General features: G+C 36.2%; 10 protein-coding genes and 1 pseudogene across 14 annotated transcripts; 6 read left to right on the forward strand and 5 right to left on the reverse strand.

The window, feature by feature from the left end:
• The first annotated feature begins 837 nt into the window (after positions 1-837).
• On the forward strand, positions 838-8287 carry LOC147276559 (serine carboxypeptidase-like 18). Of its 2 annotated transcripts, XM_086252971.1 has the most exons (14): positions 838-1021; positions 1434-1579; positions 4475-4551; positions 4720-4842; positions 5045-5147; positions 5249-5286; positions 5743-5844; positions 6135-6221; positions 6319-6465; positions 6685-6756; positions 6870-6994; positions 7562-7675; positions 7784-7838; positions 7945-8287. In XM_086252971.1, exons 1-14 carry the CDS (start codon positions 849-851, stop codon positions 8026-8028), a joined length of 1446 nt encoding a protein of 481 aa, XP_086109097.1. In that variant the 5' UTR covers positions 838-848; the 3' UTR covers positions 8029-8287. The 2 variants fall into 2 exon arrangements, with proteins under 2 accessions (XP_086109097.1, XP_086109096.1); XM_086252970.1 differs by lacking the exons at positions 5743-5844; positions 7945-8287 and having other exon boundaries at positions 7784-7905.
• Positions 8288-9116: 829 nt separating this feature from the next.
• Positions 9117-14728, forward strand: LOC147276560 (serine carboxypeptidase-like 17). Its single transcript, XM_086252972.1, has 14 exons — positions 9117-9229; positions 9339-9484; positions 10084-10160; positions 10591-10713; positions 10823-10925; positions 11044-11081; positions 11209-11310; positions 11614-11700; positions 11811-11966; positions 12057-12128; positions 13637-13755; positions 14105-14218; positions 14338-14395; positions 14645-14728. Exons 1-14 carry the CDS (start codon positions 9117-9119, stop codon positions 14726-14728), a joined length of 1392 nt encoding a protein of 463 aa, XP_086109098.1.
• Positions 14729-19672: 4944 nt separating this feature from the next.
• On the forward strand, positions 19673-21952 carry LOC147276561 (magnesium transporter MRS2-3-like). The gene is made up of 6 exons (XM_086253210.1): positions 19673-20221; positions 20344-20601; positions 20702-20830; positions 20931-21118; positions 21272-21398; positions 21510-21952. Exons 1-6 carry the CDS (start codon positions 19712-19714, stop codon positions 21798-21800), a joined length of 1503 nt encoding a protein of 500 aa, XP_086109336.1. The 5' UTR covers positions 19673-19711; the 3' UTR covers positions 21801-21952.
• Positions 21953-22577: 625 nt separating this feature from the next.
• Positions 22578-26729, forward strand: LOC147276562 (magnesium transporter MRS2-3-like). 2 transcript variants are annotated; one of them, XM_086253998.1, is made up of 7 exons: positions 22578-23142; positions 23237-23431; positions 23538-23666; positions 23867-23982; positions 24068-24284; positions 25731-26044; positions 26185-26729. In XM_086253998.1, exons 1-6 carry the CDS (start codon positions 22705-22707, stop codon positions 26016-26018), a joined length of 1383 nt encoding a protein of 460 aa, XP_086110124.1. In that variant the 5' UTR covers positions 22578-22704; the 3' UTR covers positions 26019-26044; positions 26185-26729. The 2 variants fall into 2 exon arrangements, with proteins under 2 accessions (XP_086110124.1, XP_086110123.1); XM_086253997.1 differs by having other exon boundaries at positions 22582-23142; positions 26182-26729.
• Positions 26730-26973: 244 nt separating this feature from the next.
• On the forward strand, positions 26974-28003 carry LOC147276563 (photosystem I reaction center subunit N). The gene is made up of 3 exons (XM_086254370.1): positions 26974-27273; positions 27425-27471; positions 27681-28003. The coding sequence occupies exons 1-3, from the start codon at positions 27060-27062 to the stop codon at positions 27810-27812; spliced, it is 393 nt and encodes a 130-aa protein (XP_086110496.1). The 5' UTR covers positions 26974-27059; the 3' UTR covers positions 27813-28003.
• Positions 27997-29511, reverse strand: LOC147276564 (uncharacterized). The gene is made up of 3 exons (XM_086254369.1): positions 29223-29511; positions 28411-28884; positions 27997-28309 (listed from the first exon to the last, which is right to left on the reverse strand). Exons 1-3 carry the CDS (start codon positions 29483-29485, stop codon positions 27997-27999), a joined length of 1050 nt encoding a protein of 349 aa, XP_086110495.1. The 5' UTR covers positions 29486-29511.
• Positions 29512-32516: 3005 nt separating this feature from the next.
• Positions 32517-34050, reverse strand: LOC147276565 (protein SOB FIVE-LIKE 5-like). 2 transcript variants are annotated; one of them, XM_086255020.1, is made up of 4 exons: positions 33427-34050; positions 33239-33298; positions 33048-33124; positions 32517-32951 (listed from the first exon to the last, which is right to left on the reverse strand). In XM_086255020.1, the coding sequence occupies exons 1-4, from the start codon at positions 33838-33840 to the stop codon at positions 32924-32926; spliced, it is 579 nt and encodes a 192-aa protein (XP_086111146.1). In that variant the 5' UTR covers positions 33841-34050; the 3' UTR covers positions 32517-32923. The 2 variants fall into 2 exon arrangements, with proteins under 2 accessions (XP_086111146.1, XP_086111147.1); XM_086255021.1 differs by lacking the exon at positions 33239-33298.
• Positions 34051-44968: 10918 nt separating this feature from the next.
• LOC147276566 (uncharacterized) lies at positions 44969-45577 on the reverse strand. The gene has a single exon (XM_086255529.1). It carries the CDS (start codon positions 45575-45577, stop codon positions 44969-44971), a length of 609 nt encoding a protein of 202 aa, XP_086111655.1.
• A 1005-nt stretch (positions 45578-46582) lies between these two features.
• LOC147276567 (protein LATERAL BRANCHING OXIDOREDUCTASE 1-like) lies at positions 46583-48392 on the forward strand. Its single transcript, XM_086254958.1, has 2 exons — positions 46583-47221; positions 47607-48392. Exons 1-2 carry the CDS (start codon positions 46653-46655, stop codon positions 48187-48189), a joined length of 1152 nt encoding a protein of 383 aa, XP_086111084.1. The 5' UTR covers positions 46583-46652; the 3' UTR covers positions 48190-48392.
• Positions 48393-53551: 5159 nt separating this feature from the next.
• LOC147276568 (cyclin-D2-1-like) lies at positions 53552-55127 on the reverse strand (annotated as a pseudogene). The gene is made up of 4 exons (XR_015123988.1): positions 54597-55127; positions 54216-54513; positions 53997-54130; positions 53552-53815 (listed from the first exon to the last, which is right to left on the reverse strand). The product of XR_015123988.1 is annotated as a cyclin-D2-1-like (transcript).
• Positions 55128-59584: 4457 nt separating this feature from the next.
• LOC147276569 (Xanthine/uracil permease family protein) lies at positions 59585-65452 on the reverse strand. The gene is made up of 14 exons (XM_086252772.1): positions 65342-65452; positions 64526-64623; positions 64254-64430; positions 63919-64019; positions 63743-63818; positions 62629-62688; positions 62161-62339; positions 61375-61471; positions 60902-60988; positions 60733-60791; positions 60478-60569; positions 60236-60313; positions 59908-60068; positions 59585-59803 (listed from the first exon to the last, which is right to left on the reverse strand). The coding sequence occupies exons 1-14, from the start codon at positions 65433-65435 to the stop codon at positions 59585-59587; spliced, it is 1578 nt and encodes a 525-aa protein (XP_086108898.1). The 5' UTR covers positions 65436-65452.
• Between the last annotated feature and the right edge of the window lie 3066 nt (positions 65453-68518).

Raw genomic sequence — 68518 nt, forward strand, 5'->3', positions numbered from 1 at the left:
CATTCTTAGTGTCACTAAAGTTTAGATTTATAGAATAATTGGTGTTTAGAAGTGGTAAAGTTGTAGGAATCAAGAACGGAGCGAAAGGGATAGAGCTTGTGTGGGATGTGGCGGGGGGAGAAGCTTGGATGAGTACAAAAAAAAAATTTAGTTTTAAGCCACTACGTGTGACTTAAAAATAAATACCTTTTTTTTCTGGTTTTATGAGTGATATACTGATATCTACAATTTTTTATGGTCTTTTGCTAAATTGCCTTTTTCTTTTCTATTGATTTTGTATTTTCTTTTAGGTATTTTCATTGGTTTTTTAATTTAGGTTTTTTCACTAATTTTGATACCTCAACTCACTTTTTGAATTTCAAAAAGATCTATGAGAATTGAGAACCCAAAATTTGCTACTAAAAAAATTCAAATATACCAACAAATAAGATATTTAGTCACAGGGGTATTTTAGGAACAGAAAACCTCATAAAAAGTCAACTCATAAATACTGATCAAAGAACTAAAATTAGTTTTTTATCTTCACCAGGGTTTATTGAGATTCTAATCTTTTGCAAGGATTTAATCTAAAATCCCCCTTTTTTTTTTTTATTTCATTGGTTGCCCAAGGATTTTATTATGTACGTACTTGAGTTTAGACTTTAGAGTGACGAGGGTATTGTGAATTATGGCATGAGTTTAATTTCTTCATATTTATTAATATGAATGGAAATTAAATTTCTTCACATATATTAACATGCATGCCACATGTGGGCCAGTGCTGCCTCCGTCCCTTCACTTCCATGCCATATATATACACATATGTGATGAATAATTAAGCAGTGAAAGCAAGCAGCTGCTATCTATATATGGCAATGGCACCACCACCAGGTCGTCATCAGCATCTCAAAAACATCACCATATGCATGTTGCTGCAAGCACTTCTGGTCGTCCATTTTAACATTAATGTTGCATCAACCACGTCCATTATCAACACCCTACCTGGCTTCTCCGGTGACCTCCCCTTCAAACTTGAAACCGGGTTGGTATATTTTTTCTTAATGTTTTCTTGCTACTTATATTAAATTCTCTCTTTCAAACTTAGAAACCGAATATTTTCAGTGACGTACTATCAATCTGGGCAATACATATGTTTATCTTAAATGTAAGATTTCATGCACTTAATCAATTACCTGATTGACGGCCAACTGATAATATAACATGACATCTAGTAAGAGAAATTTTTTCCATATATATTATAGGACTTTTAATTTAATATTTCTACAACATCAGCTCATATCAATACTGATATATATTTCCACTCACATTATGTTATAGCTCAAAATGTTTCGGCTCGTGACGGGCCAATTAACCCTCTGCATATATATACACTTAAAAAGTATTATGAATGAGATGACCTAAACTTAGGATTTTAATTAATGATATATATAAAGGTATGTGGGTGTGGGAGACATAGATGATGTGCAGCTTTTCTATTACTTCATCGAGTCGGAGAGGAGTCCCAAGGATGACCCTCTTGTGCTTTGGCTCACCGGAGGGCCCGGCTGTTCTGCTTTTTCTGGCCTTGTTTATGAAATTGGTATGTATATCCATTACCTGTCAACTTTCAATCTTAATTGTCCTCGGCTTGCTGAATTTTAATGGATACATATTATATGGAAGGTAGGTAGGTAGGTACATAGGTAGGTACATTAACATCAAGAATGGTTGGTTTGAAACCATATCATGCATATAACAAACCATATCTTTTTTCTTTTTTTTTGACAAACATTATCTTTTATTTTGCATAAATTCAATTTAGACACATAACTATATATGCTATTTCAACGGGGTCTACAAACTTTTAAATATTTCAAATATACACCTGATTTATTATGTAAATTGAAAAATGAAATTTTGTCCATCAATTTATTGAGAGATCAGTTAAATGTCAACTTCGCTTTTGCTAAAAGGGATTAATTGGCGACGTGGCACCAACTCAGCATACATTTCCTGCCAAATGAGCAACACATGTCCACTTGACACGGACCCACACACCCATCACCTCTTTCCTGCTCGTCAAACACTATCCTGACCATTTAGTCTCCAAAAAACATCACGTTTTCCCCCAAATTCGAATATAAATTTCTCACTTGTGTTCAACGAGCGAGAAAGAAATGATAAGTTTATGGACCCGTGTCAGGGGTTAGATGGACCTGTGTCGCTCATTTGGCGGGAAATGAGCAACACGGGTCCACCTAATCCCTGACACGGACTCACAAACTCTCTTTCTCTCTATTATTATTAAATTGTGGGCCCGTGTCGCTCATTTGGCGGGAAATGTTTGCTGAGATAGCTCCACGTCGCCAAGTAATCCTGATCAGCAAAAACCAAACTGTCATTTAACTGATTTCTCAACGAATCAATGGACAGAAATTCATTTTTCAATTTAGATAATAGATCGGGTGTACATTTAAAATATTTTAAAGTTCATGGACCCCATTAAAATAGCTTATATAATTATGTGTCTAAATTGAATTTATGCCTTTTTTTTTTTTTTTATCATAACATCAGGTAATTAATTTTTGGATAACCAGACATGCAAGCACAAACAATTTCAATTCTTATCATTTAAAGAGCGCGCTCACAGGAGGCGGCGGCCCCCACTCAACTTGTTTTGCTTAAAGGAAAATGGCATGCATGTCAATTTATGTGAAGAAGATTTTTCATTCATGTCTTTATTATTATAGAGTTAGAAGAAGAGTTTGATGTTACAGAATTTATTAAAAATGAGAAAATGAGATTGCCTAATAAAAAATTAAAAAACAAATCCTCTCAAATGTTACTCGTCCAAACTTCTCCTGGGCCAACGAATGAAATAAATAAAAAAACTTCCCCTCCCAAAGACTCAAATGTTGTACTCGTCCAAGCTTCTCCCCGGCCTCATCCCACACAAGCTCTTTCCTTTCGCAACATTCTTCATTCCTATACAATTTTACCACTTCTAAACACTAATTATTCTAAATCTAAACTTTAGTGACAGTAACAATGTGATACATCATTGTTAAATAATTGATATCATCTTGTTAGCCAATTGATATAGACTATAAGCCCATAAAAGCAAAATTCTATTAAATTCATTGTTATTAGGGTGGCCATGCACTACAATGCGCTCCTAGCTCGGTCCATTTTAATGAAACACGCGCGACACGAAACTCACCGAGCGTTTAGTAAAAAGTTCGAGAGCTAGATACTGTTCACTGAGTGCTCGGCAATTGTCACTGCACAACAATGACTATTTGAAACTGCATAAAAATAATATATATATATATACATTGTATGTCTTTTTCTTACATAAATATGTCAAAAACTAATGAAACCAACATAAAACACAAAATTCAAACGTATGGAGTCACATCCACCTGCATTATAATGTAAAAATAATTGTTACTAATTGCCACTTTCAAATAGTGGCAATCTGCCCATTTTTTTTAAAAAAATACATGTCAAGCACTCGGCACAAAAAAAAAAAAAAAAAAGAGCCTGTTATAACGTAGGTTTATTTGTCAAAAAGTTGACATATTTGTCATTGCAACCTTTTAGGTGAGTATATTTATCATTAAGGGTTGTAAAATGGATTTTAAAATACTTTAATGTTTTTATTCTATTGTGAAAGTTGTGCACTTGTGCTCCACTATATATAGAGAATATATTTCTAGCTCCATCCTTGGTACTGGAGCCCATTTCGTATTGTAATTTAATGATCTAAGATATATTAAGAAATATGTTGTAAAGTTAACTGGTTAGCTAGTTAATATGAAACTAACTACCTTTTTGGGCCCACCACATAATATAACCATTCATTTTTTAAGCCCCACTTCAAAGATCATCTCTGTAAAAAAATCTCTTAAATCGGAAGTCTTTTAGCCATTTGGTTATAATAACAACAATTTATGTTTTTATCGAAATATAGTGTTTGTCTATTTATTTGATCACAGTTAGATGACCAAATGGTTTCTGATTTGACTGATTTTTTGTAATGATAATCTTTAAAATGTGACTTAAAAAATGGACGGTTCGAATTCTGAAATTACTCATGTGGTAGGCTCAAAAGAGTGGTTTGCTTTGTATTAACTTGTTATCCAGTTAATTTTAAAGCACTCATACTAAGATATATATTATAATAATAATAATAATAATAATAATAATAATAATAATTCATGCCAAGAATTGACTAAATTAAAAACAATTGAAACATATAATTGTGATTAAATAAATTAGACGAACACAATGTAATTCTTGTAAATACTGAAATGATCGAGATAGTAATTAAATTGTTAAATAATTTCCGATAAGTTTGATTTGGATGAGGGATGATTCTTAACGACTTTCCCTTTAATATTTAATGGAAATAATTTTTCATGACGTTTATGGCCTTGAATAATATAGTTTATATATGTACATCTATGTCATGAATTTTGTGCGTGGTACGTAGGTCCATTAATGTTCAACTATGCAAATTCTAGTGGGAACGAACCAACCTTTTTGTTGAATCCATACGCATGGACAAAGGTAATCTATATAAGATGTAAGCCCATTGCTTAATTTGCTGTACTTAATGCATATTACAAGTTGATATGAAATATTGATCCATGCATGATGCATGCATTTTAATGGCAAAACTTGTAATTGTCAATAATTCAATTTGCCCAAATGCTTGCATTATTGAAACATTTTCAGATTGCCAATATAATATTTTTGGACCAACCTGTTGGTACTGGATTCTCATATGCAAAAACTTGGGAAGGATACCAGATAGGTGATACATCATCAACAGCGCAAACCTATGAATTTTTAAGGAAGGTGAGTCCAATTTGTCAAATAAGGTCCAAAATTTTTTGTGTTGGGTGTATTCATCAAATTCTTGGGCCCATTTGGAAGCCTCCAATTAGAATAACTGGAATCCAATCTGAGATTTTAAATATTTGAGGATTAATTCATTTTAAATTATAAAATCTCGTTAATTAATTCTTTATTTATTGGGATATATATGATGGTGCTGCAGTGGCTTATAGATCATCCTCAGTTTCTGAAAAATCCACTATACATTGCTGGTGATTCTTATTCAGGCATAACTGTTCCAATCATTGTTCAGAAAGTATCCAACGGTAAATTTTGTCTATGGTGAAGACCATATTTGCTTACAGTAGACCACCACCTTTATTTATTCATGAAGAAATCTTCTTCTAAATCTAAACCACTGTTGTAGGTAATGAAGTCGGGCATCAACCACCAATGAATCTCAAAGTAAGAATTCATTGTTTTTGCCTTGTTTGGGGCTCTTTGTTTGTTTCTCTTTTCTTGTTTGGGCTTTGGGCTCTTGCACTTGTTTTCTACTTGTTGGGCTTCCTTTTCGTGTTCCTCTTCGGTTCTTAACCCATTTATTTATTCATTCACCAAAGAAAAATATAATTTATGAGCATTTGTAATTTCAATTTTGTTGAATTGTGCAGTTGTTGAAGGAAATGGTTCCTAGAATTTGTCCTCCTACACCTAAGTTTAATCCCCCTTCTCTTGAATAAAAAAAATTATTTTAAATTATGATTACTTAAATCTTTAATTTGAAAAAATATTAATTATTTTGTTCGCCGTTTTTTTAAAATATGACAACTTTCATAATTGTTTTTGGTGTAAGTATTAAAAAGAGCTCATTTTTTATATTTTTGCATAGAGCCATGGACTAAATGATCTTTTCATTGATAGGGTTATGTGCTAGGCAACCCATTTACAGAACCAATATATGACCAGAATTCCTATGTTAAATTTGCTCACCGAATGGCGCTTTTATCTGATGCCCTTTATGAGGTAATAAATAATCTTTAGTTATAGTTTATTTTCTTAAAAGAAATTTAGAGGAGGAGACAACGACCAACTAGTTTATGATATAGTAATATTTCTCTTCACAATGTTAAAAATGTAAAAAATACGAATCTCCTCTTCTCAAATAAAAAAAAATTTAAAAACAACAATGAGAATGAGGTGGAAAATATGGATGGGGTAGTACTATAGAATGCAGCAAATAATGTAGTTGATTAATTTTTTTATTTTTAGTTCATAATATAATTAAAATAAGATATAATCTCTTGGTATTACAGTCAACAAAAACAAATTGCAAGGGAGAGTATGCTCATCCAGATCCAAGCAATACAGCCTGTGTGGAAGACCTTCAAGTTGTCACTGAGGTGGAAATTAATTACTACATGCTAATTGGTTAATTTTCACCTTTTATCAAAATTATATTGGCATCAAGGTTGATTTGCAACTCAATTAAATCTGCAGTGCATCCAAAAGATATATACTTGCCAAATATTGGAGCCAAAGTGTAGCACTATGACTCCAAAACCAAAAGGATCCAAGTGGAACCAAAATTTTCTTGGAGAGAGCTTCTTAGATGTGTCTAATCACTCTGCAAGACCATGGTGTCGTGTAAGTTTTTGGAAGTAATTTTCTCTTATTAGACAGTTAATGTGCTATATTGTCAAATTGTGAATTAAAATTATCAATTAAATAGAATCATGTTTGAATATGAATATGCATGTATAATTTTAGTTTACAGTTTAACAACATAACATGTTTGACATTTAATAACAAACCAATCATTCATCTATATATTTGAACATGCAACCTTCGGTTACTTGTTTGCAGAATTATAACTATCTCTTCTCCTACATTTGGGCCAATGATAAAACTGTCCAAAATGCTCTTCACGTTCGAGAGGTGTGTTAATTTTTAGAATCATGACAATACCTACAATTAATATAAGAATTCATTGATGTAATTAATTTGAGCACTTAATATTAAGTAGGTATTTTTACAATGAGAACCTGCAGGGAACAGTGAAGGAGTGGCAAAGATGCAATGAGAGCTTATATAGCAGTTATGCACGTGATGTTAGTACTAGTATTGACTATCATCGAAACCTCACCAACAAAAACTATCGAGGACTTGTTTACAGGTACAACATTATTTCCTATATATTGTTGTCTATTCTTAAACAACCACAAACAACATGCCAAAACTTCTAGCTACGAGCTATAATCCTATAAGGCTATAACAAGGTGTAAATAAATGAATAATTCCTCTATCTTAAAATCCAAAGTTAGTGGGTCTTAGAACCCAATTGTAGAGCATTTACTTACCCCACACAAACTGGCAAGACTTTGACTCTTACCCTCCTCTTATTTGAATTTAAAAAACGAGTCTTAAAATTTCGTGTGGCTTAATATAAGTTATGGATGTGGATAATGTCATTCTCGCAACGAAAATGTAACTTAACAATCTATAATGATTTGAATGACCTACTATATATTAATAGCACTGAGGTCTTTTGTGATAAAAATACCATACCTTATGGGTCCATTGGACATGGCCAAACCCTATGTCGAATTTGAGTGGTTTAGTTGAAGGTAATATTGATGTTGTATTAGATTTAGTAGTAGGCTCACGGCTAGTCTGTTGCCTAACAAAGGGTTGAAATTTAGTTTGTATTTTTTGCTTTCAACATTTTTTATTTTCTCTGCAGTGGTGATCATGACATGGTTGTTTCACATGTGGGCACTGAAGAATGGATAAGATCTCTAAATTTGAGTGTTGATTATAGTTGGAGACCATGGTTTGTCAATGGCCAAGTTGCAGGGTTGGTTGCTACTAACAATTTCAGTACACTTCATAATCGTTGTTTCAATTCATAGTCCCACTGCAATTTTTCCAATTAAATTAAATTAAATTTCTTTTTCCCTAATAGGTATACCAAGGCGTATACAAAGAAAGCATACAGTTTGACATATGTGACTGTAAAGGCAAGTACAGGAAATCCTGCTTAATTCTTCTCAATTATATATGTACATAATTAAGAAGGAATTATCGATGGAAATTAAACATATATTCCTTAATTGCCCTGTACAGGGAGGTGGCCACACAGCTCCAGAATACAAGCCTAGGGAATGCTTTGCCATGATTGATAGGTGGTTTGCTTATTACTATGTTTAGTTAGCTACCTCATTAATTAATGTAACTCCAAGTATGTATTATTGAAAAATTGTCCATTTGAGTGATCTGATCTTGTCAAAACAGTCATGAAGATTCATCCATGAGAGGTGAACTTGAGCATGATCTAACATTAGCTATCAAGGTGTTGTATGATCTTATTTGAGTTGATTAATTCATTTCTTATGGCATGTTGTGAAAGGAAAATTAATGCAATAACAATTTTCTGATTTTTGTAAACTAGAGAAAATAAGAAATAGAGAGAACATATATATTGTTTTCTGAATGCATAACAAACTATCATGTTTGTTGTTCTACGGATATCGTAGATGATTATGTCGTTCCAAATTTCGAATACAATGTTGACACTTATAAATCAGGCATGAAGCACATGGCATATATAATTAAGTTAATTAAATTGTTGATTAAAAAACTTGAGCTCATTACCAAATTTCAGAGCAAAGTCTTTAATATATTAATTTCCTGATGCAGTCTATTGGCAGCCTTAGAATGTTAGTTGTGCTCCTTTAACTTATCAATGCCTTAAATATACCTTTCATGGGGCAACTTGTAAGTCAACAAATCCAATACTTCTGTTGCACGTTTTGTATCATCATCATCATTAACTCCTCAAGATAAGAAAGACAATCTACTAATCTCTCTGTGTAAGAATCACAAGTACCATTAATGCATATATATGCAGATATGCAGAATGTTAGCTGCAATTTTATTACTGGTAAGGAGATGACTAAACATTTGAAAGCAGCTAGGTAGCAACTTGAAGCACCAAACTGACTTTCTCCAAATGGACCAACAGTTAAACCACACTAACAAAACATAAAGGGCACCATACTAACTTGTAATCAATCTCTTACCAATACAATTTTCTCAGATTTCCCCAATATGTATGTATGGCAAGCATAGCTAGCTGCACTGCAGTTGATCTCTAGCTATTTCTTGCCATTATCTTTGTTACCCATTTCTTGTGTTTGCCAACTGAGGCCATACATAGTTCAATTGTGGATAGAGTTTAAGCCATGGCTCAGTCATTGTCATTAGAATTAGCAGCCAACAGTGGCAAGTACATCACGATGTGGCTGCATTTGCTTCTTGTATTGGTTCTCTCTGGTGCTGCAATGTCACAGAACATCACTGACACTCTGCCTGGTTACTCTGGTAAACTGCCATTCAATTTGGAAACTGGGTAAGTTATATAAATATACACCTTTCTATAAACTTTAATTTGGGTTTTTCTTTTATTTTTTATGTGAATTAAGGTACTGATAATGGTGAGGACTGTTTTGCGTGGCCAGATATGTGGGGGTGGGGGATTTGGAAGAATTGCAGATATTCTACTACTTCATAGAATCACAGAGGAACCCTGTAAAGGACCCTCTTCTGCTTTGGCTCACTGGAGGGCCTGGTTGCTCTGGTTTCTCTGGCCTTGCCTACGAAATCGGTATACATATACTTTTTGTCATTTTGTTCTCCACAGAGTTATAACAAAATTTGGGAGTGTTACTTTTTAGTTTCACATGGGATGAGAGGGTCTTACCTTTAAAAAATGTGAATAGTAATATGATCAATAAATAAGATATATGTAAGTAGTTGGATTAGTCCAAATAGAAGAGCGGGTAGTACAATAAGTTAGAATTATAATATGTTAGAGGTAAAATCTCTTGTCAATTACCATTTGATCTAGTGGCATCCGGTTTACATTTTGTGAGTAGAGATTTTGAGTTCAAATCTTATAGTCATTTCCACTTCTTCTAACATTGGTGAATTATGGGCTTGGGGCAATTCTATATGAATTGGGTGTAGTGAGTAATTAAGTTGAGTTTACCATGACTATGAGTGAAGAGATGACGGTTAGTTTTGGATGTTTTTAATTTGAGTTGGGTGAAGTGAGTAGATATCACACTTATAAAATTTGGGTGAGTGCTGTGTTGTGAGTAATGGGGTGCAGAGATCAAATTCATGGGGTGCATAGAAAATGTCCCTATTACGACCACTTAGTATTGGGTCCATTAAGGCCTAACCAGTAGTACTATTGTGCAGGCCCATTAACTTTTGACTATGCGGCCTTCAACGGTAGCTTGCCCAGTTTCGTGGAGAACCCAGACTCCTGGACCCAGGTGCTAACTCAATTTTTAGGCTGTGTTTGCCAATATTAAATATTAATTTTCTCTTTTGATACATATGTCATTACTGCTTATATACCAATATTGTTAGGAGTACTACTTATTCAATTTTTTTTTTTTTTTGTGTAGTTTGTGTAATTTTCCTTTGCAAACAAAAATGAACTAAAGATGTGAATATAAATATTAGCATATTCCAAACCAAACATATCTTTATTATAAAATTGTAAACAAAGCCACACTTTTTATGTACATTATTTAAGTCTAATATATATTAGTATATTAGTAGTCTTTTAAAATTTGGAATCCTCGACATTTAGGGAGTTGAGGCAGTTGCCTCTTTTGCCTAGTCTTCAGGCTGCCTCTAATTACATATATGAATTTAATTATAATAAAAATTTTACTTATGTTGCTATTAATCTTTCAGATTGCCAACATAATCTTTATAGATGCACCTGTTGGGACTGGTTTCTCCTACTCACTCAGTCAGGATGGTTATTACTCCACTGACACTAAATCAGCAGAAGCCATATACCAATTTCTCAGGAAGGTGAGAAAACTAAAAAAAGTTTTTTAAATTCTTTCTTTTTAGCTAATCAAGAACTCTGAGTGACATAAATTGTGTGAAAGTTGCTTACTTTTTGGAGTATGTGACACAGTGGTTGGTCAATCATCCCAAATTCACCAAAACTCCACTCTACATTGCTGGAGATTCTTATTCAGGAATCATTTCTCCCCAAGTCACTCTTAAAATATCAAATGGTTGGTATAAGTGTATAACTTACACAAACTAGTATTAATTAATATTAACATTTAACCCAAGGCTATAAAACACTTTTTGTTAACCTTTAAATTTCCTATTGTTTATCTTGCGTTGCAGGTAATATTGCTGGAGTCAAGCCATACATGAATCTCATGGTACATATTTCACTATCACATCCCCTTTTTTCGGCCAATTCAATTGACAACATGCATCATATGTTATATATGGATTCAACAAGTTAATTTTTGGATTAATTTGATTTGTTTCTATTTTTTGAATTAGGGATATGTACTCGGAAATCCGGTGACCGATCTACATAATGATGAGAATTCAAGATTTGAATTTTACCACCGCCTCACGCTTATATCCAGTGAACTCTATGAGGTAATTTTGAACGTACCCCATGTTGTATATTTGGCTCTAAAAAAATCTTAAACAAATGTTTCAATAGTTCTAATAACCATAATATATATATAATTATTACATTTACTAATCATATTGTTAATCACATCTGTCATAGAGATAGGAATCACAAATAAATGAGTTTAACATCTATAAAGATATAAATGTGATTTAAAATTAGGCGATCAAGTCTAATATTTATAAAAAATGTAATCATATAACATATAACATTACTCGTCTACAAATATCATCTCAATTTTTTTTTATATATATGGTCGTTTTCAGTCTGTGAAAACAAGTTGCAACGATGAATATGTTTACCCAAATACAAGCAATGCAGAATGCATGGACGACATTGGACTTATTGCAGAGGTGATTGTATACATTATTACTTCTATTTTAGTTTAAAAAAATCATTTTCTTTTCGGGTCAATTATTGCAGGTAAATTGAATATATATGACTCTTTTTTTCGTTATTGTAGTGCACAATGAGAGTAGATGATTCACACGTTCTCGAACCAAAATGCAGCTGGGCATCCCCAGAAGCAAAAGGCATAAAACGCAGAGCACAATTTTTTGACGACATTCCTGATGAAATCATTCAATCACCAACTGGACGACAAGAAAACTGGTGTCGTGTAAGTTCGGAATTTTCAATATGTGAACGTCTGCTCATGAAATTTACAATCCCCAATATATTGATATATGTAATGTTTCTTCTTTTGCAGAAAAATAATTATGTGCTCTCGTATATTTGGGCAAACGATCAAATGGTCCAAAAAGCTCTTGGCATTCGGAATGTACGTAATTTTATGCTTCAATTTAGATTTTCAATACCTTATGCAAATCCTCAATTTTAGTAATGGCTAGTATCTAATACTTTTGGTTCATATAATAATACTAAGGGAAAAAATTTTATGCCCTAATAAGGCCCAAGATCTATGTGCCCTAATCTGATGTGCAAAATTAGTTTGCACACATCATATATATTTGTCATATCATATTAACTTCATTATTTTTAAAAGACAATTTTACCCAAAACAAATCTAATGGCCCAAATTCATTTTTCTCCTATTAATCTATTATCACTCAACCCCAATTTCTTTGGGTACTCTCTTAAAATTTAGATGTTGCTACTTTGGATATATTCTCTCTGGAACTTACTCAGCTTATAATATAATAGTGAATGTTGAATTCTCTCTCTTTTGGTTATCATTCACCATATTGACATTAAAAACATTATCTCTTTTGTGCTCTTTTCATCTGCACACAAAACTTTTTATCTTTAAACTAAAACTTATATAAATCATTCATGGAGGTCCAACCCAAAAAAACAACTATACATGGATGGGATTAAACAAAGTTTGAGCTAAAGTTAAACTTTAAACAAATTATATTTTAAGCTTAATTTTGAACACCAAAGAAGAATCAATTGGGACCTGTATTAACAAATTCGTTTGGCCATGAAACTCTGCTTTAGTTTCTTGTGGTTGTCATTAGTGCCTATTAAATCAAACAATTCATATGAGAGAGAGAGAGAGAGAGAGAAAATCTTCATTTAGAGCAGATTGTGGAGATGAATAACGTGTCATTAGATGGCTAGAAACTAGTCTCAATAACCTGTGGACCCAAGTACTCAATTCCATCCATTTCTGAGTTCTCAGGCATCTCAATCACCCGGCCATAAGTCATAACAATCGCCTTTCTCTGAGTGGTTTGAGCTTTTTGTGCTTTGTTTAGAGTTACCATTTTGGGGCTGGAAAAGATTTCTTTTAAAATAGTATATTTGATTGAAGTAGATGTTAGGGTTCATTGATTTTTGGGATGCAATTTTTTTTTGGGATAAATTTCTTTTTTTCTTCTGTAAATTAAGTTTTGCAAGATTTTTAAGAAAGGTTAAATTAGTCTTGTAAAAATTTATGTGGCAATGACATGTCATTTGGGCACAATTAGGACTTCAATTATTAGGGCACTCTAGCACGTGTACATGCACTCCCTTAATACTAATTGTATGCCAACAATTTAATTATATATGGTACAAAACAAATACAATCATTATATAGTTGTTAGAGAAATTTTTGCTATAATTGCAGATACAATTACTTTTTAACCTTTAAATATTGACATATTCATCAATTCCCACAATAAAAGTATATACTTTAATTTGATCATTAGATATATTTGTATGCTATACAGTGACTAGTTGTTAGAGTAGATTTACCAAGTAAATTTGACTACGAACAAGACTATTATTGTGGAAGTAACTGGGCTATTTTTGATTTAAATTGTTTAAAATGTTAAATACCAGGGTACAAAACCAGATTGGAAGAGGTGCAATAAAACCTTAGCTTATGAAGGCGACATCTTGAGCGTGGTTCCTTACCATCGAGAACTCATTGCAAGAGGCTACCGATCCTTGATATACAGGTCATCAGTTTATTATACACTAGGCTTGATGCATACAAAAAAATTTTAGGTGCAGGAGAAATTATTATGTGTGACCGATACACTATCAAGTGTTATAATAAATTCAACGTGTCATAATATAAGTGGATGTTATTAATACTATATCCTACTAATATAAATATATAATCTAATAATACTCTTACACGTTAGATTGGTTACATCACATATCGGTGTACACCCAATAATTTTTCTAAACAGTTACGTAAATGCAAATCAATGACGTTCAAACGTTGTTTTATGTGCGTGCATGCGCACGTTTGTTCCAAAACCGCATGATAGATACCAACCAAATAAGCTTAATTTAATGCAGTGGCGACCATGATGCTTTGATTCCATATGTGGGTACACTGCGATGGATAGGTACACTCAACTTGAGTACAGTTGATGGTTGGAGACCTTGGTATGTCGATGGACAAGTTGCAGGGTTAGTATATATCAAACCTTTACACCCCAGTACTCCTAATTGATTTGAAAACATTGCTGCAGATCGAGCCTCATTGAATTGATCATGACTTTAATTTGCTGTTTTAATTTTCATTTCAGATTCACTGAAAAGTATGCAAATTCGGCATCAGAAGGATTGACCTTTGCGACAGTGAAGGCAAGAATATTGCTCTACTAAACCACTTGTTTATTTTTCTTTAATCTCTATTATAATATTCTTAATTTAGTATTGTTAGGTCGACCGTCTACGTACCACATTTTTTATATGATATTGTTATCACTAATAAATTACTAGTATAGAGTATCACCATCTAATAGAGAGGTTGTATCGATGTGGTAAAAAAATATAATATCAGTAGTTATCAATGTGGTTAAAATTTGTTTGTGTGTTGCCTTGTTTGTGCAGGGAGGGGGCCACACAGCTCCAGAGTACAAGCCCAAGCAATGTCTTGAAATGATGGATAGGTGGCTCTCTTACTATGCTATATAATCAAAACTTGATTGGCATATATGCACTTGCTAGGCCCTGCTAAGTCACTCCAAGTTTTTTGATATGTTAAGAGAGAGCTGCATATATGGTTCAAGATATAAATCTCCCAATGTTTTGTTGATGTAATATTTCAAAGAATATTCGTGTTCAAGATATATATACTATATTTGGTTATTAGCATATAGCACCAACTTTGCTTTCCTAAGCATGCCATAGACAAACTTGCAAATTAATGATATTATAGGGTAGTTCATATTTGCAATCCAAACATTCATTGACTTACATATTTTCATTTACTAAAACACCACCCATCATTTCAAAAGAAAAAATTTTAGCAAAAGAACTCATACCATACTCTTAGTCGCAGTTGAGGATGTGACATTCACTTTATTCCAATTAAGGATCTCAAACTTTCTTTTTGGCTCCATTAAGGGTTTTCGGTCAAAAAATATCAATTTTGAGAGGCAAAAATGTCTCTTTACTTAAAAAATTATAAAATTAAAAAAAGGGTTAAATACAAAAATGATCTACGAACTTTACAGTGAATCTCAATTTGGTCCACTAACTATAAAAAGTGTCAATTTGGTCCACGAACTTTTCAAGTTGTACCAAAGCAGTACAAATGTTAACTTTCATTGAAAAATTTAACGAAAACTGGTCATGTGCACATTAAGTGACCACATTTTCAAAAGCATTTTAGTCCGTTCATCACATTTTCATGTGACCAATTCCATTAATTTTTTGATGAAAATTAACATTTGTACTGGTTTGATACAACTTAGAAAGTTCATGGACCAAATTGACACTTTTTATAGTTAGTGGACCAAATTGAGATTCACTGTAAAGTTCGTGGACTATTTTTGTATTTAACACTTAAAAAAAAATTCACAAACACCCAGCCTCGACCACCCCTTCCCTGCGAACCCCCAGCCCCGACCACCCCCGTGTGTGAAGCTACAGTTACTGGACCTGAGTGGAAACGAGCTCACATGGAATATTCTGACGAGTTTGGAGAAGATTCCAGCCCTGGAAATCGCACTGAATCTGAGCTTGAACCAACTCTTCGGCGAGATACCAAACGAGTTCATCGATTTGGACAAGCTCAGGATTTTGGATCTGAGCTTGAACCAACTCTCCCACTCTCTCTCTTTTCTCTTTCTCTGCAACTTCTACCCAAATTCCTATTCTTTTTTTTTTTCCCAAACCATACACACAATTAATTACTTACCCCATTTTTTTCACTTTCTTCTTTACATCTGCGGTCTACTGCCTCCTTTTGTGTTGTTGTTGCTTTGTGCTTCTTAATCTGATTCTCTCTCTCTCTCTCTCTCTCTCTCTCTCTCTCTCTCTCTCTCTCTCTCTCTCTCTCTCTCTCTCTCTCTCTATCCCAAGTTTTTATTTGTTGGGCTGTTTTTGTTTTTGGGTTTTGACCATCGAATTAATTTAAATTTTTGTGATTTGTGGGTTTAAGTTTTCATCATATGAGTTTGGATTCTGATTCTGCAAAGTGGGTATGCTGCTTTCGTGATTTTGTTTTTGTGGGTTGGTACTTCGTGATAGTGGTGGTGGTGATATTGGTACAATTGTAATGGGGAATGTGAATGTGAGAGAAGATGGTGGTGGAAGCTAATCAGGGGCTGAGGGGTGAGAGAGAGAAAGATTGAGAGGTGGAGGGAGATGAGGTGGGCTCTTGGCAAAGGGGAGAGGTAGGTCGGGGGGAGGGGTGGGCGTAGGGATGGCAACGGGGCGGGTTTGCCAATACCATACCCGCCCCGCCGGGTAATCGGGTCCCCATCGGGGGTATTCGGGGCCCCTATTATTTTCAAAAAAATAATTTTTTTATTAATAACATATCAAATTAATATAAATATATAATATAATAGATGAAATACACTAAAATTCATCATATTATATTATAATAACACTAAATCATAAAGAGAACACTATTAAATTTTAAAGATATGCAACAAAAATTAAGAAAATAAATTAAAATATAATTATGTAATATCATATTTTTATTAAACGGGTATACGGGGCGGGGCGGGGATGGGGATGGTATTACCATACCCGCTTAATCGGGGCGGGTCCCCACGGGGATTTTCGGGGGCGGGGAATTTTGCCATCCCTAGGTGGGCGGGCAGAGAGAAAGAGAGGAGATAGTTTTGTTTTGCTTATTTTTTTTATGATTATTTTTATTTTTAAATATTTTTTTATGATTATTTTTATTTTTATAATTATTTTTTAAGTAAAAAGACGATTTTACCCCTCAAAATTAGTATTTTTGACCGAAAACCCTTAATTGAGCTAAACAAAAAGTTTGAGATCCTTAATTTGAATAATGTGAATGTCGCATTCTCAACTGCGACAAGGGGTATAGTAAGAATCTTTTTGCTAAAGTTTTCCCTTTTCAAAACATCTGTATAAAATATAAATATAAATCATTACCATTAATTTTCAATCGTAATGACTATCATCCAAGGATTTAAATTTCAAAAATTTTGGCGAAATTTTCGATTTTTTGAGGTATCAAAATTTTAACACTAAACCAACAAAATTTCGTCTGAATTTCGATGATTTTGCCGAAATTCTCGAAATTTCAGCGAAGTTTTCAGTTGGGTGGGATTTCTGGGTTTTGAGGAGGCTGCGATTTGGGAGGAGCTGAAGATGTGGAGGAAGAGAGGAAGGGCTGGATTTCGATGATTTTGCCAAAATTCTCGAAATTTCAGCGAAGTTTTCAGTTGGGTAGGATTTCTGGGTTTTGGGGAGGCTGTGATTTGGGAGGAGCTGAAGATGTGGAGGAAGAGAGGAAGGGCTGGGTTTTGGTGGGTTCGGGCGAGAGTAGGGAGAAAGAGATGAGGGGTCGGCGCAGGTGAGGGGATGGAGAGAGAGAGAGAGAGAGAAAGAAAGAGGGTGGGCTGGTGGGCTGGTGGTCGGTGCAGAGTCGCAGACATGGAGTTATTGAAGGAAGAAATGAGAGAAAGGAAGAAGAAAAAAAAAAGAAAGAAAAAGAAGAAGGAAAAAAAAAAGAAAGAGAAAGGGAGGAGAGAGAAGAGAGAATGAGATCAGGTGGTGGGTAGTGGACTAGTGGGTAGGCTGCATCAGATTTTTCTCACTTATCTGTTCATCTGTTGTAAAAGTTGGACTTTCCCTTTAATTGTCAATACGGTCGATAGTGTGCGTGAATAATAATGTGGAGAGAGAAATTAACATAAAAAATTTGATTTTGGGTTTTTAAAATTTATGTTTATAAATTTATAAAAATGTCCATCAATTTAAATGCTCATATCACTCAAACCGTAGTTCCGATTGATGTACAGTTTGCGTTCACATGTTTGTGTGTTCGAGACTTTTCCAACAAGCCACAAATTGAAGTCAAAAGCCCAATAGTTCAAAAAGTCAAAAAACGGGTTAAACTAATTTAAAACAAAAATTATAAAATTAATCTAAAATATTTTATTTTTCAAATAAATTTTTAAAATATTTCAAAATAAAACTTGGAAAAATACTGGGTCTTACAATCTACCCCCCTTCAAAGGGGTCTCACAATCTACCCCCTTCAAAGAGGTCTCACAATCTATCCCCCTTCAAAGAATTTCGTCCTTGAAATTTTCAATGAAAGTAATAATGGAACAACTTCAAATAAGCATAAACAACAACAATCCAAAGCTCTGAAAAGTTCTTTTCATTTATGAAAAACTGGAAAATAAATTACACAAGCTCTAAGGTGTTTGTTCAATCAAATTTATGTAATTATTAATTAGTGAATTATTTTTTTAACAGTATTTGCCTCCAGCGCGCATTATATTCATCTTATATCACATGAAACCTACTATATAATTTTGTTTCTTCAATGTTTTTTTATCAATGTTGTAGATAATATGTTAAATAAACATATAGTAAAGTTTCATTCAAAATTTCCACATTTTGATAGCAATTTCTGTCTAATTTCTGTCGAAATTTAAAAATCTTCGAAATTTCCATCGAAACCCGAAATTTTATTCCTTGCTACCATCTTGGTTTGGGTAACATTCCATGAATATGTGAAGCGGTTAAAATAAGGTTTATACTATTACTAACTAGCTAGTTATTGGTATAATGTTATTTTTCTTTATCTGAAGAGATTTCAAATTCAATTTCTCTCTCTCTCTAGATAAAAAAAAGGGTTTTTTTTTTCATATTTAATATCTAAACGTTGACCATTGTTTTAATGTATTACCTAAACTTTTATTTGTCCCAATTGAGTACCTAAATTTTTATTTTGTGTCTAATAGATACCAAAATAAATTTCTGTTAAAATTGTCAACAAAAGTTAGGGCAATATAGTCACTAAAAAAAATTATTTTTTAATTATTTTCTTTATATGTTTAAAATAATAAATAAAAAACACAACAAACAAAAAAAAAACAAAAAATTATAATTAAAATATAATTTTTTTGAAGTGACCATATTGTCCCTAACTTCTGTTAACAATTTTAACAGAAATTTATTTTGGTACCTATTAGACACAAAATAATAGTTTAGATACTTAATTGGAACAAATAAAATTTTAAATATCATATTAAGACAATGGTCAAAGTTTAGGTATTAAATATGAAAAAAACCTTAAAAAAAAAAAACACTTAAAATGAATATACAAATTGATAATTCACCGCCAAATAATTTGTTCACCAAATTTCAATAACCCTAACATTTCAAAAAAAAAAAGGACCTTGCCTGAATGAAATTTTTTTGTTGTTGTTGCCGGTTGAAAGTAATTTACAACACAAATCCACAACTACAACCATATCCAAATTCAATGACAAGATGAGGAGGCCTCTGCCATAAAATTGACTTTTTTAAAAACATACTGCAACTGAATTTCCTCGAACTCTAGATCAAAGTTTAAACTTTAAACAATCATTTGAAAAAACAAAAAATCTAGCAAAAACAATTATATAATAAAATAAGAACGATAATAAATTAATAGACAAATATTTTGTCCCAATGCCATGTTCTAAACTTCTACATGAAGCAGTGACCTTCTTTCGTACCAACTCCTGTACTCCAGAAAGAGCCGACCCCAGCCAAACCAAAGCCATGAGACCTCATCATCCACCGGAAGAGTTCGACCCGGACCGAACCCGACCCGCATCCGCCGTCTTAAAGAGCCAGCAGGCGGGCCTCGTGGGCTCGCGGAAGAAGGGCACTGGCGTCCGGGCCTGGCTGTTCATGGACTCGGGCGGCAACGCCCAGGTCGTCGAGGCCGGCAAGCACGCCATCATGCGCCGGACGGGTCTTCCTGCCCGCGACCTCCGGATCCTCGACCCAGTTCTCCTGTACCCGTCCACGGTTCTGGGCCGAGAGCGAGCCATCGTAATAAACCTGGAGCACATCAAAGCCATCATCACTGCCTATGAAGTCCTCTTGGTCAACTCCACAGACCCTTCCGTCACGCCCTTCGTCGACGAGCTTCAGCGGAGGCTCGTCCGCCAACACCAAGCCATCACAACTCTGGTTGACACTTGGATACTCTCTTTCTTTCTCTTCTTTGGTTGATGATATCAGAGTTCAGTTCAGTAGTTTCTAATTGAGGCTTTTTCGTTTTGTGCACGCATGGTGTTTGAATAAATGCGTAGGAGGGCAATGGAGACGGCGATTCGAAGTGGGCGAAGTTGGACGATTTGGGCGAGTCGCAATCGAGAGGCGGGAGTCGATGGGATTCTCCAGATGGGTTTTCGCAGTTCGATCGGGATCAGGGTCGACACGAAGAAGGCGAGGCGTCAGCGGCGAAAGAAGCTGAGAGAAACCAGTTGTATGGGTCAAAGGTTCTTCCTTTTGAGTTTGTTGCATTGGAGACTTGCCTTGAGGCTGCTTGCAGTTGCTTAGAGAGCGAAGTACTGAATATTGTTTATTAATTTCACTTTGATTTGTGACCCTTTTTTGTTTTGATTGCAGTTTTTGTGTTTAACTTGTTTGTGATTTGGGAAAGTGCAGGCAAAGAGATTGGAGGAAGAAGCTTATCCAGCTTTGGATAAGCTGAGTTCAAAGATTAGTACTTTGAATTTGGAGCGTGTCCGCCAAATCAAGAGCCGCTTGGTTGCTATAACAGGGCGTGTTCAGAAGGTTCTTATACATTGATGCATGTGAATGTGTTTCATTTTGGGAATTTGTATGTGATCTGGGTGGTGCATATTTATACAATGTCTTTTTTCCTTATCTGCAGGTGAGGGATGAACTAGAACACTTGCTAGACGATGATGAAGATATGGCTGAGATGTATCTGACTGAAAAGTCTGTTGAGCAAGAGCTAGACAGTTCTTCTGCAGCTTCTTCATCCATGAACGAGCCGACCTTGAGAGATGGAATGGATGATGATGCTGAAATTGTTCAAGCAGACATGGACGAAGACGGGCACGTATAACTAGTTTTAATCTCTCTCTCTCTCTCTCTCTCTCTCTCTCTCTCTCTCTCTCTCTCTCTCTCTCTCTCTCTCTCTCTCTCTATGATTTTGATCATAGGTATGTAAATTGTAATCTCACACCTCTGGTCTCCAACTTTTTGCAGGGATGGCCAGGGCACTCATACTGGTACTACTACTACAACAAACAAGCACCTTGATGTACAGGAGCTCGAAATGCTTTTGGAAGCATACTTTGTGCAAGTTGATGGCATACTAAACAAGCTATCCACGGTATATATGAATTAAAAGAGGGTCTTTTTTCTATGTCAATTTGCAATCAGTGTTTGACCTTCCTTCTTTTTTTTTTTTTTTTTTTTTCTGTTGTTTGTGACTTGGAATTAGCTGAGGGAGTATGTGGACGACACAGAGGACTACATAAACATAATGCTGGATGACAAGCAGAACCAGCTGCTGCAGATGGGGGTGATGCTGTCCACGGCAACCCTTGTGATCAGCGCGTGCATTGTCGTGGCTGGCATCTTCGGCATGAACATAAATATTGAGCTGTTCAAGGAAGATCTTAAAACAGGAATGCCGAAGTTTCTCTGGACAGTTGGGGGTGGTACCACTGGGAGCATTGTCATGTTTGCCATTGCTATTGCCTGGTGCAAGCATATGCGATTGCTGGACTAGTGAAAACTGAAACAGGCTGCTCCTAAAATGAAAAATATGGTATGTTGTAATTGGAGCACCTGAACCTCCATTTGTCATTGTCATTGTCAAATGTGAATTCAATTTTTCCACACAATAATGATATGGATATGCAATTATCGGCATTATTCACAGTTTTTAGGTCCAAGCAGTAATTTGAGGAGAGTGCTATTTTTATTCCCCAAACACCTCATGCAGTCATGCTTAATACTGTCATTTTTGTCTTTTATTTAAAAATAATATTATGCTTATGGTAATTATTAGGGACGCTGTTCACGCTATCACAAAATTTATCTCTTCAATATGAAGTGTTTTTTTTTTTTTTTGGTTGACTGGGGGGTCTTAGACCCCAATGAAGTGTTTTAACTAGAAGTCAGGATATCTATCTTTCTACGTGACTCTACATGGTGCTACTGTCTGTCGCACACATATTTTTATAAATAATTACATACTTTTATAAATAAAGATAAAAATAAAAAGGAGGTAAGAATTAAGGACATACAAGTACAACAAGTATGATTGAAAACCCAATATGATTTCAAATTTGCTCATCAATTTAAACATGGTGCATTGCAAATTTACAATCATCTTCATCTCATTCATGTGTCAACTATAAAGTACGTATAGGACTCACTTTATCAACTAATAAGTAAATGACGAATATCACTCTAAAATTTCTAAACAAATTTAACAAGTAAATTTGATTATAATTTGAAAAAAAAAAAAAAAACAGTTAATTCCCGACACGTAACAATGTCTAACCAACTCAACTCCCTCAGTCCCTCTCTTTGTTGGTTAAATTTGGCGCATAATTCTCCAGAAGAAAAAAAAATGTAAAAAGCAGTCTATTCTTCCAAATTGTTAAAGAGAAGGAGAGAGCCAAGCCATGAGGGTTCATCATCCCGGTCACAACTCGTCAAAGTCGGGTGAGGAGGATCCGGACCCGCGTCGGCCGTTATTGGCGGGTTCGGGTATGTCGGTGGGCACCGGGTTGCGGAAGAAGGGGATGGGGGTGCGGCAGTGGCTGCTGGTGGACTCCAGCGGACAACGCCAGGTGGTGGAGGCGGGTAAACATGCTATCATGAAGCGGACCGGGTTACCCGCCCGGGACCTTCGGATCCTGGACCCGCTTCTGTCGTACCCGTCGACGGTGCTGGGTCGGGAGAGAGCGATTGTGATCAACTTGGAGCACATCAAGGCCATCATCACGGCCCAGGAGGTTCTGTTGTTGAATTCGAGGGACCCGTCTGTGAGTCCTTTCATTGAGGAGCTTCAGCGCAGGCTCTTGCGCCATAGCCAAGCCTCCAAAGCCATCGACGCCCAGGTGGGTTCTTTTTGTTTCTTTATTTTTCAATCAAAGTTTCATTCTTTGTAGTTGTGGTTGTGATTGTGAAATGGGGTGTTGCTCATTTGGGTAGGAGGGCAATGGTGAAGAATCGAAATGGTGTGACTTAGAAGAGGCAGAGGCACATCTGAGAGGTGTTGGTGGCACTGAGGAAGGTGGTGAGGCAACAGGTTTCGAGGAGAATCTCGAAAAACTGAAGGTCCTTCCTTTTGAGTTTGTGGCATTGGAGGCATGCCTCGAGGCTGCTTGCAGTTGCTTAGAGAATGAGGTAAATATTATACTACTCCTCATTGCTTCATTCCATAATCCGTTCCACCTTTCTTTTGTGACTTGTTTTTCTATTTATTCTCTTGTTTCTGTAAATTTGACAACAGGCAAGGACATTGGAGCTAGAAGCTCATCCAGCTTTAGATAAACTCACTTCGAAGATTAGTACTCTCAATTTGGAACGCGTCCGCCAAATCAAGAGCCGCTTGGTTGCAATTACCGGCCGTGTTCAGAAGGTTGGCATAACATTTATAATAATAATAATAATGGAACCCTTTTCTTTTTATGGTAAAGATTAAGTGACGGCTTTGGCCGTGGATGGCTTGTGTTTGTAAAGCTACATTTGGGATGAGATAATAAAAAAATTGAGGTTCCGCCTCTACACCCTTTGCGCACTTGTTATTAATGCTCCACTTGTTATTATGTTGACCTCTAGGTGAGGGATGAACTAGAACACTTGCTAGATGATGATGAAGATATGGCTGAGATGTATCTGACTGAAAAGCAGCATCTTGAAAATTCTTCCGTTTCGTCGCCAGACATGGATGACAGGTAAGGCAACTCATAATCTCACTCTCATTTCAATTTATAGGCATTTCATTTTTGACTCCTAAGTTTTCCTGCTCTTTTGCTTCAGGTATCTTACTGAAATCTCATTGGATGCTCCTGGGCGTTCCTCTAGTCTTGAAAGTGATCTTCAGAACACTGATGTCCCCCAGCATCTAGGCACAGATAGCCATGATACCCATAGCACTCATAGTGCTATGAGCAAGCAGCTTGATGTAGAGGAGCTTGAAATGCTTTTGGAGGCATATTTTGTGCAAATTGATGGTACACTAAACAAGCTATCCACGGTATGTAAGTATGTTTAAACCTCAGTATTTTCAGTGCGGATATCTTTAAGTGAACATAATTCAATAAAAGTAGAGCGGCGGATTGCTACCCACATCCTGCTCTCCGCACCTGGATACCTGTGTAGAATTGAAAGACAACCGTTAAAAAAACAAAAATAGAGGTTGAGATTGCTGGCCTCTGGTAATGCCTACCTAACCTCTGCACTAGAGGCCGGTTCGCTGGCCTCCATCTTTTGAAGACCAGCCAACGCTGGCCTTTGGGGCAGTGACCATGGCAGCAGATGGCTGCCTCCGTTCAAATCGAAAGAAATTAAAAATATATATCTTAGGTATTTTAGTTATATTGGGTTTTAAGGAGTGGATGGGTTAAGTACAGCTTTTTTTTTTTTTTTCGAATTTTGTGTGGAGTGCAAAAAGAGGGTGGGTGCAGTGAGTAAATAGGGGAGTGCCACTCTAAAAGTATACATGTACTCCTTTTTATTTAAGTTTAACATAACTTAATAAAAGTTTTCTAGTTCTGAAGCATACTTGGCTTACTCTTCTTGTCTTTTGAGTCTTAAGATGCAGGAAATTATTATGTCAATCCTCTTAGTTGATGTTCACCTGATGTGATTTATCAAATGCTTCCGAATAGCATAATATAAATAATCTTCTCTTCTGACTATTATCAAGGTGGAGAAAATGTGAACGGTTTTTCTAGCTTGTTTGACCATGATTTTTCTAAGTGAGGGATAGATCTTACTAATTGGATGGAAACGGTGGGCTCTTTGGTCCCTTGGTGAGTAGAATCTCCACCATTACAGCTCCACAATGACAGAAAAACCCAGGGCAATTTTTTCTCATTAGGGAGCACTTTTGTTCCCCCAATCCAACTCATATTAAAGACAAATGAGGGTAACACATTTAATGGTTAGATTTAACAGGATTGTAAAATCAATAATTCAATGAACTAAATCCAACCCTTAAATGTGTTGTCCCTCACTTGTCCCTCATGTTAAGTCTCTCATATGAGCCAGATTGTTTGTTCCCCATTGCTCCAGCAGGAAGTGGGATGCGACAAAAGCTTATATATGAGGAAAATATTTTTAAGATCTGCTGCTTTGTTTAAAATAGATAACTAAACCTTATTATATTTTGTAGTCATCATACTTGGGATTTGGGGAAAAAACTCATGTTGTTAGTGTGTCGAATCTTCATTGACAACATTCGTTAATACCCCAAAATTTCCTTTTGTCAACATCCTATCCTTCCTTTGTGTCATAACACTTTTTGAAGTTTATTGTATCCTGTTAAAGCTTTGCTCACAAATGCATTAAAAATTTTTACATTCATCTTCATTCAAGACTTTTGTTCCTCCAGCATCAGTAAATCTCTCGGTGCTAATTGTTTATCTTCACATTTCTAGTGTTTTTATTTATTTCTTCTTTATTGGTTGTTCCTTGGCAGCTGAGGGAGTACGTCGATGACACAGAGGATTACATCAACATAATGTTGGATGACAAACAAAACCATCTCCTGCAAATGGGGGTAATGTTGACAACAGCCACCCTGGTAGTGAGTAGCTTTGTTGTTGTGGCTGGTATCTTCGGCATGAATATCAATATTGAGCTGTTTGATACAAACAAAGCGGGGATGCGAGAGTTCCTCTTTACTTGTGGTGGCAGTACTGCTGCAGCCATATTCTTATATGTGATTGCTATTGGATGGTGTAAGCATAAGCGCTTGCTGGAGTAGTCAAGGGCCAGGCCGTTGGCTTTGTGGTAGACATCCTTTTTATAGATAAATCACAACTCTTACTTCTTTGTTTACCATACATAATGCAAATATGCATGCAATAAATATCAAAATTTGTACTGTTACTTAAGTTTTTGAGAGAATAACGTTTCATGTTGTGTAGGAGATCTTAATGATGATCCTTCCTCCCCTATGTTCTGTGAGAACTCCCTGATCCTTGGAATTGGTAGCTGCGCATGAGGATTGAGGACCAAGTATGAGGAGCCTTAGGCAAACTGAATTGGCTGAACTCAACTTGCCACTCAGCTGGTCAAATTGGAGTGGTTGATATATTTCATTTGGAGTTTTAGTTGGGTGCTGCATGCCTTCCCCATTTGAGGAAATCAGATGTCAGAAGCCGTGAATATCTGAATACGCCTATATATGTGTTTGTATTGCATCATGCGCTGTGTGTAAATATGTATGTACCTGAATTTGAGATTTGGCAAAATGTGGTTAGGGGTTCTTTCCTAATTTCTCGGTGTTGGATAATTGGACATGTAATGGCAAAAAGACCATGTTTGTACCGATTACATTGCTTATCATTTCTCTTATAAAGGTGGGACTCACTTCAGTGATATGTGGTTAGCAATTTGATTAATATATATGTATATGTAGTATTTCCCCTATTATATTTATGTATGGAGAACGAACTTTATGATTTTGGCATTATTTATTTTTGTATGATTTTATTTGCATAAATTATTGGGAAAACTACAAGCTAGCAACCAAAAAAAAAAAACTGTAGGGAATTATTGTGATTACAAATGTATTTTTGTGTGGATGACTGGATGATGTGAAAGGAAGTCTGGGAAAAAAAATTATTTTGGAACCACATCCACAAGTATTAGCCTCCTTCAGCCTCAAACCTGCTGACGTGGATCTGAAATTAAAGAGCTGAAACCCGAAGGGATAGCCTGAATAATTTTACATGGACAAAGGAAAGCTCAGCGTTATCTTCATCTACATGCTCAGAAAACTGGTGGTCGTAGTGAAAAAGCCATGAGCTCAATTGGCCAAACCATATTGATGGCTCTGACTGTTACCGTGAACAAGTTTGCTTCATCAAATGTGCAGGCAGTTCATAGAAAACAAAGAAAAGGGCCAAAGAAAGCCACTTCCTCCACCACAAACGATATTGGAAGAAGAGGGCTACTCTTATCTGCTGCAGTCGCTCCTCCCCAACTCAGTGACTCCGGGACTGAGCTTCTTAAAAGTAAGTACTACATATTATCTCTTTGCTTTTTATCTCTTCAGCTTAGCTTCCTTGTGCTTCTTTTGCTAGTTTATGGGTTGCCCCTGCTGTTTTTCATGCTTTTCTCTTCTGGGTTTCTATGACTTAGTTATATACTTGAAATTTGTATCAGAGTATCTGAAGAAGACAGAAGAGAACAAGGCCAAGAATGACAAGGAGGTACAATGTTTCTTGAACTTTCACCTTTCTTGTGCAAATGGAAATCATAAGTTGTGACTTGTAGTGTTCCTTATGAGCATACTAAGCAGGAGGAGGTGGTGGGTTCCTTCAAATGCTAGAGGAACAGTAGTATATTAGTTTTATTTTCTTGGGACATTTAAATGCAATTTTCATATTTTTAATCTCTTGTTCTTTTACAAATTTTGCAGAGAATGGACAGTTATAACAAGCGCGTTTACAAGGATTATTTCGAGTTTGAGGGAGGAAATTTGAGGGCCAAGAAAGGGCCGCTTTCCGAATCAGAGAAGGGCATTCTTAATTGGCTTGAAAGTAACAAGTGAAAACCCCCCTTTTTAGCTCAAAAACTACTTGAAATGAGAACAAAGAGGCTGCTCATTCGGTGTTTTAGTTGCACCAAATTTTTTGATTTGAATGAAGATACTCATTTTTATCAGCAAATTACGAATATGTTGTGTCTTTGCAAGCACAATGATGTCATATTTTTTCATCAAATACATTGACCAGTCATCTATCTTTGTTTAGGTTCACACCATTAAAATGTGGATGGACATATAATATTTCTTCCTTAAGTTGTACTGCAAATTTCTGATCAACCTTCTCCTTCACTAAAGCAATGAGGTCAAGCATGTCTTGAGAGGTTGAGCCACCACAATTTATGAAGAAATTTGAATGGATTTTTGATACCATTGCCCCTCCCACTCTAAAACCTTTCAACCCAGCTTTCTCAATCAGCTCAGCTGCTGCAACTCCCACATCAGATGGATTCCGAAAGACCGAGCCAGCACTTTGTTCCCCAACTGGTTGAGACATTCTTCTCCTGCAAATTTAGCACCACTACACCCATTAGCATCAGCAAGTTTAATAGTTTTATAGGAAACAACTATTCCCCTCTCCTTCTCTAAATGATCTACACACTACCTTTCCATGTATTCATACTGCCTTCTCTTTGCTGTTCCTGATTGCTGCAGCTTAAACGTAACAGCAATGATGGCTGCCAATTCTTGCATATCCTGAAATGGAGATGACCGGTACCCGAAATTGAGATCAGTCTTGTTGAGTCTACAAAACCTTCCATCCACTGTTACAATATCAACACTATGTACAGCATCAGCAGTCTCCTGCCCATTTGCTCCAGCATTCATATAAGTAGCTCCTCCTACAGTCCCAGGAATTCCTCCAGCAAACTCAAGCCCTGTGAATCCTTCATTGGAGCATTGCATTCCCAACCGGTTAAATCGAAAACCACTTCCAACTCTGTATATACCGGGTTCCTTCCTCTGCAAGAACTCGATCCGGTTGAATATAACACAGCCATCAAAACCCAAATCATCAAATAAACAATTTGAGCCTCTACCAATGATTATGAAATGGATTGAATGTTCGTGACAGTATCTGCGTTGTTTTCAACAAGCCAAAACATTTTACTGAGTATAATGCCAATTTCTTAATGAATTAGTGTACTATAATGCCAAATTTAAGTCTTTATGACAGGCAAAATAGAAGGCATTCTATATGTTGACCATTTTCAAGAACTGTTTTGGGGTCATAGCTCTTGACAAAGCCATGCCCCAACATGCTATCACCATCACTTTCAAACAGTTTCCATAACCAAATAAAAAACAATTCAAAACAGAAAAAAAAAAAAAAAAAACCCCAGAAATCAGCTTTCAAAATTTGAGCCCATAATCAAATTGACATGTGGTACTAGAAGAGAAAAGGCACAACAAAACCTGATAGCAGAAACAAGCTGGGTCTGGTCAAATACTTGGACAAAATAATTACAAGGGCCCCCAATGCCCCAAGTGCTGAGATCCTTCAACAGCTTCTTGCTGCGAATAAATTTCAACCCGTTCAAGTTGTGGGTTTGTTCTTGCTTGCTGAAGCTGCTGCTGCTTCTGCTGTGATTACAGAGAAAGGGGGCTCTGGTTCTTGGTGACTGTAGGAAGAGCCCTGGAGACTTGTAACAGAGAGGAATTGACATGGAAGGACTCATCACTCTTCACTCATTCACTCATGGTATGAGTTTAGAGTCACAGTCTTACATGCAATCTTGAAAGAAGTCGACCACTTTCCAATCTTAATTGGACACACTACCTCTCTTTCTTTTACTATAACTCTTCTCACTTCTTACTTCTCACTTTCTCAGCCATTAAATCAATTTTGTGGGCGTATATGTGTTTTCCGTGAGAGTCGATATGAGAGGTAAGTGCCCTACTACTAGAATATTGGTACATAAATATTTTGAAAAATACAAATCTAATCTTCCTTTCTTTTTTTCTCTTGTGAACAATGATGTTATTTGCCATAAATGACATTCCATAACATAAAATACACCATACTATTATTTTTCATAAATTGTTTTTTTGCTTTCATCTATAAATACATTTATACAATACACCATACTATAAAATACACCATACTATTATTTTTCATACAATTCATTTATAAAATACATTTATAAATGAATTGCAATTTATTGACAAGAAGGAATTGAGCCTTTTACCCAAAAAAGTTAAAAACGAATTGAGCCCAACCCGAAGCTATCTATTGGTCTTTCGATCAAGCAGCCCACTGACAATGCTCGTGCAGTGGTCAGTGCCCCAAGTCCAACTTGGGACTCGTACATATATACATTAATTTCTCTTGCCTTTTTTATTTTATTTTTTCTCTAAGCATATTAATTTCAATTTTCTAGCCATTTCTTGCATATCCCAATTTTCTGGCAATCATCATTCCTTTGGTATTTCATTTTTATTTCTAGTATTCATTTCTTTTCATTTAGGAAAGTGTAAAATAGCCACACACAAAAATGCCAAAACTTAACCCCCATAATCAGAAATAGAGTTTTTTTGAAAACATTTAAAATTTAGCTGATTTTTTTTTGGCCAATAATTCAGCTGAAATTTGATACTTGAACCTCTTTCTAGTACCACTTAAACCTCTTTGAGGGGTACTTGAACCCTGCAAATATCAAATTTTAGTTAAGTTTGCATTTTAAAAAGAAAAATGGTTATTTCTAATTAGGAAAGCTAAATTGTGAGTAGGCTACTTCTTTTGGGTGAGGAATAGGAATCCGAATTGAAATGATTTGTAGTGAGCGAATTGAGGAATTTTCTTGACTGGAGCGGGAAAATACAACAGGTTTTCCACTATATCCTTGAAGCATGTTGCCCACATCTTAAATAAAATAAGAACAGTTAAACTAAGTTAATGGGCTAAACTGTACACAAAATGATATGACCTCAAACGTAAACCTGTACATTTTCACTGAACAAGTTTTATGGTCCAAAATACTCCCTTATTTCAAGCAATAAATCTATATATATTTTTGTTTTTGAATTCTATTCACCACTAGTAAAGACTAAAGACAGTTGATCTGGGTATTATGCTCCTAGCACACCATTTCCACTAGAGCATGTATGTGAAGTGCTGCCTCATTCATATGACATGCAGGTCATTCATGGCAGAGACGAGATAAGAGCTGCTGAGACCTTGTCTGAAGAAACGGGAACACTTGAAATTGAAATGGCATTGGTGACAGAGACTCATTGAGTCAATGTTACATACATGTAAGAAACAACAAAACCCCTCCCTTCACCTCTCTCTCTCAATCTATCTATCTTTCTATCTATATATATGTAATATGTTACAGCAGGAAAATTGAAGGTTTTGTCTTGGCGGTGGTTGGAAGGGCAGTGGATGTCTTCCCATACCATTTGGATTCTTATCCCATATCTGCAATTTTTCTGCAACATGATGGAAAGCTGTGTGAGGCAAACACTAATCATCACTTTTATATCTATCTATATATCTTTTTATATTGCTTTGGAATGGCTCTGCTGCCTATTTCTTTTTATAGTTTTAATTTAGTTTTTGGGGTTTTGATTGACTGCATGGAATGGAAGAGGAAGACTCCCATAATTGAACCTCAGATTTAAAAATGGAAAAGAACATGTGGGTAAGACTTGGAATTTAATTTGACATCCTAAATTTCCAAGTGCTAGCTAGCTATCTATCTTATCTTTATCCCTTTCAACCTTCAAAAAGAAAACAAAACTTTTATTTCATTAGGGAACTGACTGGGGGGAATTAGTACGAATAAACAATGCCAAGAAAGACACATAATTGTGCTTGAGATAAAAGTCCAATGACAGCTTCAAAGCAGACAGACTTGGAGTGTGCAAAAATACATTAATAAATTGCATTTAAAAAATGGGGATCCTTCCAAATGAGATAAAGAGCACAGATTAAACAAGATGGGGCATGTTCCATTGGGTCAGGAAGATCTTAGGCAGGATCTCCTGGGCTTAGAAAAGGGTCATAGAGATGCATATGAAATATTCCAACATTAATTTTGGCATTTCCTCCTAATTTCTGTACTCTGAGCAGACTGCCCATCACTCATTACACTTTTCCATCATCCTGTCTTCATTTTCATGATATGCATGCATATTTTAAGCCTTAATTTTTCAGAGAAGGTATATAACTGTATATGAACATGGATAGAGCCTTGTCTGGACTCTTATGGACATGAAGGGTCTTGTCCTTAATAATGCCTAAGCCTTTTCCAAGATTTGGTTTTCCTTCTGGAGGAGGAAAGGTTTCTGATATAGATTTTTGAGGGAATCCCACCTAATCAAATCTGCTGATCATTTAGCTTGTTTTTTTTATCATGTATTTTGTGACCAGCCAACAGAGTTAGGTGGACACTTCATTTTGTCCTATTTTGTTAAAAATTTAAATTTCTGGGTTAAATAATTATTAAAAATGTCTATCTACTTCTTTGGACTGCTAAAACTGCATGATTTAGGGGGGAAAATGAATGGCGGCTGACAAATTTGGAAGAGAAATGCCAAAACAAGTAGTACTTAGAAGACATAGGATAACCCTCAAATCTTCTGAGCTAATAGTTTTCTGGTTTCCCTTAAATTATGGAATTGGAAAATCAGAATTGCTCTATAATATTGAGTACCTTGCAGGTCTAAAATTATATTGTGGAGAACTTGCTGCTGTTTAAGGTCCATCTGTTCTTTCAATAATTGTTATGGGGCTCCATCAAAAATAAAGTGCTAACATGGTTACACAGACTGCCTGAAAAAAAAAGGCTCATTCACCTTTTTTCTTTTTCCCTTTTTTTTGGGTATAGGCAAAAGGTCAGCTCATTGCAGTTTTGCACCACTACTAGTTGACAATAAAATTTAATTTTGGAAGCAAGAAAATTTATTTCTAACTTCTTCTCTTAGGTTGTTTCCCACTGCATTGACAGGTAAAGGAAAGAAAAAGAAAAAAAGAAAAAGAAAGGAAAAAGATCCCTTTTGAGATCCAATTCCATCTACTTTTACAACCATCCTTGCTTTAGCAACCAATGCAGCAGCTGCTTTGCTGCAGTAGAAACAAAGAGCATGCAGCAACAGATGAAGATCCCTTCATCTCATTCCCATCCCCTTCCCTTAAACCACCTGCATGTTAAAAAAAATGTTTGTTTCAGTCTAAAGAAAACAAGGCAATTAACTCTGGGCTGTATTTGGAATAAAAATTAAAAATGAGTACTCAACTGGTTTTGATCCTGAAGTTTATTCCCAGATAGATTAGACTGTAATAAACCAAAGTGGTCTTGGTATGCAGATCTCCCCTGCAAGATTCCCAAATAATTAATTAGTTATATGCTTTTTGGTGATTAATCAAATCATAGCTATGAGTAAGCATTTTAAACTAAACCACCCAAAAAACAGAAATCCCCAAGTACCTCAAAATGAGTAGATGAGAAACCTTGTGAATCTTGATTATTGGACACAATGAAATTGTTCTGCAAAATTTGTCAAGTACCCATATCAAACAAAATTCAATCAAATTAACAACAATGGACCACATGCATGTTGTTTGAATAGTTCACATTAACACTGAAGTTGATGAACTCAATTAAATTATTATTACCTTGGGGAAGTTGAAGACAGGAGAGCTGGCAGTGTCATCTAGAAAAGATGGTAGTTGTTGTTGTTGTTGTTGATCCCCTATACGGTGTCGTTTTTCTTTGATTCTCTGCCTTTTGCCTCCCAACTTCAAAGGTCCAACATCATTATTGTCATGATGATCAGAGTAAACTTCGTCTTCAGGGAAATGTGGAGGCCCAGAAGATGCATCAGAAACCATTGACTGGTCCTCTTCTTCATCTTCTTCTTCTTCATTCTCCTTATACCCTTCTTCATTACAAAAACCACTCTTGCCATTAACAAAAGTACCATTAGTATTAGCTCTATGATCTCTATGCGAAGCACTAAAAGAGTGTTCCAAGTATAGAGTCCAGCCAGACTCACAACCACTACTGCATTCTGAGGCCAACACATTCATATTTTCCTCTGCTTTTTCACAAAACAATACCACCCCAAGTGGACTTTCCTCTATAAACCCTCCTTTTAGGAAGAGAAGCAGAGGTAAAATATATAGATGATGATGAAGTGAGTTATCTTTCTCTCTCTTTCTATGGAGGATTAGATTAATAGTAATGGAATGTGATGTCTCTCTATATTTGGACTTGTCACCGAGTTATATTATGTAAGAGAGGAGTGTAGAGTGTGGTGGAAAAAACCAAAGCGAATCGGACTCAAATCCTAGACTTGTTTTGTCCTCACTCTCTCTCTCTCTCTCTGAATGAATCAAAAATGCCAGTTGGGAGGGTTATAGTGGGTGCATGTAAGAGAGAGAAACAGAGTATGAGAGAGAGAGAGAGAGGCACAAACAACCCCTTCACATGCTAGACAGCGAGGCACTGTGTACCCTCTTAACAAAACCAAGTACACGTCCATTTTCTTTTCCACAGTATATGGACACCTATCCCTTCATCAATAGTCATGCCTCTCTGGCCCTCTCTCTCTCTCTCTCTCTAATGAGTTTGCCTTTTCTTTGTTGCTGATCACATAGCTTGATTTGAGCAATTATATATTTATATGGGAATTTTAGTGTGAAATTTTTTGAGCCATAAGTGATCCTTCTACAAATGCTTCAGTTGCTAGATATAAAGTAATTATGCTGCATGTTGTTGAACTAAATAGCACATACCCTTTCCTATACTTTTCTCTCTCTCCTTTCTGATATTAGCACATGTGTAGTGTTTACTGTTTAGTTTATTGCACTTGGAATCTACTTTCGTTTTATATCAGATTAACGTATTATGTTATCAAGACTGTAAATCTAAACATATATTATACATTCAAATTTAGACCAAAAAAAAAGTACACATTCAAATAAAATTTTAGTTAATAATCAATAATTTAAATTCACAATTTGACAATATAAGATGTCGAAGTCTCTAGCAATACAAGTTTTCAAAACTAAACTAATACAGCATCCTATGTTATGTTAATGCACAAGAAAAGGTAGTTGTATTTGTATGTTTTTGTCTTCTCTCAAGAATCAAGTCCCAATTATTAAAGGGTTTTAACACAAAAAGCTTAGGCATGACTGCATGAGTGGAGACTGTAGAAATTTCTTGGGACAAAGTGTAGTTGACTGGGTGTTTATGAATCCACATGCAATCACATTCACATCTCTCTCTCTCTCTCTCTCTCTCTCTCTCTCTCTCTCTCTCTCTCTCTCTCTCTCTCTCTCTCTCTCTCTCTCTCTCCTTTTCAAGAATTCTGCAGGGATTTACTCTTTACCTCTAAGGACTCACACACGCATGTGGGCACGTGTGCATATGCATATGCAGAATTCCCCACATATTTACACACATGTCTGCACGTGCACACGCAATTCAACCTAAATTGCTCCTTCAAAGCTGCATTTAAAATTGTCACTTGTGAATTTCTGATATATGTATATATATATATATATATATATCTTTGGTTCTACTTCCAAAGTTCCAATGTAAACTTCTTCCAGTCTTCCCTTTTCAATTTTTCTCGTCCTATTTTTATGAACCACAATGTGCCCTAATTGCTATTTTATTTTATTGAATACCATCCTCAATAAAATTAAGGAAAGAAAAGTGTATTACGCATGTGGTGGTCAAATAAAGAGGCACGAGTACAGGTGCTGGACTTATCCACAGTACATATAAAGTACATCTACAAGTATAATCATAATAATTGATGGCTATAAACTATAGTAGATTATACTTTTCAACTTTGTATATATAATGCAGTTAAAGGAAGAACGGAAGATTCAAACTCTAATTTTAAATGCAAATGTAGATGCTCATTATCAAATTGAAGTTACAAATTTTCAATAGAGAGAATCTTCAATAGAGAATGCCGTATACGACATGCTCTGTTCTAAAATCAAATTAATGATTCACATAAGTATTTTCTATCTAGAAAAGGAGCTAAATGCCTAATCCTATGGGATAAAAGACAATAGGGCCAACTAGTACATCGCCAATTAATGGAGCAGAATCCACAGATGTATATGGTACCAAAGAAAATCAAGGTTAAAACTTTGAAACCCATGTGCATTCCCTCTTGGTTCACTCATTATTAATAGCCCATCCAAATGATCCATTAGGGTCCTCCAAGTGTTGCTATCAAACCCATCCAAATTGGGAGGCTGTGTCTAGTAGTGTAGTGTGTACCGTCTAAGATTAAATTTGATTTTATTGATTTTATTGAAGCATGAAGGGGTACCCATATCCCATCCAGCTCATATGGACCAAGCTAGCTTTGACAAATGCTGATTTGGAGCTGAACAAATACTGGGCCCTAGACTCTGTTTTGAGTCTTTTGACCTCATATGCCTTAATGAACTAGCTAGTCAACTTAACTAGATGAGTAGTTCACCCACTTAGTTTATAAAAATACACTAATCAATCCTCAAATATAATGATTGGCAATTGGCCTAGGCCCTAGGGAATGACCGACATCAGAAAACCAAAATCTTTAAATTAGCTATTGTGGTTTTGTGACTTCCCATTATACATAACTTTAATTTCTATTGTAATTTGATCAAAAAATAAAACAAGAACTAATACTAAATAAAGTTTGTAAAATTTATTTCTCATCCATAGTTTTATTATTCTTAACTTCATAAATATAATTATTTGTTCCACATTATACTAATCATATTTATAAATTTTATAGATATCTAATTGATAATATAGTCAATAAATATGATATTCGCGGTGTTACTTAAAAGGGATTTGAAGAAGAGTGCGTATATTGGATGCAAAAAATGAACCCACTAACATTTAAATATTAAAAATATATTTATATCTCATTTATTCAAGGGTATCTTTTAGGGCATGCATTTAAAAACACCTTATGTATCAGGCCAAAAGACGTTTTTGGTCCCTGTATTATAGCTGAGTCGTACTTTGATATCCATTATTTCAATTTGCATTTTTTAAGGATCGTAGTTTTATTAATGTTGCAATCAGATTCAAACTTTCAAAATTGTCTACTTTAGAGTCAATCAAGTAGTGCCACGTTGACATTTTCCACTCAATTTTGACATATTGGACCTAATTACGATACTAATAGAAACATGATTCTTAAAAAAAGCAAATTAAAATAACGAAGATCAAAATACAATTCAGTCATAATACAAAAGACCAAAAATATCTTTCGACCTATATATTATGTTGATTTCTGTGAGTACTTACTGGAAAAACAAAATATCACTTAAAATTGTAAGTGTATGGTAAAGAATGAGAACACTATTTTTATGATTTGTCTGGAGGATCCAAAATCTAGGACAAATCCTCAAGCGTACCATAAAATTTTGACGGAGAGGATGAACATGGCCATGACAACTAGATTAATGGATCCAAGCTGGTGAGGTGGGCGAGTCCAGAATGGTGGGACCCGCACAAAAATAAAAAGCGACAATCATGGTTTGTCGCGTAGGGGGTGTACATGGTACGGAGGGGAGTACGAGGGCTTACCTGCAGTGGCCACTCGAGATGCCAAGTGTCTACACGCAGACACAAGGCGGAGGAGGAGGAGTGGGAGAGTGGCGTGTCTGGGCGCCACGTGGACGCTGGGCAATCATTTTGCGGACACGATTTCCTTCCGGACAAAGATTGAGATGAGGTCGGCAGTCGGCACTGTTTGTATTCCACGTGCCTGTTGGGGGAGCGTGAGAGTGTGTTGCTCTCTAGTCTTCCTTTACCCATATTTTGGGGATAGCCATATGGCCCATATGCATGTATTGTAATTGTTTGTATATATAGGATATGATCATATCATACCATACATCATAGGATCCTCTAGCTCTCTTTTAAGTCAGTCTTGTCAGAGCCAGGTGGCTACCACTGACATGGTCCAGACTCCAGACTCCAGATAATATGATATATTCACAATCTTCATTTCAAGATTCTAAGTCTAAGGTAATTGTAATTTCCCCTTTTCTTTCAGAAACTTTAGCTAATAGCTATGCTATGAAAAGCCTTGGATTTAGATAAGCTTGGGTTCAAGGTTGCTGTTGCCACACTTTGAAATGTTTCTTACCAGATTCTTTCACCCCATGGGTAGGAATTGAGCTACTTATTACATTAATTAATATAATTAATTGTAAATTAACATATGTGCCGACATATTATGTAGCTAGTCAATTTCTTTCTTTTAATATTACTTATGTAATATTTTTCAGAGTTCATTTATGGTATGGACATTGTATAACATTTCATATAGATTTTATTTTTTGTTAAGAATGCAAGTCCATTGTATAAAAACTCAAGAAATCATAACATCATCCATAAGGAGAGAAGACAACCAAGTCAGTTATTTAATTGAACAATGCTTCCCTCAGTCCCTAGTTGGAGGAGCCCGATCCTCCAATTAACTTTCACAAATGCATGTCATTTTTTGTCTTTTCATTCAATTTATGAATTAATTTTTTTTTATTTATAATGAAAAGACGAAAAATGACATGCATACTCATGTGAGAGGGGGTTAGATGAGCTCCTCCAACCAGAGACTGAGAGAAGGATTGTTCTTTTTAATTTGTCAATCCAAACAACACTATTAGTACAAGAAAGAGCGACTCTAGCTAAAGAATGAGCAATCTTATTACAACTTCGCCTCCTCCACGTACGTACTAACAGGAATAACCTTGAAACTGCATAAGTAAACTCTAAGCATCCTCATAAAGCAATCTATCCCACAACCTAACCTAAATAAAAGTCGTCAAAACTTAATTAAAGTTAAAAGTACGTTCATTGCTAAGGTGTTTGTATGGCACTTTTGGTGTAACATATACTTTATATGACGTACGAAACTCTTTTATTTATTTATGGTTTTCTCAAAGTAAGGTTAGCCCCCACATCCTAACCTAATTATAATTCTAACCCACCCCAGTCCATACTATTTAGAACATTTGGTGAGAATTTATCCGGCCTACATTTTCATTGAAAGACTTTGATCCTAACTACAGATTGCTTGAGAAAAATAGCCATTTTACATGGGTTTTGTGCGACTTTTTATTGTTATAGGTGTTCAGCATCCTTAATGAAGTATTTTATCACAAAAACAAAAAGTTAAAGGAAGAAATAAAAAATCTAAGCAGATGTCAATTCTAACACATGGACAATACTTTATTGTAGTAGATTCATGTCTTTATAGTTATGGAGTGACTGGTCATAAATAAAGGAAAAGAGGTCATGACTTTAAGTGAACCTTGATATTTTTCTTCTACTAGATGCCTTTGTTGTTAATCATTCTATTAGATTTTCTTGTGAAACTTTTTTGTTTGAAGTGTGTAGAACAGTCCTCTGCACAAACCCTCTTCTTGTGTGCCACACCAAGAAGGCAACAATTAATAGAACTGAATCAACTGATGCAACATGTACGTGGAGGATACAGAATAATAGAGATGTAGGTAAACATGATAGAGATTATATGTGGCACACCAAGAACTTGTCCCACTAATAAAAGTCGGTGTTTGGTTGCTTCCATATAAAAGTCTTCATCAGGAAGGGCCATAAATCTGAACAATCAGAAACTTGTGCTTCTGACATGAAGTATAGAAAGTTAGATATTAATTAAGGCCAAATATCATCACCGGCCTATGTGTCTAAGAAAAATCCACCAAAAAAATAAATTAAAACTGCCTGTTACTTCAATAATAATTATAAAGACAAACACACATGAATTGAATTAAAAATAAATGAAAAAGGAAAAGATTTGTAGTTGTAACTTGTAGTGTAAGAATGCAATAAAATCTTTCGACCAAAATAAAATCTCAGCAAAAAAAAAAAAAAAAAAGAACTGCAATGAGATTTTCTTTTTTGGTCGGAAATGAGATAATTTCCTCGATCTTGTTCTGCTAATTACCTTTGTTGGCATTGGCTTTTGCTATAGTGAATTAGTGATCATGTCATGGACATATCTGCCCTTTCCATTTTTTGCAGTGGCTTACAACTTTACAAGTAGATTGGAGGTCACAAAATTAGAAAGGTCCTGATATGTCCAATCCATACTTGTAATGAAGTACGTACAAATATTTCTAATTAAAAGACTAGGCCTCAGCTGGCCTGGCTTGGCCCTATTCAATAAAGATGTCATGTGATGGTCCGTACTGTACACTCAATCAATCTTCTGCAGCACTAAATTAACATGCATGTGGTCCAATTCACTAATTGCTTGGAATTGTTAGAAAATTGGTTTTTGATAATTAGGTAAGCAAAGCAATTGAGCAACCCAGCCCGGGCTTTAACCTTCCCTAGCTGTAATCATAAAACAGAGTGGAAAGTGTGCTGGAGTTGCTTCCATAACGCCAACCAGCATCTAGACCAAGAAGGTCAATTAAGAATCTCAAACGGTGACTGCGGTTATGTTGGTGTTTTGTTTTGATTGAGTCCAACCATACGTACGTAGCACCAAACAAAATTCACGAGAAATAATTTTGCATCTAGCTTATTCAAAAAATTAATTTGACTAACCAAGGACAGAAACTTAATTATGCCTTTTAATATTGAATGGTCTCTGAGTATATTATTGAACAATCGTGAGGTGCATGTAGTGATGACATGGTAATTGGTAAGAAAGTTTTAAACACATACTTTTTGGATTTTTATACCACTCTTTTTCTATAATGAATGGATGGAATTAATGGAGTAAGAAAGTTCTTTTTTTGGCACTTAAATAATTACTAGCTTGGTTAATCACAGTAGGAGAGCGTGGGTTCTTTCATGAACTAAGAGGGAGTAATTTAAGAATTAACTAGGGTGTACAAAGAGATTCCATATCGCATATAATAACTTGATAAATTTGTAATATTAATGGGATGCATGTGCCATTGTGCCTAAAGCTAAGTAATAGCGTTGGGCTTGATTATGGACTGGGTTGTAGGGTTGTTCGACTGATTTGCTACTGTTGGGCTTGATTATGAATTCGGTTGTGTTTTTCGGAACACCCCCTACCTAGTAGCTGCTCGACAAGCAAGTGTTGCCATTAACACCCTTAAATTTAATCATTACACCCATTCATTTATACAACTTTCTACCACTTACTCTCTCATTGATAATGTCTTGGAGGCCCTATCATCCATAAACATGACCAAATCATGGGCCCGGTCCGAGCCCAAGGAACGAGCCCAAGTGCTGGCCTAGCTAGCAAGTGGGGCTAAAACATGGGGCATGATTATAATCATTTGGTTTAGGCTTATTTACACCATTGCCCCCTGTAAGATACACTTTTTTTCACTTTGCCCCCTGAAACTTAAATCCTCTCAGTTTGCCACCTGAACTTCACAAAGTTATTGCAAAAGACCCTATGCCGTTAACTCTGTCAATTTTTCTGTTAAAATAGCTGACGTGACACCTATATGGCATGAGTGAGACCCTTTTTTAGTTATGTAAAATCCATGTGGACAAAAAAAATAATTTTTAAACTAAAAATAATAAGATCCATGTCAATTTTTTATAATTTTGCTTGTCTACATGGATCTTACATAACTAAAAAAGGGTCTCACTCATGCCATATAGGTGTCATGTCAGCTTTTTTAACGGAAAAATTGACAGAGTTAACGGCATAGGGTCTTTTGCAACAACTTTGCGAAGTTCAGGTGGCAAACTGAGAGGATTTAAGTTTCAGGGGGCAAAGTAAAAAAAAGTGTATCTTACAGGTGCAATGGTATGAATAAGCTTTGGTTTACTCAGATGTGACACTCAATCTCTCTTTCTGAGCCAGTCATTCAAACTATAAAATGATAAAAAAAATATTGCAATTGCATGGGAGATGATGTTGAAATTATTTGATTAATAGTTTTCTCAACAATACAACATTAATTATTCCCTTTTCCAATAAAAAATTGTACGTTGTACTGTATGGATGGAATGGATTGAAGGGAACAATATATGAATCGATCTAGAGCAATTTTGAGATAGCCAGGCAGTTGCTTGCCAGCTTATGCAGTGTAACTACTTCTCCAACCTTGAAGGCAGCCCCCTTGGTGAGAAGAACCTTGTATGCGGCCCTCAACTTGAACTGAGCCACAGAATCCTTACACGCACTGTAATTGGTGACCGCTGCACTCAGCCTGCTTTTTACAGTCCCGACGTCGTGCTTGCCAATAGCGGCAGCGGCAACGTTCAGGTGCTCCACGGCAGACTCGTACTTTTCTTGGAACTCTTTCAGGACCGCCGAGGTCGACGCGCCACCCATCTTCTTCAGCACGGCGTGGGTGCGGTCCAAGCACGCTTGGATCTCTACCCGAAGCGCGGCGGCTGGGGAGCAAAAGCCGCCGCGCAGGGAAGGACGGATGGTGAAGGTGCAGAGAGCAGGGTCCGTAGTTTTGGCGCAGATTTTGCTGAGAGCGGGAAGGCCTCGTGGGGTTTTGAATGGCGGAATTATGCCCAGGCTTGGCCGGGAGAATGGGGTCTTTGGAGGCTGCATTACGTCCTCGTGGGCCCAAGAGGGGAGAAGAGAAGAAGAGAGGAGGAGAGATGAGATGGATATGATGAGGAGGATGCGGTTGTTGTTGAAGAGCTCCATTGTCACCTCTCTATCTCTGTGTTTTTCTCGCTTTCTCTCTCTTCTCTTCTTCTCCCCTCTGATCTCTCTTCTCTTTTTCTTTGGCTAGAGGAGGTAAGGACAGAAGAGGAGAGATGAATTGGAAGCCAAAAGTTGGGGGATATATATATGGGGAGATTACACCAGAAATAGCATTTAAGGTAACTGCCTTTGCTTAAAATTTGCCAATTTTCTTGGCCTTGGAATTTCTCTCTTCTTGTGTAAACTACGTACCTTTCTTTCGTCAATTTCTTCGTTTCATTTACTTTTTTTTTCTTAATTTGTGGTGTGTTTAATTTGAGTCCAACCATACGTAACACTCGCTAGCTGTGAAGAGAAAGGTTAGAAAAAAACCACACAAAATGGACAAATTGATGGAACAGAGAAGTTAGGTTAATTGACACAAGAAAAGGAGGAAACTCCAAAGCAAATGAGGTCGGAAAAGATCGAGGCTGCGCTGGCCGAAAAGTGATTAGATAAATGTGGGTGTCGATTACTTGGGTTATGGCCAAAACTTTATGAAGTAAAAAAATAAGCTATTATATATATATATAGGGAAAATGTTAGCAAAAATATTATAATACTCTTATTTTCAGTTGAGGATCCTGTTTTCACTTTGCTTCAATCAAGGATATTCCGTCAACTCCGTCAAATTTTCTGTTAAAAACTTGTCATGTGACCAATTTGTAGCGGCATTTATGTATTTTTTGTGCATTTAAAAAATAATTATAAAATATGAAAAAAAATGTGGGAATTGAAATCCAGCCACCATCGTCGACTCCTCCTCCATCACCGGTGACTCCCCTTCCACCGACGACTCCCCCTCCACTGGCCATCCCTCTTCAGTCTTCCCCATCTGCCCAACCCCACCTATTTCATCTCTCTCATACTCACTTTCTCTCTCATCTCTCTCTGCCTCTCTTTCTCTCTCAATTCTCTCTGCATTTCCTCTATTTCTCTCTGATCGATCTCTCTCTCCCTCTCCTCTCTTTCTGGCACTCAGCCCTTGCACCATGCTGACCCAGCCCTCCCCCTTCCCCCCACCCAACCTCGCCCCTCCCCCACCACCTAGCACGACTCTCTCTCATCTCTCTCTGTCTCTCTCTCTCTCTCTCTCTCTCTCTCTCTCTCTCTCTCTCTCTCTTTCTCTCTCTCCCGGCCCTTCCCCTTCCCCAACCCATCCTCGTCACGCCCCTTACCCAGCCTTGGCCCCGTCGTACCAAACCCTAACCCCACCTCATCCCTCTGCCGCCTCTATCTCTTACTTTTTTTTTCTCTCTCTCTCTCTCTATTTATCTCTCTCGCTTTCTCTCTCTTCGATCTGTACGGGGCCAAGCTAGGTGGTGGGGCAGGGGCAGGGGCAGGGCTGGGATGGGGAAGGGGGAGGGTCGAGTTAGGCGGTGAGGGGGAGGGGCGGGGCTAGATAGGGGAAGGAGGAGGCCAGGCTGGGTCGGCATGTTGTAGGGAGTGGCGGTGGTGGGAGATGGTTTTTTTTTTTTTTAATTCATTAGTTTTTTTTTTAATATTTTGTTAGGAGAAATTACTTTTTCGTCTTTATGAATTGGTCACGTGACCCTCATATGATCAATTTTAACAGAATTTTTAATGAAGTTGACGGAATATCCTTGATTGAAACACTTGAAAAATAATAGTCTTTGATTGAAGCAAAGTGAAAATGGGATCCTCAACTGAAAATAGGGGTATAGTTATAGTCTTTTTGCTAACATTTTCTCATATATATCTTTTATATATCTTTTAATGTTCAATGGTTTATGAGTATAATATTAGGCAATCATGAGGTGTAATGGAGCATATAAACACATGTTATGCTTTCCAAATGATATGCTAATTGTTAGGAAAGTTCTAAACACATACTTTGAGCTGTATATACGTTTATGAATAGATCCAATGAAGAAAGTATTTTTGGCACTTGAATTACTTAGTAATTTAATTGTTGTACGTGGGTTTATTTATGAATTGAGAACAAGTGATTTCTGAATTAATTAGGGTTTACTTAGAGGTTACATACAATGACTTCATAATTCCTACACCCCTCCATTTATAAAATTTTGTACAACTCATTTTCTCATTAAATATAAAGTCCTAAAAGAAATTATGAACACATACGAGACCTGAGATATAACAAATAAATTTGAGTGTTTATTATGTGCCATGATTCAAACCTATGAGGTTTACAAATCAGTTCATTGTCACCCTTTTACCATTGGGTTATTTGTAGGTTTCAAATCACAAGGGATCAGAATATCAGTGCAATTTGTACTATATATTAAGATTGAGAAGCCTACTCGCATTGAAGTTGGTTGTTTACTTCTTTTTTATTGTCTTAGTAAATTCCACTCATATATATAGTCATATTGTTGAATTCTTAACTGGTAATGCAATTGCAATTGCAAGCGAGATGATGATATATAATATGTTAAAATGTAATTATTTACTTAATAGTTTTCTCAACAGTACATAATCCTTTGTGTATCTTCATAAATGTAGTTTTCTAGATTGATGTACGTATGAATCTAGAGCAGTGTTGAAAGGGCGAGACAGTTGGTTGCCAGCTTATGCAGAATAACTGCTTGTTTAACCTTGAACGCGGCCCCCAACTTGAACCCTCCTTGAATCTGAGCCACAGAATCCTTGCACGAACTGAAATCAGTGATCACTGCACTCAGCCTGGTCTTCAAAGTCCCCACATCGTGCTTGGCAATGGCGGCGGCGGAAACCTTGAGGTGCTCCACCGCAGACTCCAAGTGCCCTTGGAGATGTTTGAGGACAGGTGAGCTTGTCGACGCACAACTGATCTTCTTGAGGACAGCGAGGGCCGCCTGAGTGCGGGTCAAGCAAGCTTTGATCTCGAGTTGAAGCGCGAGGGCAGGGCTGAGCTGGCGGTGGTGCAGGGAAGGAAGGATGGTGCTTGTGCAAAGAGCGGGGTACGTAGTTTTCTTGCACATTTTCTCAAGAGAGGGAACGACTATTCGCGGAAGTCTGGCTGGCAATGAGTGTGGCTTTAGATGGCTTACAACAACGTCGTCGCCATGAGCGGAAGAGGCGAGAAGAGAAGAAGAGAGGAGAATAGATGAGATGGATATGATGAGGAGGATGCGGTTGTTGATGTTGAAGAGCTCCATTGTCACCTCTCTATCTCTTTATTTCTAGCTCTCTTTTTCTTTTTTCGCCTCTGATCTCTTCTCTTTTTTTCTTTTTTTCTTTAGAGGAGGTCAGGATAGAAGAAGAGGAGAGATGATTTGACGAGGAAGAGTTGAAGGGTATATATATGGGGAGATTATACTAAGAATAGCATTTAAGGGTAACTTCTTTTGCTTAAAATTTGCCAATTTTCTTGTACATTTTGACCATGCATGTTTGTTGCTCATTTTTGTGGCCACACTTTTGTATCGATCTCTTCCCTGTTATCATAATTGTCTATTTTAGAAAAAATATGACATATGAGATTCCAGCTAATTTTCATATGGGGAAGGTGTCATTGCCAATAGCCAAGTAGATATGGCTTTAAATTAATTTTAATTCTTTATCAAGCACATGATATATTTGCTTTCTATTTAGGAAAAAAAAAACACAAATATGCTAATTGTTTTCAAAGTTCTTATTAAGTTCATACTTTTAAATATACAACAATTTGTTTTCTTATCACATGAGATATTTCATGGAGAATATATTGGACTTGTATTATGCTTGTGGGCTTGAAATTTTTTTTGGAAGTACAAATTCACCATCTCACATGGATTTTCTCACTTTCTTGTAACCTTTGTTGCCCTTGGCTTTTACTAGTGATCATGTCATGGACATATTTGTCCATTCCTGTTTTTGCAATGGCTTACAAATAGATTGGAGGTCCCAAAATTAGAAAGGGCCTGATATGTCCAATCCATACTTGTAATGAAGTAGAAATATTTCTAATCAAAAGGCTCAACGTCTCAGACTCTCAGCTGCCCTGGCTTGGCCCTATTCAATATAAAGATATCATTATTGCATCACATGGTCCGTAGTGTACACTCAATCAATCTTCTCTAGCTAGCACTAAACATGTGGTCCAATTCAGTCCAAAAAAAAACATGTGGGTCTAGTTCCACTAATTGCTTGGAATTATTAGAAAAGGTTTGCGATGATAAGGTAAGCAAAGCACTGAAGCAACCTAGCTCTCTCGTGTGGAAAGTGCTAGCTAGCTAGCTAGAGAGAAAACCGATGGAGAAGAGTAGTGAGAATTGGTTCCATGAACCCAGCTACCTAGACCAAGAAGGTCAATTAAGAACCTCCAAGGTGCCTGTGGTTCAAGAACTCGCTCGCCAAGGGATCAATCACTTGCCTAAGAGGTTCATAAGGGGTGTGCAACCCGAACATGATCACCATATGATTCACTCGTCATTAGCGAGTGATAATGTCTTAGAGGCCCTACCGTCCATAAACATGACCAAATTACGGGCCCGGTCCGAGCCCAAGGAACGAGCCCAAGAGCTGGCCAAGCTAGCAAGTTGTGCTAAAACATGGGGTATGATTATAATCAAGGACCATGGTGTAGCTTGGTCTGTTTTGCATGGTGTGAGGGAAGTCGTGAAGGACTTCTTTGGGTTGTCGTTTCAGGAGAAGAAAGCAAGCGTTGGGTCGTATGTGAGCGTGGACAACATGGGTTATGGCCGAAATTTTGTGAAGGAAGATCAGCCGTTGGATTGGATTGATCGTGTGACCATGAAAGCAGCCCCTGTTGGAGCAACCCAAGGGCTTCATGTTTGGCCCCAAAGGCCTGCCAATTTCAGGTACCGTCTATATGTTCAACGAATAAAAATATATATATATGAACCTGCAACTCTGCAAGCATAATTTTGGCTTTTACACCCTTGGATTTGATGATAAGAGGAATCCTAGTTGTCTTTTTATTTGTGGCTTTTACACATGTTTATGATTCATAAAAAAGTTATGAATTGGTAGTTACCAAAAAAATTTTAAGAATTGATATGGACAAGCCCAAATGACCGGGCCTAAAATTTATCCCAGGTGTTTCTGCCAAAACTGTGGTCCAAGTGAGGCCTGACATTTTTTGGGTTGAACTTGTATTTGGAAGTACAAATTCTTCATCTCACATGTATTAATCACATTATTGGTTTGGTTTGATCCATGATTTGTCACATTATTGTTAAGCAGGCATGCTATAGAGCAATACGTTGCAGAAGCAAGAATCATCCTCAATGACATACTTGAAGCCCTAGCTGAAACCTTATCACTAGAAACCCATGCATTCCTCCAAAACTTTGACCCCAATGAGAGTGAGATCAATGTGAGAGTGAACTACTACCCACCATGTCCTAGGCCAGACCAAGCACTTGGTCTAACTCCACACTCTGATGCCAGTGCCCTCACCCTCCTCATGCAATTCGACGCCGCCGGAGGTCTCCAAGTGTTGAAGGATATGGAATGGGTCACGGTGCCTTGGCCATCAGAGGCACTACTAGTGAATGTGGGTGATCTGCTAGAGATTATGAGCAATGGGAAGTTCAAAAGCCCATGGCATAGGGTTGTGACCCAAATGGATGTAGAGCGGTTCTCAGTGGCTCTGTTCTATAATCCATCTGCCCAAACTCAGATTGAGCCAATGAAGGGCTCTTTATTGAGTGACATTGGGGGGTATGAGAAGGTGATTGTGGGTGATTATTTGCAACATTTTTATAAGATTAGTCCTACTTTGGAGAAACAAGCTATCAACTTTGCCAAAAGACCCAAAACTTGATGTTACCAAAAACGGACACAGTCTGAGAATTTGGAGCTTTTGAAGATGTGTGTGTGGTTGTATCTATGGTTGGTTTTTTTTTTTTTTTAAACAACTCACTTCTATGTTATGTGGTCTTGACATTCAATGGTTGTAGAAACAGCAACAGAGTAACAGAGTAAATAGGGTGTTTATTTACCAAATGAACTTATGGAGTTGGTAATAAAAATTCTTTTAGTAGTGCTCCTCTGCATTTAAATGAGGTGCATTTTTCTGCGTTTTGAAAAACTATGACCATTCTTATAATCAAATGGTTTCCACTGGGGCCACATCAACATAAGCTTTTTTTTATTTTTTGGCCAAGATCAACATAAGTTTTTTATTTTCTCAAATTTTCTCTATCTTGTAAGTTGCTTTGTTGCCCATTAACTTCTAACAATTTCCACCATCCCTCTTTAATTACCACCAATTTCTCAATTTCATAAAGCCTTTCACATTTTATGTAATTTTATTTATTATTTTTACACCTTACAGAAATTATGAATGATTTTAAAATCATATAATGCATTTTCTTTTATAAACTTTCAAAGAGATGGTGAAAGAATTTCTAAGAAGATATAAAATACAAAAAGAAATGACTAGATGCAAAATATTTCATTTTGATCAAATTAAATGGTGAAAAGCAAGAAGATATATAAAAAATGGAAATGCCATTAGTATGCATGCCATCTTTATTAAAAAAGCATCTCATTTAGGTACATTTTTTTATGGAATCATCAAACGAGTAAAACTCATGCAAGAGTTAATGTAGATGGCATGCATAATTTTAGCATTTCCACTTTCTTTATCTCTTCAGTATTCACTACTTGAATTTTATTTTTTATTAATCAACAATTGCCGTTCATAATTTTTGAACTCAAAATTTCTTTTCATAGAGGGGAGATTAGGTGTCATCACTGGACCAAATGATTATTGGCTTCACCACTCCACTTGATCAAAATGAAATAATTTTGGATCTTGTCCTTTTTTGGCATTTAGATTGTAGTTCAAAAACATAAATTGACATTAGAGACCTCTCTAATTGGTGTCTTCATACATAATTATAATTCGTTCAAAAATTATGATTTTCTAAAGGCAAGCCGAGACTAGCGGGCCTGAAATGTAGCCCAAGTGGTTCAAGAATTGGTTGGTAATACCATGGTCCAAGTGGACCTGAAATTTTTTGAGTAAAATTGCATTAGAAACAAATTCATCACTGTCAAAAAAGTAATGAAGTTGTAATAAATGTGGACTCGTGGAATCAATTAATCATAAGTGGTAGTGAAATTTAGACTAGTATGCATTGAGAAGCCTCATTGCATTGAAATGGTTGTTCTTGTTTAAAATTAAAGGAGATTCATGGTAACATAGAACGACATAATTAATGATAGACAATTAATAGACCTCAGTTCAAATACTCCTTCCTCGCCTAAAGATCTTAATTGATAAAAGAAAAAAATATATATCGTTCCATTATTATCATTCCTTAGCTTTTTTCAGTATGTTGTGTCAATCGATGATGCACATATAGTAAAAGCAATAATGCACCCTTTTTGGCTATTTGAGTTGTGTCCCATTATCAAATGTCATATACATAAATTTAGAGAAGAAAAAGCCAGGAAAAACACTGAAGATCTTTAATGGCAGCACATCTTGGATTTGTTACTTTAAAGTGTAACTATGACCAATCCAGTTTCAATATCAAATGTCTTTTTTTTTTTTTTGTGGCCATCAATATCAAATGTCAAATACAATTAAAGAGTAGAAAACTTAGACAAAAGCTGAATACCTTTGAAGGCTATATACCCTTTGGACTTTCCACTATAAAGTGGAACTTTGACTATTCTAATTTGCTCAAGCTTAATGGATCTTCTGTTCATGGCAAAAAAAAAAATGGATCTTCTGTTTGTCATATTCAACAAATGTGAAAATGTTAAAACAACTTGTAGTGGCATTGTGATAAAATAATAAGTATGATCAAGATAAGTTGTAAACTAAAAAATACGCTAATTATAATCAATATACTTGATACGTGTAATTTGTGAAGGATTTTTCCCATATATGAAAACTATTTCAAAATCTTATCATCAGTTATCGAAGCCAATTAATGCAAAGGGCACGAACACAAGAAGTGCAGGCAAAGGCAGAGTAGCCACATGTTCTAAAACTAGCAAGGGGTATATGGTATATATGTTTACGAATTAAGTTCTGTGGCCACCAAAACAGAAGCTGCAAACCCCCAAAACCACATTGATGAGGGACAGTCAGGCATGCATGTGGTTCATCAAATTAAGGACAAAGATCGAGATGCCAGTTAGATAGACATGCACAGGCTTGACTTAATTGGGTCTTTTAGAGAGAGAGAGAGAGAGAGAGAGAGAGAGAGTGATGACTGATGAGAATTGAGAAGGGTATTGGTGGGTGGATGGGTGGATGGTGCTTGTGAACAATCTGAAGGTTGTTAATGCCACTTTGTCTCTTGCATTGACCTCTTTCCCATTTCACTCAGAACTGTGAGGACTCCTATATGTCCTACACTTCCAGAGTCAGACACCCTTTACTGATCTCTCTCTCTCTTTCAGAGGCCTTTACTACCATAAGGTCCATATCTGCATGCTGTTTGTGGGCCTCTGGGGTCCCCATTACTTGTCCCAGCCCAGATTTGATGTTACACATGTACACAATACTCTTCCATTCGCATGATACATATTACATATATATACATGCCAAAATATAATTGTGTTTGACCGTTTTAGTGTTGTGATACACTCATACTGTGAATTACTGAATTTGAGTCATTGATTATATTTTTTATTCTTGTTTGGCAATGAGGTTTAGATGTATAATGGAAACACATCTAATAGGGCTTATATGACATACAATGTTATTATCAAGATAATTCCTTTGTCTTATATTATACAAGATTTATATGACACACAAATACATTTAACAATTAAAAATTTATATTTTAATAATATAAATGAAATGTCAAGGACAACTCTGAGGGGTGGCAGAGTAGGCAGTCGCCTCGGGCCTCCAAATGTTAAAGGCTCCCAAATTTTATAAATCCCTTATATAATATGTTAGGTCTAAGCAAATCATGTAAATATACATAAAGATTGATGACCTTATTTATATAATTCCCTTTAAGCCCCCAAAATCTCATAACTGACCCTGAAAAATGTAAACCTATCAATATTATGGTAACATACATAAGCTGAAGAAGTGGTTGCCTAGCATTTTCACTGACATGAAAACAAAATATTACCTAATTAATTATGTTGTCGGATTTTATGAGAAGAAAACATTAATTCGTGTACATATACAGATATACTGATATACTTTCACTTAAAGGTTGTGCAGGAAATTTAAGCAAAATTGGGTCCCACCTTTACCTTTTCCATACAGCCTGGAAATGGGTCCCCCCATGACCAATTTTTAATTTCTTATATTACAGGAAATCCGAGACAAAAATATTGTTCTCATAATCTCATTTACTATTCTCCGTTTGCCACCACATCAAGGCCAAAATCACAATAATTCTTTTTTCTTTTAAACAAAAAAAAATCTCAATAATTAAAAGGTTTTGGGAAACAGCCACGTGCATTCGGCGATCTATGGAGATGTATTTTATTTTTTGCATATAAATCAGTCGGTCCAGATTGAAACGAAAAAATCATATCATCTTGGAAAGGAAAACAATCCCCTCTCCAACGGCGGTTCAAAGTAGATTTCTTGCATTCATTTCTTATGCGATTGTTTGGCTGTGAGAAATATGTTGTATACATTTGTCATAGAAGATAATTTTTGTTGCCAAATTATTCCAATGTCAAAAGTCTGTTATAAATAATAAAAAAAATTATTTATGTAACGATTGTTGTATACGACAATTCTCTCGTAATAATTGATTACGTAATCCAAATATAAAATGTCAGATGTAAGTCATTAGATCATGTCCATGTCCATAACAAGTGCACAAGTGCTAATACATTTAAAACCAAATAAGCTAAAATAACAACTCTAGAAATAAGAAGAAAACTGATTATAGAAACCGATGCAATTTGATTATAGATTGAAATCATAACAAATTAGATGTAGATTTATTAAAATGGTTTCTAACCGATGCACACCCTTAATTTCAATATCAAAATATATTTTCACCGTAGGATCGATAATGTATCATCATAGAATATCAAAATGTGCATAGTACTTAAGATACTCGATCCTCCTACAAACAAGAGTCAAGAGACCTAGTTAACTTCCATGTAAACCAAAAAACAAATTAAGGAAAATACGCTATTTTAAACATGGTTTTTTTCTTCTTTTTTTTGTTATATTAAAAAAAATTAAATTTTCAACTTAATTTAATTTTAACTCTTATCTTACTCAGTCTCAGTATTATCTCTGGCTTTCAAATTTAAACTTTTCGAGTATACAATGAGATATTGAGATAGATGTTCTCTCTCTCTCTCTATACTTTTCTACTTACTAAATTTTAAAAACCAGTTTGATGAAAAAAAACAGTTTTAATAGTGTGAGTGAAGGGGCTCAAGGCAAAGGCACACACAGAGATCTGTTTCGTTTCTTGCTGCGTTACTCCTCTACACACCCAGCTGCTCCTGCTGCTTCATCAGATGTGACAGTGACGTCTTGTGGCCTCCACACTCTCCCCAAGTCCCCACCTATCAAATCAAAATCTTTGGTCTACACGTGGACGGCTCTAATTCACTCCAACTCTCCATCTCCCACATCCCCTCAATCTCCACTCACCTCCTTTCCCTCCAATTTCCTCTCCCCCTCCGTTCACGTGGCACACGCCCCTCACCCCCACGTCACTCATTCCCGCCACAAACCTCCTTGTCCTTTCCCCATACACCCCAAATTACCATTCTACCCTCCACTTAGGTGAATCGACACGTGTCCGAACCGTCGCGAATTTCGTAGCCCAGTAGGGGTAGCACGTAACGTAACGTTTTCACCAAACTGCTTCTCATGCACACATGACATTATGATGAGGATTTATAAGTGAATCAATGAATGCAAGTCAAGTGCTTCGGGAATAATAATTGGCACATCATTACAACCCCCCATCTATTATAATAATTTTTATATATAATGAAAAATAAATAGCAGTAAATTTCTTTTATCTCTTAACGTCTAATCCTGGCAGTCCATCACTCCATCTTATACGATAAAAAAACCAAAATGAAAAAAAAAAAAAAAAAACCCTCTATTCTGATTTAAGATAAGGATGAAAAATTAAAATTAGAGATAGAGGGATTTTAATTTAAGTAGTTGGTGACTTGGAGGGACTTTTTAATTGTCTCTGGCTCTTTCTTATCTACTACGGCGGCTATACATCCGGTGGAGCCGGTCGGAGCCGCTTGGCGGGCGGCGGCGGCTCGGCTTCTACGGCCGTGCCAGGATTATCGGAGCGCGTGTCACAGCTCACGCAGGCAGCCGCGTCGAGCACGCCGATGGGGCTGGCAGGGGCGGAGAACGGCGGCGTAAGCGGCGGCTCGGCTCGATGCTGCTTATTGTGACTGGACGAAGGACACGTGTCGATCAGGTACTCCTCCATGAGTTGTTGACAGCTTCTCACCATTTCCTGTCCCCAATGAAAAAAAAAAAAAAAAATTGCATTACCCGCCAGCGATTTTGATTGCTTTTTACACAACTTTCTATGCTTCTCAACTCTTCGAATTTCTCACTAAAAATGTAAAGTTTAATTCATTTATAGAATGGTCCCCAACAAAATCAAATTTTGCTCCCAAGGCCACTGTTATTACTCTGTTTACTCTTTCGTGGAACAATGGCGCTGCTGCTGGATCTTCCGCCGCCGCAAAATCGGAGGCTCCACCGGCGGCGCAAAGCACAGCCGCCGCGGCTATCGTCGAAGGCGCAAAACCCAAGAAATCGATCACTGAAACACAATCAGAAAATCAAATTAAACACCAAATTATTTGGAAAAATTAAAAAGTAAAATGTGGGTTTGGATTGGGTGGTACCGCGGGTGGTGCTGAGGATGAGATCGGAGCAAGCTGAGAAGAGGTCAGAGGAAGAAGGAGAGGGGAGGTTGGAGATGAAGTGGTGGAGGAAATCGAAGGGAGTGACGGAGCGGAGTCGCCAGTTGAGAATGGCCATGACCCAGAGCTCCATTCGCTGAACCGTTTTGGGGTCGAAGACGAACTTGGGGTCGAAGATTTGGAGGTCCAAGATGAAGGGGACATTAGGCTCCTCCATCTTCGCCGCTAAAGACAGGCACGCCACTGAAAGCAGCTGAAACGGCCACCCATTGTTCTGTTTCTGCAGCACAGCAGACACCCAAATCAAATTAATTAGTACAGAGTCTACTTTTTCCGGGAAAATACGACGAAATGAAGTAGTACCGGGAGGGAGTGGGAGGAGAGGAAGCGGTCGAGGTAGTTGACGGAGAGGAAGGCGGTGAGGGGAGTGAAATGGTAGTAGGCGTGGACCTTGAGGATCCACTTGATGGAGTCCTGGCGGGCGATGACGTCGATCGAACGGTCGCGGCAGCGGGAGAGGTAGTCCGGGCGGGGCATGTGGTCGGGTTCGGAGTCGATCAGTCGGGTGATGGTGGTGGTGGTGGAATCATGATCGGACGGCGGGGAGTGGTGGGGGGTGTGACAGGTGTCGGCATCGGAGGAGATGTCGTCAAAGCTAGTGGAGGAAGAAGAAGACATTGGGGATGGGGAGGTGGGGAGTGGTGGTGGGTTTGGTCATGGCTGGGTGGTGATGGTGGTGGTGTCGTGGGTTTGGGTATATGGCATTGTCTGTGTTTTTACAGGCTTCGCTTCTTGCAGCAGAGCAGAGAGAGAGAGAGAGAGAGTGAGTGTGTGTGTGTGTAGTTTTTCTTTCTTTCTTGCTTGCACTTTTGTGTGTTTGTGTTTTTCTTTGGTTTTGTCTGTTTGTGGGAGTGTTGGTTATAGAGAGAAGGAAGTGAGTGTGTGAGAGAGAGAGATGAAGCCGAAGGACTGAAGGAGTGAGAGGTTTGCAGTTGCAGCTGTGCGTTTTGATATCTGCGGTCCATTAAATGGAGTCCATGTTCCTCGTATAGTCGTATGGCTGTCGCGACTCGCGATGCACTGGATACTATATAGCTTTTATTCCCTCCTCTGTATAGTTTGGGAATAATATTGCTAGTTTGCTACTATTATGTCTATTATTTCTTTAATAAAGGTCACATCACAGTCGATCATTGATGATAGACTAATTAGGCAATCGCTCAGGCCCCAAATGTTGAAAACCCTTGGTAATAAAGGAATTGTATTTGGCCCTGCAAAGTTTTTAGAACTCTTTAAGACTTTAACACGACTTAAGCATTCATTTAACATTTTAGATTCATGAAATACAATATAATTGTAATTATATATAATACAACTAAACATAGAACACAGTTCGGTACAACTTTGATTAAAAAATATTTTATTGAAGAAAACTAAACAAGAGTTATAATCCAATTGAAGTTACTGTTAAAGTCATACATGAGTTTCTCTCACCCAACTAATAAGATCTGCACAATGTAAAACAAAGCAGACAAGAAAATGTGTCATCTCATTATAATTCTAGACACATAATTACATCAAACCTCGAACAATTGAATCCAAAATTGTTTTAGCATTCTCCAAAAGGTGCTCGTCAAGAACTAAATCCTCCTTCATTTTCTAAAATCGAATAAACTCCAAGAAAATAGAAGAAAACACAGCACCTAAGACAAACTAGATCCCGTGCAAAAACGTTAATCTCTACTTGTTGAGATGAAGCAATAAGACTAAGAGGGAGGGCCATAACCACAGTCACAACCTCTTGTGCGATCACGAACAATCATACCCGCACAACCCACCCCTAAAACGGGATCTAAAGCACTATCAAATCTGAAAAAACACCAATAAGAAACTTTCTATAGTTCAGCTTTATTTACAAAAAGTCAGAAGAAACCCCTAGACAAACCTTCTCAAATAATAAGAAAGTGAACTCGACAAAACAAAACAAAATCTAACTCTCGATCAAAAGAGGGACTCAAACCCTAAAAAAACTAAAGCTCTAGCTTGCAGCCACCACAGACAAAAATTTGAAGGTTGTTTTTCTCTCTAGCAGCTAAGTTTGGTACAACTTAATACTAGGTACAAACGAGCCTAAAGGTTAAGTGCCGAATTTTTATGATTAGCCTCGAACCTCCAAAATTTCACTCTTATTAGTGGTGATATACAAGATGGTCAATTGATCATAAAGATAGATGAACACTAACCATTAGATCATAATTCAATGATTAAGATTTAATTTTGTTCTGAATTCCAATGAAAGATTTAAATTGTTGAGATTATGTCAAATATTGAATTTTGATACCACGATTAGTCAATAGTCACCATATATATTCATATGATCACCGATGACAATGTGATCAAGACTCTACGTATATATAATTAGAGTACTTTACTTATATATTAGTCTCTAAAGGTTACTAAATAAGATCATTCAATCAGGGCATGGTTTTAAACTAGTAAAGCATATAATGGCTGAGTTATATTGATGCATTGGATAGAGTAAATTTCACTTAGGACATCTCCAAAAGGCTAGATGAGTAAATGGAGTTCCTCAGCCAAGCTATAGAGAAATGCCAAAGAAAGGAAAAACATGCTTTAAACCAGTAGCAAACAACCTAGCTAAAACGGTTCAACCAATTTTGCTAGCTAAAGTTGAATTATTAGGTGTAAATAATCTTTAATATTTACAAGCATATATTCTAGGATTTGAAGATTGGTCGGACACCATTTGAGGATTGGTAGGGTGAAAAGGGGCAGACCACTACATTACCCGTGATGTCCGTCAAGCAAAGATAGCCCAATAGGCCCACCTAGTCTAATTCATGTCCATAGTAACCAGCCAAAAGATCTCAAAACGGACAATATCTTTGATTTTTCAAAGCCTGGATGGATTCCACGTTGAAACCAGATTAGGCCCTACATTGTTAAATTGTGAGATATACGGCTACATACATGAGAGTAGAAGATGAGTTGTAACCTTATACTAAATGCCCCCTTGCCTTTAATTTGTGTGATTTTTTTAGTAATTAATATATTTAAAATTTACTAAAGCCTCCCTTGGCCAAAAAAAAAATAATAATTTACTAAAGGCCCGTCTGGGAATGCGGTAGAAGACCTAAAATCTGTTGTGAATGACAATTTTTAATTACCTACAACAATTTTAGTGTTTGGTAAAAAATTAAAAATTACTTTTTTCCACAATTCTCAACTCTCCACAGCAAAAACAAAAAGCAGATTTCAACATGTTTTTAAAAACTGCAGTGAATCACAACAACAATTTTTAGTAATTATAGACAGTAACAACATTTTTATATTAACATTTATCACACACTTTGATATTATTTTTTGCACTCACAACATTTTTGAAAACATAGTTTACCAAACACTTAACTGTTTTATTTTACAGCTGACTTTACTTTATAGCTATTTTACTTCATGACTATTTTTAAGACCTTTTATCTAATGAGAAGACAGTTGTGAACATTTTCTTTGTTCGATCTCCCTTTCTTCTAAATTAAAAAAAAATGTTAAACTTTTAATGTGTATAGAAAATACGTGAAGTTGTGTGTCATTATCTTTCTAAGAAAAGTCATCATGGTCAAACTAATATATTAAGAAAGATGAGAAAGCTGGTCTTGGGCTTTACCTCAATTGGTAAGAAGTAGGGACTTCGGTGGAGTAGAAAGTAAATTAAATTTGTCAAGAAACAGACCTACAGTTAGGGGCAAGCCATGGTTAGTAATGGTCCAAAAATAGTGATATGCATAGGTGATAGGTGATTGGTGATTGGTGATAGGTGATAGGTGTTTACACTTTAAACATAGCCCAAAAATGTCACATGTGCATGTAATTGAGTCTCCCTATAATGTACTTTCAAAGACTTACTAATAAATGACAAATTTCCTTTTCATTTGGTACACTCTCACTATTTGACATGACACCTTTCATGATTTGTTACCCAAATCTGCATCAGCTTAATGTAACTTGAAAATGATGGTCAAATTCTCCACCTCTTCTTCAGGCTCCCAAACTTGATTGAAGAAGCATTATAATTGTGGAATGACCTCTTACAAATATTGATATTGTGGCACCAAAATGCTTGTGTAATATCTAAAGGTGTCAAACAGATTTTCAGGCTAACTCATTTAAATTGGACCTATTCGTGATTTAGGTTATATTCGAGCTAACCTATTTGATAAATATGATTCAGGTCAGGTTGGTTCGAACAGTCCACAACCCTATTCGTACCCGTGCAAAACCTCATTCTAGCTACTTGAGTTTAATGTTCATGGGTGTATGAAATGTGTGAATGATATGAGCACTGGAAATTAAATCTTGCTGCATTTCCAAATTCAAAAGAACATGGAAAATGAAATAAACAGCTAAACGCAATGGTATGGGACAAAAGAGAGCAGGATAAACCTTGACTTCTATAAGGTCCCAATGGCCCAATTGGACTGTGTTGTCATTAGAAGCAAAACTAGACCAGGGTGCAGACCAAAAAGAACAAAAAAGTGACAAACACTAGAGGCCTTGTGAGTTGTGACTGAGAGCACTTTACCCAACGAATGTGAATTGTATGTAATTTTTTTTGGTTTTTTTTACTGCCTTTATAACCCAAAGCAAATAATAATACAGTATAGATAGACCTTTATACATATATAGGCGGTTCTTGTTCAGAGTGTTTTAGCTTTGTGCTTGGATTCTTGTTCCTAATTGGTCACCTGGATTCTGTTTTGATTCCTTGGTAAGGCTCTTTATAAGTGTTCTTTAAGGCTCTAAGGACATCACTGCACATACAGAGTTTGAACTTTTTCCTTGGGCTGAAGCAGAGTTGTGAACTCAACATCTAATTTACTCTGCGAACTCCAAGTCTCCAACATCTAATTTGTTTGTTACTCTTGATCCATTTCCAATCATTTACAAATCCCCATGAGATAGGCATGCTGAAGGTAGTGGAAGAGGGAGGTCAAAACCCAAAATTGATCTTTTGTTTGTAACAGCAACACATTCCAATATCAAATTTTCTCATCGTAACTTACCAATTTCTTGAAAAATCAGTACTATGAGGATTTCAAGCTTCATTACAATACATGTAAGCAAGTTTTCAACCATAAGAACATAATTACAAGCTTACTGTCTATTCAATTACCAAGTTGGTGTCCCATGCTAAAATGCTCCAATACACATCTTTGTTGTGTTTTTTTTCCTTTGTCACAACCTACCAACAAAAAGTAAGATGCTCTTCTCTTTTAAATTCCTCTATTTGAGCTCTTCATCAATCAAATGGATGTAATGCAATGATGGTTAGATCAAACTGAAGGGAAATGCTTGTTAAGGTTGTATGGCAGTGAGTAGAATTCTTCACTCCTACTATCTGTATGAAAATTCTTGAACTTTGCCCACCAGTGCCTGCCACTGTCTCTCCGAGTAGAGCTGTGTCCACGACCAATGGTGAAGTCTAAGAAGAAAGCAACTATAATTGCTACTGTTGCTGGGGATGAGAAAATGACTTGCATTATATTGTTGAACTGCAGGTGAAAACAATCAACAGTCATTTGTTAGCGTATAGTTCTGTAAATATCCTAGACAACAGCAAAGCTACAAAGATAAGTTGGAATTCAATTATACTCACCCATGTGGAACCTGTGTGAACAGGACCATGACCAGCAGTTAGGAGACGCTCGTTAAAGTATTGAGGCACGGAAAGACCAATGAAGAGAGAAAAACCTATAATGAACAATGACCTATAGCTGTTTAGGTTGCAGAATTGGAGGAGACCAAGGCCAGCAACAGCTGCACACCACATAATATATCACTATCAATATTTCAAATTTAGATATAAAGGTGAGCAAGCTTGGTCAATAAACTAACATTATTCATAATATTCAGCCTACAAATAGACTAAAAAGAAAAAATTACAATAGATATTCATAATTCTGACATATGAAAGAAATACGCACCAACATAGGCGAAGAGGACACAATATAAAGCTGCCACAATTGGCAATGGAATAGAAGCAAGAACAGCCCCAAATTTTCCTGTGAATGACATAATTCATGACACCCTTAGACCGCATAATGAAAACAAAACCGCTTACATGGTTCATATTATTATTGAGCAAATGAGACATCAATTTAGATAAACAATAAGACCCAAAAAAATATTGAATATTTAAAATTTAGATTGTTGTAGAACACCACACCTAAAACAGAGAAGAAAAGCATAAAGAATGCTGATATTTGGATTACTCTCCGACTTCCAATACGTGTTAACCCCAAAAGGCCAGCATTTTCCCTAGAAAGACAGAGTAAGGTAATTAGATCACATGTTCACATTGAATGGAAATTATAAATGCTTTCTTCTTCAACTGCATTTTCACTAGAAAAAAAAAGTGTCCTATGATCCTATCTCAATTGTACAACAGAAGTAATCAAAACTGCATAAGATAAATCTTTACACAGATGCTGTTGAGCCAGTTACTGTGCCAAAAATGCCATCCAGAAGAGTGCTTACACCCTGAAATTTTTACAAACTAAATAAGTGTTCCAGCACTGACAATTATGAAGGGTATACAATCTTATTATATAGATGTGATTAACATGAGAAATCCTAAGATCACTATCTACCAGCCAGCCAACACCTCGGCCGAGAACAGAAGGTGGTATGGGGGTGGCACTCCCATATCTTGATGCTGCAATAAATGTGCCTGTGGACTGCCCCCAAATGAAAGGGAGAAAAGATATGTCAGGGCAAATTTCAGAAAGAATCATAAATCAAGTCATAAAAGAACATTAGCAGAAGATGAGAGAGTTACTCAAGGCATCTTCACAAATCAAAAATATATTCAATTTATATTTCTACCTTCATTATGATGTGGAGAAAACCATAAATAAAGGCGTAACAACAAAAGTTTCCTCAAGACTTCTTAACAAGGATTTTTGGTCTACTTTTATGTATATATTGCTACACTTGTAGAAATAACATTTGCATGCACAACCTCAAACTTTAAACATTAACTCACTATCATCAAGATTAGAATAAGCAAGTCACTGTATTGGGTATCTATATGACACAAAAAAACAAACAAGAATGAACTTACCTCAACCAGGGCAACAAAAGCAGCAGCCATCATTGCAAAAGCATCCCCAGCATTAAAACTGGGACGCCCCCATTGAAATGGGTAGGGAACCCTTATCCTGCATAGAGTGAAAAGAAAATCATTATTGAACTTCATACTATTGCTCATGTTTCTAAATTAAGATAAGATTCTTATATAACTTTGTTACAACGATACAAGAGTTATTGACAATGCAGGACTAAACTTCTGGAATATAAAGCTAATGGATTAGAGTGGGGAGATTGTTTATGGAGTCTGGAGTATTCAGAACCATGATAATAAATTAAGTTTTTTTTTTAATTTTCCTAACAAAAAGCTCAGATACTTTGGTTACTTAGAACAGGAGGTGTTCTTCATAACATGGACAATACAAGAAGCACACATCAACATGGCAGAAACAGTGCATAAGTAAAACATTATATCAAGTAGTCCATCTACAATAACATTTTATTAACTGCACCCACCATTTGTGGGTCATACACATATTGACATAAAACACACAATTGACCAATAATACCAACTATATCATTGCAAACATGCTTTGTTGGCTGAAGAAACTGTTATTGGCATTTTATGCTCTTTACAGAATAATCATATGTGGCAACTAATTCATTAACATAAGCCATGAATGATTGAACATTAACATAATCCATTAATGATTGAACATTAACATAATCCATGAGTATTGATTGTAAATGTCACTAGGGGAGCTTATGACATGAGAAGCAAATGATGGATTAAAATTAAGCTGGAATTTTATGAACTTACCAAGGAGCAGCACTAACAAGCCCAGAACGATCAGTGCGGCAACTAATTTGAGTTTGAGGAGATTTATGATCATATGCACCAGCTGCAGTCAAAATTTCTGCGTATGCCCATACAAATGCAACTGAAAATAGTACCGCAAATCGAGCAAATAGTACTTTTGACTTCATCATGTTGGGATACTGCAGTAGCAAAGGTTAAACATTAGAAGAGAACCCAAGAAATTCAGGTGCACTGTTACAAACAAAACAATTTATCATCAAGTGTGTAAGAGAGATTCTAATGTAAGACCTACTTAAATTGAATACACAGGAGAACACAAGGCTGGGAACCAATAAACAGACCTAGCCATTGAAATCTTGTCCACCAAAGGAATTCAAATATAAGAATATGATTTTACATTCTACTATACAACAGCTACATAAGCAATTGAAAATTTAACCGAAGATGACTGCAAGAATTGCTGCCCACCTGTGATAGAAAAACCAGTATAACCAATGCTGGTAGTCCAACTTCAACACAGTCAGCTAGCTGCAACCATCAAGCAGCAAAACACATAATGTCATAATCAAAACAAAGTAATACCTGATGGAAGAAGCTACACATCCACACTTTAAAGGAAAAAGAAAAGGTTTCCTAGCTCTCACATATAGCTTCAAAATTTAAGTCAACTGAACTATAAACTATAAAGTACAACCTTGTGAGCTTTTGTCACACTTAGTCATTGGAAGCATAGACCTAGCGGTCCTAGCCTACCGTCAAAAAACTTACATGTCATAAATGTTGTGGGGCAAATGATTTGAAGACTTTATTGCCATTTATATAATCCAGAAATGTGAATATGAATAACATGTAGTTAAAAGAGGAGCTTAAAAGAGAGTAACTGAGTTACTTAACTAATATCAAATCCAATTTAATTATTTCCTAAAAGTTCCAATGAAAAAATACAATAGTTAATCATAGAGGATGACACTTGAAATTAACAAAATGAAATGACTACCAAAACCAGGTGTGGGGCAAATCCTCCTATGGGTCTTATCCTCATTTAAGTTTCACTGCCTTCCCTAGTTTTGTCTCTAAGACTGGATAATCTTGAACAAGATAAGGGACTGTCTATGAATTTAACTTTCTGGCAGGCCAAAAGTTCTGAATTTAGTGGATCTGGGGGTAGGAACCATTTGCAGTCATTTGTTCTTTTTTCACAAAAGATTAGAAGTTCTGTGAGACTATCCACAACCACCTACGCATTATTTAAAATGCAAAATCAACCAGGGTTCAGTATTGAAATCTGAATGGCAGTCTTTCAGAACATCTCTTAATTTAGGAAACTTTAAGGAATACTGCCTGGCTCAAACCTAGGATGGGCCCTTGCTGGTTGATTTACCACCAGGCTGTCCACATTGGCACAAATCCTTTGTATTTTTCATTCATGTTGATTTTACTCCCCATAAACCGGGTTGTTAACTTAGGACATCAATCAGAAGATCATGAACTCATAATGTGCAGGAGAGAAAACAGAAGCAGTTTCTTAGACAACAATCAGTTGCACTGAGAAATAAAACAATGAAGGGTTCGACATGATTACATGCGGAAAACCGAGTGCAAAGAACCCAAGTCCAGTAAGAGTCACAAGAGGAACTGCAGAGAGAGGGCTTAGGAACCTGCATCAAACCGCATCAATAATCAAGTTCTTTTTCAAAAAAAGTAATAACTACCAAGCACATTTATCAAATTCTAAATGGCTTCGTTGCCACAACCTACCTCCCAAAAATTCTCACAAACCCCAAAAAGCCAAGAAACATTTGGAAGAAAGATGCAACAATTATTGCTCCTTGTATTGCTCTCATAGTTTGTTTAAACCTCTAAAACACAAATCACACAACATAACAAAGAGTGTAAGTAAAAACAAACTAAAAAATCAAGGACATCACATGCATTAGACTCCCTCTATATGTCATCATCCAGGATAGAAAGAAAGAGTACGTGAAAACCACTTCCAAGTAGACCCTTTCTTTACCATCCATACATTTTGTCCTATAGTCCAATAGAGTTCTAAAACTAGAAGAAAGAACAATGAAAAATTGGGTCAGACCAACCTGGTGGGGGTCTATGTATACATTAAACCTCCTGGACAAAGCAATGGAAATTGCTGGGATAATGAAAGCATATGAGCCCCCCATTACCACCGGCAACCGAGTCCCAAACCAAGTCTGCAAGAGTGTGTTTATACCAGCAACAAAGAGCAAAGTTTCTACCACTTCAGCCTTCTCCACCTATTAACATAAAGATAGAGCAATTGATGTTAGAAAGACTATGCACAAATGAATGAGAATGGGAAACACCATGAAGATTTTTACGCAGGTCTTACATTGCCACCACCCATAAAAGGGACTAGTATGGTGGGAATGATGACAGTGGTCCCAAGCATCACCAAGAAGTGCTGAAATCCCAAAAGTATGGCTTCAGCTGCATTCAATCAAACAAATTTTAGCGAAGGATTGCTGTAAATATAATTAGTACTTATCAATTCCTAACAGGCTAACAACTAAAAACCACTCCAATGTATAGCATAACAAGAAATCACCTTTTTAGCGGGAATAGAAGGAAAAATTAAAGGGAAAAACAAAACAGAAAATAAAAAACAGAGGACTCTAATAAAAGAGGAGAAAACACTGAAACATGTTGAGATGAGAAAGTTTGTTTTGTGTTCTTGATCAGAAAGAAAGTTTGCATTTAGAGAAGAGAAAACACTGAAACAAGTTGAGATGAGAAAGTTTGTCATTTTGTTTGATCAGAAAGAAAGTTTGTATTTAGAGAAGAGGAAAACACTGAAACATGTTGAGATGAGTTTGCTTTTTTGTTCTTGATCAGAAAGAAAGTTTGTATTTTTAGAGCAGAAAAAAAGTACCATGTTAGTATAAGTAAAAGAGCATTCTTTTATTTTATTTTCTCACACATACTGGTCTTCGGAAACCATTTTCCTTTCTTACCACCCATTTTCTTGGTAACCAAACAGGACTGACATCACCCAGAAACGAGATAATCCAGCAGAACAGAAGTAACACAACCAATATACATGTATTGTCTCAGTCAGGTTTGAGCAAAAAGGAAACTTTCATATATAATGCATGCAAATGAGAACAGGGTAGTGCTCTGTGTGTGAGAGAGAGAGAGAGAGGGGTACGCCAAGAAGGAGAGGAGGTGACGCAGAAGTCGACACCGGGAAGCTGGTCCTTAACGGGATGTGGCTGGAAATCATCAACCTTTTGTGCAGCCATTGCTGGAGAAAAAAAAAAAAAAAGAAGCTAGCTTGCTTGGTTGCTCACTGCCTCTCGCACTTACCCTCTAAAAATTTCTTTCAATTTTGAGCTCTTGTTTTCTTTCTCTCTGCTTCAAAAGTGTGTGAAGGCCTGAAGGGGTACGACACTACGACGTGACTCACTATATAATGATGATTAACCACAGAGAACTGGTTTAGCCAGCTAAGGCAATTGCTTGGCTCCTTCTTTCCCCATTTCACAAACACCGAGTTTTTTTTTTTTTTTTCATCTTTTCATTTTAAATAAAGTAAAAATTAATCTTAATGTAAAAACGAAAAAAAAAAAAAAACATGTATTTCTACATTTATTTGTATTTCGTTTGTGGTAATGAAAACATGTGTAGGACTTGTACAGAGGATACAGGTGATAAATTGAGAAATATGACCCGACTGTGATAAGTAATGTGTGCACGTGGCATTAGTTTTTGGATAGCAAACAAAATTCTTAACAACTCAGTCACTGCAAGACTTTAAAGTAAACCAACCTCGTGAGTGTGTAATTACCCTTAATTACTTCTCATAGTTGTTCTTATATCATGTTATTTTTCGTTTTGTGGGTATGAGTGTATGACTTATGAGACTGAGTTCTTTTACCAGGTATATGTAGCATTATTACAGCCTTACAGGAGTAAAATGTAAGTGTAACATGTATATATAATATTATATTTATCTCTTTTATTTTTATTATATATTAGATCACATAATGAAAAGAGATAGATACAAAAAGTAAATAATATAAGTAAATTTTTTCCTTATTACACACAAGTCAATTTATTGCAACATTTATTTTCCAAAATTTTTTTCATGATTCCCATGATTATTTTTGTGTTGTGAAAGGTGACAAGCTAGAATCACAAAGATTCTTGATTTCTTTTAATAATTTTGCTTGTAAAATCATATGGAGGTCACGTGATCACTTGGAGGCTGAAGAAGCAGAGACCAGAGAGAGAGGGATACCACTCCCACTGCCAGACCCCGCCGTATCTCAGTGACAGACAGACACAGGTTGCTTGCTGCAGGTTGCAGGCAGCATATCATATCCTCCTATGTCAGAAAGAATATTGGAATTTTGAAGATTATGACCTTGACTAGCCATCACTTCTTATTTTTTGTTCATAAAGTTGGCCTACTCCTACTAATCCAAGACCAAGTCACCAACCCAATACAGACATTCACCATGAAAATTTATACAGCAACACACTACTACTAGTGTATATACCATATAGTAGGGGTGTGATTTGGATTGAAAAATTTGAATTGGACCGATTTTAATTTAAAAATTTCTAATTTTAGAACGTCCAAATCAAATTCGAAATTTGAAAATGTCGAATTTTGAAAATTCTGAAATGAATTGGATTGGAATTAGAATGTATCTATAAATTTCGATCCAATCTAAATTCCGATCCGAAATTTTTCAAAGGTATTTCGATTCGATATTTTTGAAATTATGCCAATTTATTCCGTATTTATATTAATATTATATAATTTATTTAGTTTTTTACTATATGTTTCATTAATTTGTTATTTGTTTCAAACATACACATATATATTAAAAAAAAATAACTAATACTATTAATATAAACATATGTATATTATAAATATATGTGTATCATAATAACATAAATGCTAACAAAAGCACCCATATTTTTTGTACGTGTAATTACTAATTTTTTGTTTTTGTTTTTACTAATAACAAAAAGTAACGTGAAGATTCTGATTTTTTATCTGAAAATTTCAAATTTTTATTCAAAAATTCCGATAATGTGATATTCCGAAAAAATTCAAAAATTCCGAGAAATCCAAAAATTTCGAATTGGAATGAGATATTGAAATTCCGATTTTTTGGAATAAAAATTTCATTCCGAAATTTTTTGGATTAGAATTGGAACACCCTATTTCCGATCTGATCCGTCCGAAACACACCCCTACCATAGACATAAAAATTCACTTATAACATTATAAACATATTTTCAAGTTTCTACAATTTTTTCACTATTTAAAAATTAATTTTCTTACCTTTATGTTTTTATATGCGTAACATATAAAACTCATAAAATGTATTGATTTTTTAATTGATGTTGTTGGTTTGGTCCATCCATTGCCATCTGTTTTTTTGAGACCAAAACGTAATGTACACTAGAGTACCCTTTTTTGTGAATAGACTATTAGACCCTATTGAGACATGAGAGAAATGTTGCTGGTTGGTTTGTCAAAGTAACCACCCCTCCATTTAGGGATTGAAATAGGGGCAGTACTCTTTTTGTGAGGGCTGTAGAAGTGTCTGATCGAGTCTGACTGCATGTTGTTTAGTCAAAAGTTATTACTTTTTAAAACTCTCAAAATTCATGGTTTATGTATGCAGGAAGTAAAGACCACAGTCAAAGAGAAGTTGCACCAACCAATGCTGCATTCCTTGTTGGGTTAACGTTGGTGAACAAATAATCCCTGTAGGGCATGTATTTCACTTGCATACAAATTACCAACTAAGTTTACCAACCATCTCAAATAAGAAGCTCAAAAAATTCTTCAGCTACCCAAGAATTAGCATACCTTTTTATGTTTATTAAGTATCACAAGCATTCAGTGGCCAAAAAAAAAAAAAAAAAGTATCACAAGCATTCATTTTGGCAGTTTGGGTAGCACTTAATCTGATCATAAAGTTTTTGGATTTGACTAGGGATGGTGTGTTTCAAGGAAATATTGCCAAATGTATTATAGCTAAACTCCATACCCAAAATAAAAATAAAAAGTCATAGAGCTAACTCATATGAAACAAGCATAGATTAGGCTTTTGGTACAACCTCAAAGGACTACTAAATTAGTTGTCATATTTCCATCATCAAGTTTTTTTTTTTTTCTTGGTTATATCCATTATCAAGCTTGACACCCACTTTCTTTGGTGAAAGGATTGGTGGGATCTGAAAGAGTTGGGTTAAGACCATATATAAGCTTTGAATCTTCTGTTTATTGGCCCATTTGATGTTCCTAAAATCAAGTCTGTTAGGATGATCTTTCCTGGCAAAAAAAAAAAAAAAAGAGGAT

The sequence above is a fragment of the Dryas octopetala genome, chromosome 8 (genome assembly GCF_963921425.1).
Source record: "Dryas octopetala chromosome 8, drDryOcto1.1, whole genome shotgun sequence".
NCBI classification, from domain to species: Eukaryota; Viridiplantae; Streptophyta; class Magnoliopsida; order Rosales; family Rosaceae; genus Dryas; species Dryas octopetala.

What these genes read in the sequence shown, in the direction of transcription:
- LOC147276564 (XM_086254369.1), bottom strand. Translation starts at nt 29,485, where the DNA reads ATGAGTCCTTCCATGTCAATTCCTCTCTGTTACAAGTCTCCAGGGCTC. An exon ending in CAGCTTGTTTCTGCTATCAG is followed by an intron (nt 28,885 to 29,222) that starts GTTTTGTTGTGC and finishes AAAACAACGCAG; the next exon opens with ATACTGTCACGAACATTCAA. An exon ending in CAGTATGAATACATGGAAAG is followed by an intron (nt 28,310 to 28,410) that starts GTAGTGTGTAGA and finishes CTAAATTTGCAG; the next exon opens with GAGAAGAATGTCTCAACCAG.
- LOC147276560 (XM_086252972.1), top strand. Translation starts at nt 9,117, where the DNA reads ATGTGGCTGCATTTGCTTCTTGTATTGGTTCTCTCTGGTGCTGCAATG. An exon ending in CACTCTTAAAATATCAAATG is followed by an intron (nt 10,926 to 11,043) that starts GTTGGTATAAGT and finishes CTTGCGTTGCAG; the next exon opens with GTAATATTGCTGGAGTCAAG. An exon ending in TGACCTTTGCGACAGTGAAG is followed by an intron (nt 14,396 to 14,644) that starts GCAAGAATATTG and finishes TTGTTTGTGCAG; the next exon opens with GGAGGGGGCCACACAGCTCC.
- LOC147276566 (XM_086255529.1), bottom strand. Translation starts at nt 45,577, where the DNA reads ATGGAGCTCTTCAACATCAACAACCGCATCCTCCTCATCATATCCATC.
- LOC147276565 (XM_086255020.1), bottom strand. Translation starts at nt 33,840, where the DNA reads ATGAATGTGTTGGCCTCAGAATGCAGTAGTGGTTGTGAGTCTGGCTGG. An exon ending in CTGTCTTCAACTTCCCCAAG is followed by an intron (nt 33,299 to 33,426) that starts GTAATAATAATT and finishes CAAATTTTGCAG; the next exon opens with AACAATTTCATTGTGTCCAA. An exon ending in AAACTTCAGGATCAAAACCA is followed by an intron (nt 32,952 to 33,047) that starts GTTGAGTACTCA and finishes TTTAACATGCAG; the next exon opens with GTGGTTTAAGGGAAGGGGAT.
- LOC147276561 (XM_086253210.1), top strand. Translation starts at nt 19,712, where the DNA reads ATGCCATGTTCTAAACTTCTACATGAAGCAGTGACCTTCTTTCGTACC. An exon ending in GCAGACATGGACGAAGACGG is followed by an intron (nt 21,119 to 21,271) that starts GCACGTATAACT and finishes AACTTTTTGCAG; the next exon opens with GGATGGCCAGGGCACTCATA. An exon ending in TACTAAACAAGCTATCCACG is followed by an intron (nt 21,399 to 21,509) that starts GTATATATGAAT and finishes ACTTGGAATTAG; the next exon opens with CTGAGGGAGTATGTGGACGA.
- LOC147276569 (XM_086252772.1), bottom strand. Translation starts at nt 65,435, where the DNA reads ATGGCTGCACAAAAGGTTGATGATTTCCAGCCACATCCCGTTAAGGAC. An exon ending in GCCGAGGTGTTGGCTGGCTG is followed by an intron (nt 60,792 to 60,901) that starts GTAGATAGTGAT and finishes TAAAAATTTCAG; the next exon opens with GGTGTAAGCACTCTTCTGGA. An exon ending in TTCACACAGGTTCCACATGG is followed by an intron (nt 59,804 to 59,907) that starts GTGAGTATAATT and finishes TTTCACCTGCAG; the next exon opens with TTCAACAATATAATGCAAGT.
- LOC147276562 (XM_086253998.1), top strand. Translation starts at nt 22,705, where the DNA reads ATGAGGGTTCATCATCCCGGTCACAACTCGTCAAAGTCGGGTGAGGAG. An exon ending in CCAAAGCCATCGACGCCCAG is followed by an intron (nt 23,143 to 23,236) that starts GTGGGTTCTTTT and finishes TCATTTGGGTAG; the next exon opens with GAGGGCAATGGTGAAGAATC. An exon ending in TTACCGGCCGTGTTCAGAAG is followed by an intron (nt 23,667 to 23,866) that starts GTTGGCATAACA and finishes GTTGACCTCTAG; the next exon opens with GTGAGGGATGAACTAGAACA.
- LOC147276563 (XM_086254370.1), top strand. Translation starts at nt 27,060, where the DNA reads ATGAGCTCAATTGGCCAAACCATATTGATGGCTCTGACTGTTACCGTG. An exon ending in CGGGACTGAGCTTCTTAAAA is followed by an intron (nt 27,274 to 27,424) that starts GTAAGTACTACA and finishes AATTTGTATCAG; the next exon opens with AGTATCTGAAGAAGACAGAA. An exon ending in AGGCCAAGAATGACAAGGAG is followed by an intron (nt 27,472 to 27,680) that starts GTACAATGTTTC and finishes CAAATTTTGCAG; the next exon opens with AGAATGGACAGTTATAACAA.
- LOC147276559 (XM_086252971.1), top strand. Translation starts at nt 849, where the DNA reads ATGGCAATGGCACCACCACCAGGTCGTCATCAGCATCTCAAAAACATC. An exon ending in CCCTTCAAACTTGAAACCGG is followed by an intron (nt 1,022 to 1,433) that starts GTTGGTATATTT and finishes ATATATATAAAG; the next exon opens with GTATGTGGGTGTGGGAGACA. An exon ending in AACCACCAATGAATCTCAAA is followed by an intron (nt 5,287 to 5,742) that starts GTAAGAATTCAT and finishes TTTCATTGATAG; the next exon opens with GGTTATGTGCTAGGCAACCC.
- LOC147276567 (XM_086254958.1), top strand. Translation starts at nt 46,653, where the DNA reads ATGGAGAAGAGTAGTGAGAATTGGTTCCATGAACCCAGCTACCTAGAC. An exon ending in CAAAGGCCTGCCAATTTCAG is followed by an intron (nt 47,222 to 47,606) that starts GTACCGTCTATA and finishes ATTGTTAAGCAG; the next exon opens with GCATGCTATAGAGCAATACG.